Genomic DNA, 72089 nt, shown 5'->3' with positions numbered 1-72089 from the left:
ATTGATTTATTAGCCCGTCTCTCTCGCATTTCTGGTCAACGTTTGTGGTCGCTTGACCCTCAGTTTGCCTGGGCTTGAGGATTTCCACTGAAGATTAGGGCATGCCGAGAGTGTCAAGGGTGTCTATTAAAGCGGGTAAGCTGAAACTGTAGATTCATTGCATACCATACGAAGCGAATTACAATAAATTATCCTTCAAGATTTCCCAATTTAATAACTTTGTCAACAAAACCTGATTTTCATGCGACATGCGCTTTGGACTTTGGATGGGCATATGGATTATTTTGCAACTGCATAACAATATTTTCTTTTTTTTATTTATCACCTTTTTATGCGATTCTCATGCATTTTAATTACATAAGTTCAAGAAGTAAGAGAAGAGGTATAAGAATATCAGAAAGCATAGACACCAGAAAATTTGGTTTCAGAGCATTTGGACTTGGGCTTAAATTAAATTGCATATGCGTAACAAGGTTTTTTTTTGTTGCTTATCGCCTTTCTATGTGATTCTCATGTATTTTAGTTACAGACATTACTTAAGTTCGATTAGTAAGAGAAGAGGTCGAAGAATATAGGATATCTAGGAAGTTTGTGCTTTCGAGCATTCATTTCATATTTTATTTATTTATCTGTCCAAATGCTAGTTCACTTTTACTAGGGAATTCTTATATCAAAGTGCAACCTCAACTAGTTCTGAATGAAAGTTTGCAATTGAAACCAAACAAAAATTGTAAACAAACCACAATAAAGATGTCCTGCTGGCAACTAACTTAAATAAACACAATAAATAAGTTGGAATTCAAATTAAAGATGTCGCTTTCGGGGGCGGGAGGCTGGACGACTAAAGCAGCTATACGACCAGATGCCGTGCAAAAACGCTCGGTATTTTGGGCAAATTGCAAAAGTTGCAACAGCCGTTCACAGATGGCGCTGAGAGTATGAGAAACAGACGCCAGCGCAGTTAAAAGCAACAATAAAAACCGTTTGCAATGTTTGAGATAAAAATTAAAAGACGACGTCATTTAGCAACCGAAATGCCACACCCCCACTGCCCATCCAAGCTCCCAGTGGATTCGGAGCTAGTCGCGTGTGTGTCGTCTGTAAATAGCGCACAAAATAGACATTAAAACCTGCATACCCTCTGTGCTGGGCCACGATGATGTTGTCCAGCAGCAGCAGCAGAAGCCAGAACACGTTGACGTTAAAGTTGAGGTGTATGTGCGTGTGTGTGTGGGTGGTTGTGTGTGTGCTGCTCCAGCTCAAACTTCCAACTAACCAACTGATTTCGTTTAATTTTATTTGCACGGCTTGCTGGCAAATGTAGCTTTTATTGTTTTCGGTTTTGGACTTTGGTTTTATTTGGCTTTTGTCGGTTAAGTTCATTGCGCAAAATGCCTTCGAGGGCTTTCTCTGGGTTGTCCCAGACGTCTGCCCGGTGTCATAAATTCGATTTGTGTAGCATAATTTAAGGCGTTCGGCGTTGATGTTGCGCTGATTAGATTTGAGCACGGCAACGAGCCGGCTTAGCTGCCGGGGCGTCCGTTTTAATTGTTGCCTCAACATCAGCGTCACCTCATCAGCGGCATTTACACGTAATGGCCAACGTTAAAGTGACTTTTGGGCAAATGGAATGAAATGAATCCTCCACTGGACGCCATTAACTTGCGTTTAATTGTGCGCACTTTTATGACGAGTGCCTGCCAGACTTGCCGCAGCTCTAATCCGCCGGTCATGTGGCAATAGCAGCGCCTTATCTTATAGCTTTTAGTTGGGACCTTTATGTGCCACAACTGAAGCTGTAAAATGGGTACGTTACAGAACACCTCAAATGAAACGCTTGACGATGCTGATTGAGATAAGCGAAGAGCAGCGTTCAAGAGCTTAAGAGTTGAGAAATCTGTGTGAGTAAGGGACTAGTATTGAGTTGAGGTAAAGCAGTAAATATTTGATCGCTGAAGAGCTTCAAACGAGCAATTGCAGCAAACTTCAATCTATCTGCTAAATAGGTGTTTCAAGTTCTTTAAAGCTTTTAGTTTCCCTAAGTCTTATAATATCAAAATATAGATAGATTAATGAACCTGTTTGTGAGGAGGTGTCGATAAGTAATTGTTGAGTAAAGCAATATATATTATACATATAATCCCAAGTCTAATTTATATAAATTGCGGCTGCAAAGTGAAAATTATATATCGGCAAATCGCTCGTGATTTCGGAGCTAGCACCTCAGATGAGTATTGATTTTTTGCTAGGTTCTCCCTTATACTAATGTAAAGAGAATTAATGTACACCTAACTTACCTCAACGTGGAATGAAATGGCACACAAATAAAAGGGGCTATAAGTTAATAAATGTATTTCATAAATGCGCATATTCTTAATATATATAATAAAACACAGCTTACATATTATATTTGACACATCTCGTAAAGCATAGTTTACATATAATATTTCAAATCTAGTTGAGCCTGCGGCAATAACTTGATAAAACTGCAGTTAAATCATAAGCCCGTTCGGCCCAACCCAACGCGATTTGATGCCAGAAACCTGAGCCAATGCCAGACTGGCCTCAAAGTACAACGTGACCAGCAAAGCAATGCACAGATTTTGTATTTCCATGCCGGGTAACAAAAGGAGCCGCGCACTTTTATGACGGCGACATGCAACAAAATTGAATTTTATGAGTGCCCCTCTCTACCTCTCTCTCTCTCTCTTTGGGTATTTATGAATTGTATTCCTCGTAAGTTATAACAGCAAAAAAGCTCTTGGGGTGCCCAAACAACAGACAAGTAAAATTCTACTGAATGAAATTGAACATGACAACTGTAATGAAACTTGTTTCGAAAGCTGTGGGAAATCAGGCAAGGCACCGTGGTACTAAGAGCAGAAAAATAGGCAATTGAATATGTAATAGAAAAAAAAACGATTGATTATTAAATCAGTTAGCAATGGGATATTAAAATAATAAATAAATAAAATCGATGGATTATGGATAAGTGGGCAATTGAATTCCAAAAAAAATAAAATAAAAAAAGTCGGACAACTTATTCTAGTAAGCAATGAGATATTTAGTTAAAACAAAGAAAAACAACTAATTATTTAATCAGCGAGCAATGTGATATTAAATTTAAAAACAAAATGTTGATTAATAAATTATGTTTGAATGGAAAACCTGCCAACTTCAATTCATGAACGATTCGATATCTAGTTAAAAAAATTATAAGAAATAATTGATTATTGAATTAGTGTGTTGAGATATTAAATTAAAATAAAACACAGTTAATTCTTAAATTATGCTCAGATGCTACATCATGAGCAATGGGATTGTGGCGATCTGGCATCAAAGAAATTTGACAAATTTGGTTGCACCTATTTTGAAATTCAGAACATCACGAACAGTTTGTGAAAAAATATTCTAGCTCGGACTCTCTATATATTTTTTTTATTTAATAAAGCAACGATTGTTGTACTTGTGTTTATGAATGTGAAATAATAACCTATACCTTCCCACCTTTGAACCAAAGGATGCTAAGTTTAAAAAAATAATTGATTATTTAATTAGTGAGCAATGTTATATTAAATTGAAAAACAAAAACGTTCACACAGTTAATTATTAATTTATGTTTAGCTGTAAAATCTGTATACTTCAAAAAATTATTATATTTATATATAATTTTTCTTAATATTTCGCTCCACTGTGCGGAGTTCTTTCAAAGGCATTGCTGGCTATTAAAAACGCCAAACGCGATGACATCTTTTCATTTCATTTGAAAAGCTTCGCTTCCAGCTTATCGCCCCGCTGCCCGCCAGCCTTCAGTAATTTCGGGCATTTAACTGCAAAGCAAACAATCGTAAGAAATGCTTTTATATATCCAATGCATAGAATATAATCCATATAAAAAATTTTTAAGACCTTTTTCGCCTAACGCTCGAAATTAATTTCGCTAACAATCGACTGAGCTCGTTTGGGTGTAAGCATTAAAATTAAAACGGCGGGGCGAAAAAAGCCGTCCCCAGGCGGGCCGCACACGCACCGCATCGCACTCCAAGGCTCAATGAAGCGCTTAACCATTAAAATCAATCAAAGCAAATTTATTAGGCAACATTGTAGATGGCCACGACCAATTTTTATTTGAGTAGAATCGAGTAGAGAAGTGGCTATAAAAACAAGAAGGAGAATTGAATGCAAAAAGGCAATGAAAAATCAAATCAGCCAAAAACGATCCAAAAAATTATGACCGACTGTCAAAAGATAAACCCCTTGAAACTGTAGACGCAGACAATCGTCGCTGTTATGAATAATACTGCCCGGCCCGCACCGCCCCGCCTCGCCCCTCGCTCCACCCACTAACCTCCTGAAAAGCCATTCAGATTCGGCGGTCATCTCGTGTCGCTGCGTTTTTATGAAGTTTGTTTCAATTGTTCGGTTTACGGATTGGGCATCAGATTTTTCGCTTTTTTAGTGCTGGTAATTAAAATGCATTTGTCATACTTTGTAGACTCGCCAGACAATGGTCGCCTTTTGTTGCGCTGCTTAAAATCAATTTAGCATAAATTTTGTCAACATTTTTTCTGTTTTATGATCAACGGGAACATTGTTGCCACGAAGTTCTCGGAGTATAAACATAAATGTTTGAAGATAGTTTAGAATATCAATTGAGCAAATGAAGCGTTCAGTTGCACCACCCGACCTGATGCCCTGTTCAACTAGACGAGCGGCTGTCAATGTGCGGAAATGATTTTGCATATCCTTGCCGCCGACGAGTTGATAAATTTCACAGGACACGCCCTATTTTTTATATGACCTTTTTGGCAATGTCACAACCCCCTCGTAGCAAGCATGATTTTAATAATTTTAATGGTTTTGGCAATTTACAATTTTTGATAAATTCGTTTTTTTTTTTTCGTTTGGAAATGGCAACAGCTTAAGCGTCCAAAGAGTTAATTTGATTGCAAAATGTTTGCATTTTCGCATGGCAACGGTGAGGTGCGTAGCGGCTGCTGGGGGGTGGGGAATGGGAGGTAGGACCAGAGAGACCGTTGACGGCTGCGTGTAATCAATCATTTTATCAATGCGCTTGCAAAAATGGCAACAATTCCTCCACTTCCTATGCCAGCAGCCTTGTCGCTGTCGTCGTCCGTTCCGTAATCAGCAAATTGTCTGCCCAGATCGTGACTTTGCCAAAACAAATTTGCATATTTTTCTGATTTTTCTTTCAGTTGTGCGCAGTTGGCGCTAATGAATAGGAACACGGGTACAAAATATTACAGTTTATTGTTGTAGTTGACAAAAAATATAAAAAGTATTAGATGCATATTTATAGCGTGATGTGTTCTTGGAATTTTGGCAACATTTGGCAGCCAAGCTCAAAGTTAATATGTCGAAAATTCAATTGTTAACTTTTCTGCAACTATAATTTTTACATATGAACAAGTTTATTTATTTTTTTGAGAGAGGCACTTCTTCAGGACATGTATAGCATATTAAAAGCGGCAGCCTGAATCTCGTTTATCAGAGATCAGCCCATTTTATTTGTTCCGTTTAAATTATTTATTTGTCTATCGGTTGATTTGTCTGTCGACCTCAAGCGATTTTTTCATTTTTTCAAAAAATTTTAATAGCCAAGGCTGCTATGCATGCTTCCACCATTCTAGTTTGAACCCTGATTTTTTATTTTTAATTCATCACGAACCTTTAGCCCGTTTACCCAAACCTAAACCTTTACCGGACCATATATTAAAGAACACTTTTATAGCCTTAACCAAAGACAATTTAAACATTTATATTGTCGTTGCCTGAACCCAATGAAAATGCCTATAATTGGTATATTGGTTTAGTGCAGCGCGTCGATCTGAGAACCTATAAGAGCTAGAGACTTGAATTGATTTTGAAGCTACAGTCATATTAGATACCTCACATTTTATAGATAGAACAAGTTGTTAAGCTAAGAAAAAAAGGGGCATAGCGCGAGCTGAATTGGGGGTTGGAAGAAGAAAGTTCAGGGTATCCCCTAGTCAAGCACTCCCGATTAGAGGTCTATTATTAAGTTGGTTGGCTTGAAAATATTATTGTAAAATTATTTAGTATTGACAGTATAACAAATAACTAATTATGATAAACAAATATATTTTAATTATCACAAATTATTCTATTGAATATTATCAAAAATGGTCTAACGAAGTTTCAAATTGAAACCTAAGTTTATCAAATAATTTAAACAGGCTCACTAGCGCAACTTAAAGCCAGGCATTACCCTAAGCCAGGTACCAAAAACCCAAATATTTTTTCAACCTTGATAATAACAATGTTTTAAGTCCTAAGTTGAGGACATCTTCCAGTCGAACCCACTCCATCTGAGCCTGCCCATTTACTTGATTGCAGTTCTTCTATTAGCTTGTAATTACTGGCCACCATTTGCCACTTAGCTGTCTGCCTATTATCCATTGCTAGTTTTATTCACCTTTTGTTTGTTGGCCCAACTACTACATGCAAGAAGGACAAGAACTGCCTGGCATATACCATGGCGGAGTCAAAGTTGAAGCTCAGACGTGCTGGCCAAAACGCAATGATTAATGAGTGAATTATGCGCGAATAAACAGCCAAACAAGTTCAAAAAGGCAACTGCCGCATACCCCATCCCCACAATGCCCGCACCTCCACACCCTCCCACACGCTAGTCTAGCTATTCAAAGTTCTCTTTGTCTGGGCGACTCGTTGTGTGTATTTTGGTTGGCTGGTAACATGCCGGCAGCGTATTACCCGGCAACAGACGGCGGCCGCGTACGTAGTTCAAATGATTATGCACAGAAATGTGTACAATTTTTTATGCACTCTTTTGTATTTGAGCTATGGCAAAAAAAAAAGTGAAAGAAACGTAGGGAAATGGGAAGGAATTTTGCTATAACTACGATAGCAACGACTGTGGGTATACCTTTTGACGTGCAACACGCGGCGTATGCGCAACGTTCGCCATAAATCTTGAATTCGAATGGTCTGCGATGGGCGGTGGTGGAGGGGAGGGGGGGGGGGGAGGGTGAACAATCGGCAAACAGCTGCTGTCATACGCTAAAGGCAAAGTTCTCATCTTTTATTTATTTTAGATTTTTAATAATCATTTCCTTTAGCTTTTGTATATATATATATATTTTTTGCTGTTTTGCATTTTGTTTCATGTTTCAGCTGTCTGCTTGTATTAACAATATTCACTTCTGTTTTTTTTAGCAACATTTTGGTGCGCATTTTAATGAATTTGTTGCTAATATGTGTGTGATATATTTGCCGGCTCCACTGGCCACATGGCGCGTCGTCTTTTCGCCGTTTCTCCACGCTCAACCATGTGGCACGCGCGCGCGACTCTTTTGTTGCTGACATTTGGCGCTGCTTTTTACGAAATTTGCGCTTCGCTGCTAATTAAAAATTGTGTCTATTTGCATATTTGTAGCACGAACCGTACCCGACTCGCAACACACAGCGCCCATGCTCCAGTGCTCGGCGTGGGCCAGTCGAACGCCTGCATTTGAGTTCGGACACCGCCCGTTTGTTTGTTGTCTGTTGCAAGATCCTTAAAAATGTTGCCCCACATCCCGGACGCAACGCTTCAAATTTGCTGCGCTTGTCCTTTGCCTTTTCTACTTAAGGGTGTACCGCGTAGTGCGGGTAACTGTTGTAACTGTTTTTCAATGTTGCGAGCGCAACATTTGATTGTTGGCCTACCCCTGCCACATGCGGCCCAAAATTTAATTAGCTTTAACTTTAATGAGTGCATTGAAAAAGGCAACTCGTATAGTAACTAACAAGTCGAAAGCCAAGCACCCTGACCCTTGAACTGAACCCTGAAACTCACTCACTTCTAATGACCTCTTTGATTAGACCCGGGCTCTGGCTGGCAGCAGGTCCTGGGAGACACTTGTAACATGATGTCAACGCCTCGCTTAATAGTCCCGTTAGTTGCGCCTGTCAATAATAATAATGAAAACAGCTGCCATGTCTGGCCCACCTGGGCAACTGCCCACCGGCAGACACCTGTGCGGGGCGCAAACTTTTGGTCCCGGCAACTGTCAGTTTGACAATTTACGTTTAATTTACAGCTGCGGTCAGTTTGCGTCAGTTGCGTTTGCTTTGCTTTGCCAAAGTCAAGTGGCTGGGGTCAGTTTTAGATTAGTTTTTCATATGAGCGAGGCAGGAAGCGAAAGAGAAAAGTGTCGCCAACTATGCGCTCTGTATGTGTGTGAGTGTGTGTGTGTGTAATTAGCGTGTTTTATGACTGCGTTTGGTTTTCAACTCCTTAGGGTGCAATTAGCTGACAGTTGAAAAGTTCTTTGTTTCAATTGGTCTCAGGACGTTTGATCATGTGCGGGTCACACATTTCTAAAAGCAGTTTAAAGAGTTTCAAAATTATTAGTTTTTCCACTCATATATCGCCATTCAGGGTGAATTATTAGATTTCACTCCCATATTTCGCCATTCGAAGTGGATTTAGCAGTGAAACACTTTTGTATTCATTTTAATACGCAGCTTTAGCATGAAATATTTAAAACAACCGAATAGAAAACAGGATTTTAACCTGCTTCGCAGAGGTCAAGAGATCTTTAAATAAAAATGATCAGTTTTCCCACCCATATTTCGACATTCGGCGTGAATTCGTTATTAAGGCATTTTTGTATTCATATTTATATGCAGCTTTAACATTAAATTTCAGATCAAACAAAAATATTTAAAATGTTCATCTATTTTCCGTCAATTTACGTTTTATAAGCTAAACTAGCTTTGACATGTTGGACTCTGCGTGGAGCAGGAATCAGTCAGCCAGTCAGTCAACTTGTCAATCGGATCAAACAAATACACATATCTGGCTAGCACTAAAAGCCCATTTAAAGATCACGGAAGTCGGCCGCTGAAAGTATGGTGAGTCCTGCATTATGGTAGCAAAAGGCGGAGCCTGATAATCATTTTATTAACATGTGCAGCTGAGCGGCTTAAAAATGAGTCAGTACCAAAAAAAGTGATATATATTCAAAATATAAACTGGCAGCGCAACAGACATGGGTATATATATGTAGATATATATATATAGGAGCAATGACGTAGCAATGTTTAAACTCAAACATATTCAAATCCGAGCTTATGGGCAACGCAAATAAACCAAAATGAAACAGGGCAAGAGAGAGAGAGAGAGAGGGGTGGATAGAGGGGGGTTTGGGGGGGTGCACAGAGTCAAGTGGAGTCAGTGCAGGACTATTGAGGACACCCGTCGCCCTGGGACTCATAATAATAATTAAGCCGATAACACTCGCAGATTTTGCACTTGCCAACTGGCGTGTGGTCGGGCGGCTTGTTGGCTTGTTGGGTGGCGATGCGGTGCGGTGCGGTGGTGTTAATGATAGTGCGGGGTGGCATATAAAAAATGTCTGCAGCGGCAAATGTTTAATTGTTACACATATGCAAACAATAAGCCGAAGGGGCCAACAACCCTCAGACAGCCCTAAAATAAAGATGAAAACAAAAAAAAAGAAAACAAAAACCTAATGCGCTTATTGCGGGCATGCAAAAATTGCACGTGCAGGACACCCGAAAAACCTTCTGACTTGGCATTTTTAGTTAATTTTATCAAAATAGTCGACAACTGTAGTCGAGTGTGTGCGGGGGGTAGTTTCAGTATTTAAAGGCCCGACCAACGTTTTTGGTTACTATCAACGCGTCTACACGAAAATTTCGTCACTTTGGGTGGGTTTCCTTTTTTTTATGGCTTGTCTGGCGCCGCGGTGTTTTTAAGGCCAAGGTATAGTTAAATGTAACAGATGTTAACATGAGGGATGCTAATCATCAAGGGCTGCGCTTTGTGCGTGCGAGTTCAAGTACAAAATAATGTTGTATCATGGCAATAAATAGTGTGATTATGTTTTTTTCGAAAGAGATCAGCGAGAGGCAGCGGGCTACAAAGAGAGTTTATTCTGTTCAAAGGTCATTAATAATAATATTAATAATAATAATAGTAGGTATAAGCGCATTAATGTTTGTAAATAAAGTATAAAGCATATATTGAGTAAAGTTTAGGTGGTTTTTAGAGGGAATTACTTTTTGCTAGTTAAATAATCAAACTAAATAATTTGCTAATAAATAATATAATATAATATTAATAATATTAAAGATTCAATTTCTTTAATTATGCGCTGAAATCGATCAGTAGCTTTTGTTCTCTACCAAGCGAAAGACAATAAAATAAGGTATAGTCACAATGTTTTGTATGGTTTGTGGTAAATACCACACATTGTAGGGTCTTTGCAGTGGTAGGGTATTTACAATGAAGGGCATTGAGGACATGGTCTTATACTGTAGGGTGTTCAGATGTTTCGCCTCGTAGGTGGGTCGCAGGGGTTTAACCTTTGGAGGTGCCTCTCTGCGATAAGGTCAGCCAGGACCCTGGCGACCGCGTTCAGATGCCGCAGCAGCTTATCGGCGCAGTGGCTAATGAAGATGTTGATCTGATCTCCGACTTCTGTTAGGAGATCGCGTTCGATGACATCAGCCTTGCGTGCTGCCTTGGCTTGGACTCCTCTTATTTGATGGAGCTGATGTGTTGACGCCGTGCCCCAGACTTTGACTGTGTAGGTCCAGTTGGGCGTTAGCATCGTTTTTATGATTCGCAGCTTGTTTTGCAATTAATATAGCCAGTCGATGTAGAGTTTTATTTAAACAGTAGTCGACTGTGTTCAGGGAATACCAAGTCCAAAGTTTGATAAAATGAAACAATTCTAAGTACAGCGTGAAAAGTATTTTTCAAATAAAATTGAAATAGTTAAATAATTAATAATTATTCGGCAACATCTATTAAAATGTTTTACAGTACAGCGATGTAGCAATGTCCCTCAGAAAACTATTTAAATATTTTCTTAACAAAAGAATAAGAAAATGTAACCTCTCGTCAATATAACTACAGGTTAAACATAATATATCGTTAGACTAAAATACAAACTACCTAAAAAAATGCCAGAGAATCTTTTGAGTATTAGGCTTGAGTCTAGAATAAAAATTTTTAATAAATATTTCATTAAATTGAACTATAAACTTAAATATTTACTAGGTTTTATAGTCTAGAATAAAATGATAAATAAGTTTTAAATAAAACAATTCTAAAACAAGAAATTTAAATATTTACTAAAGTAACAGCCGCAGGAAATCTTGAATCTAGAAAGCCACACTCGCAGGTGTTCATTAACAATTGCTGTCTGGCTAAAGCTGTTCCATTGTCTTATCAGTTGGCAAGCGATCAAAACTAGGCGCCATTAGCACATACTTTTACCCATGCCCAGGACAGCCAAAGCTGGAGCTAACAATAGGCGCTAATGTTGGTCAATTAATAAGCGAGCATATATAGAAAGGAACTGCCTGCACTTTGCGCTAATATTTCCTGCCTTTATGTCGATAAGGATCAGCTAAAAAGCAAGGATTGCTCAGGCACACATAGCACAAGGGGCAGCGGAAGCACACATTAGTTGGGCTTGCACAAATACATCATTGTGTCAGAAATGAATCCTTTTTTGTCTAAACGAGTGCCCATACATGGCCGCATACACTAATATTTCACTGTGAACATTTACGCGTCGCTGCACCTGTCTGCCGGGCACACCAGTTTTTGTGGTCGACGCCCACGCCAATTTGGAAGGGTGTTAGCCGGCACTGGGCTAGTATCTTGTTGTTGTTACAATTCAGCTAAAAGTCGGCCCAAACAAACGCTGACATGACATTCCATTAGCACACTATTTATCAAAGAAAGCAGCGGCGGTCAGCCGCAGCGTAGGGGCGCTTCCTCAAGCCGCACTTGTTACCTTCAGCCAGGTGATCTTATCGATGCGAGGCGCTTCCTTTAGGGAAATGACCCTCGCCTGAACTCGCCTTGCATAATGCAGGCAATTAGTCAAACTCTGCTGACATTAATGTGCGCACTTTTGTGCATTTTGTAGCAGCCAAAAAAAAAACAAAATAAAATTTGGTCTCACGTCACGTCAACCATTTTGCAGCTCAACGCCTTCGGTTATAAAAATGCTACTTTTAAATTTATGCAACCGATCGCCGCAGGTTGATAATTTATAATTTGCTTCGCACCCTCCTTGCTGCCCAGTTAGTATGCTAATTTCAACGCCTCGGCTTTCTTTTTATGGTCAGCCATGTGTCGAGCTGCGTTTCGGCCGTAATTAAGTGTTTAGGCTGCATCATTGCCGGAACTAGAAGTTGGGCGCCTAAATAGGCGTAAAGTTCCGGGCGGTAACAGCTCAATTTGCATTTTCTGTTTTTTATACGTTTCAATTTTGGGTTCGAAAAAGTGTACGACAGTTCAGTCAGTTGTAAAAATGTTTACGTTTACGATTTTTTAATAGTTGGCTCCTTGGAGCGAATTTTACGAGATGTCGAATGAAGTAAAAATAAGAAAATATATAGAAATATATACAGGTGCACCATGCCAGAGGATTACGACAGACTTTCGTTGATTTAATTAGTCGATTTATATGCTACCGGTATGAGAGGTTTATAGTGACTTATAGGTGTTTTAATTTACGACAAAATTTATATAATTACTGTCAAATTGATAGTAAAATACTTTTACGAGCGGAAGCAATATGTGAACTGTTGCAGTTTTATAAGTCGAAAACGAAAACCTTTCTTTTAGTCAAATCAACTTCAAGTTTGTGTAATAAAATTCCTTAAGTCTTAAATATTTTTATGCTCTTTCAGTGGGTATTTTTTAATAGCCAGTTCCAGTTAATGAAATTTGGCATTAATATATTTTCATTTGATACAGGCAGAACATGCATATGTTTGTGGGAGCACGCGATGGGCGGGGGCCTCATTTTTGAGCTACAAACAGGAAACATTATACACTCGAAAACAGGAAAAAGAAACAAGGAAGAGTGATCTAGTCTTTCTTCTACAAACACCGAATACAGATCGTGCTAGGCGATGGCAGAAAGAATGAAAGAAACTTAATCTGTATATACTATTCTAATTTAGTTACTATTATATCAAATTTGGTGACTCTAGCTCTTCCAACCTAAGAGATTTGCTCAAAAAAAAAAGATTTCGATATCGATTTTATCGTTTGCTTGGAAACGGGCCAAGTTAGCGATTATCGGAAACAAACTCGTACTGCACGAAAAGGACCTACATATATTCAAAATTCCTATATCTCTTATAGGTCAACGCGCTCATACATACGGACAGATGGATGGACAGACAGATGGACATAGCTAGATCGACTCGGCTATTGATGCTGATCAAGAATATATACAAATTATGTGGTCAAAGAAATCTCAAAATATGCGTTACACATGTCATGACAAGGTTAGAATGCTCTCTAAAAGGGTATACAAATATTCGAAAAAAATATAAAAACAATAATAAAAGTGGTCGCTAATGAAATAAGCCTTAATCCCAGTTTTGACAATACATTAACCTGATGAACATAGTATATATGGGAAGTAATACTAACAATAGAGAATGCTTGTAAACACATATTAATTTCTAAGTGCAACTGTGTCCAACTCGCGCCCAGACAATTGCTGTTGCACACCTCTTGTGAGTCTGTGAGTCCTCACGGTTGCAGGACTCAACAATAGATCAGCAAATCTGCGCCTTGACAATGACGACTACAAATCGGAAAACACGCCGCCAAGCGCGTGGACACGTGACCGGGCAACAACAACTCGAGAGAAATGAGAAAGAGAAATGTCACTTCCGGCGGCTTAACACATTTAACATGGCCACTGTGGACCAGTTTGGATGAGTGTCACCCTCTCTGGTTTGGAGACGGGCTACTTTCTAATTTATGTGCTGTCAATTCTTTTGTCATTTTGTAAGCATGGACGTTGGGCGGAGTCTGGTGGCAGGGGGCGTGGTATTCTCGTCAAGAACGACGCCTGCTAGTCGGCCGCACTTAATGAGTCTTGAGAAAAATTATTCGCAATTAATAATTATGTTCATATTGTTTTCAGCCTATCGGCCAAACCAACTGTACCCACAGTCAATTAGGGGAGAGAGGCAGGAGATTGCGATTTGGGGGCTGATGCCGGGCAACTTGTTATTGCAGTTTATTTGATGTTTGTCATTTAATCATTTTGAAGTAGACTTATTTGTTGTCATTTTGAGAAGTGCCAAGAATGGGCACTTGATTGATTCAGAGAGGGAGAGAAAGATTTAATGAGAGGTTAAGGAAACGTGGTCAAGACGATTTCCTGCAGGCATTCGCAAGCAGCTTCTATGCATTTGTGCCCTGTCAAGTTTTAAGTAGCCGATTTCAAATTCTAATAACAGTTACGCGTGTTCTAGTAAAGATAAACAAGTGCATTATAATGGCAAAGGGATTTTGGGTATGCACTTTGAGACTGCAGCTCAGTCAGCGTTAGCTGTCCATAGCAGGCGGCAACAATGTAAACTGTAGGGCACTTGGTGGGCCTCTCCAGCTCCAGCTCCAGCCTCTTGATAATGTTAAATCAACATTATTTGGTCAGCCATGCATGCGTAATGCGTCTCGAAATTGTTGCCTCGGTGCGAGGGTTAGGCGTGTGGGCGGCAAAGACAATATGCGCCTCAGTTCCAAAGTTTGCATTTAAATTAAACGATGCCGTGCTGTTCATGGAGGGTAACACATAGAGATGGGCGCAAGTCGGGTTTTTACGGCACGGCTCAACACGAACACGGGACAAACTTCTTGTAACACGAACGAAAAAGTACCTAACAGGGTTGAGAACAGAGAAGTTTTAAATTATTCGCTTCTTTCTACAATTTGGGAATATAAATATCGGGATATCCTTTTACGCGTGATACTTCTCATCGTTATAAATTTAAACACATAACTTCAACTCTTTACATTTTATTCGAATAGTCTCTAACTTCAGGTGTTTTTCGGAAATCTCAGAAAAGTCGTACTTAAGATTTTTAAAAGCCGAACGCATTTGTGTTGAAAGCTTTACCTAACAACATTGCTCTTTCTGTAAACTTACTTTAGACATCTTGTTCCTCGTGTCAGTGAGGCTTGCACGAGACACGCACGAGCCTGTTGCGTCACGTAACACGACGCATCTCTAGTAATAACCCAAACTCCTGGCACTGGCGTGATAAAAGTTTAGCACTAGCAACTACGCACCGTAAGCCGGTGCTTAATTCAAGCCATGGCCCAAACAACATTGTCTCGTTTTATGCATTTTCCATAAGGATACGGCCTGGCCAGCTATATAGTATGTATGACAACAATGCCCTGGCACTTGACTTGGGCTGTCATTCAAAGTGACAGGCAACCCCCACCTCACCCCTTGACCCAACCATGCCGTGCCAGCACACATGGGCCACAAAATGTGCAACGCCGAGGTCCTGAGTTCAATCGACACTCGAAAGTCTATTTTCACAATTTCCATGTTTATTCAGCCACGCACGTAGCCCCTGCACAGAATGTGTATATGTATATGTGTAGCTGCATGTATGTACATACATAATTGTATATTGTATCTTGTAGTTTGCTTAGCGTCAAGTGCAAGGTAAATACGAGATATTTTACGCAAATTTACCAAGTGTTTACCCAAGGGGTGTGAGCCAAGGGTGTGGCTCAGCTCGACTGAGCACGGCTCAGTGCAATGGCATTTATTGTAATTTGCATTTTAACGCTCAAATGCGTTTTTTGCACAATTCACCTGAATTAATCATGGATTTGGCATGTACAGTGTGACCAGAGGCTGCAAGAAGGTGAGTCATTATAATTTTTTTGGCATAAATAGAAATTAAAAAAAAACTTATTATATTACTTTCATAGGAATGATCGGTCTCAAAGTAGGTTCTTGTATGAAGAACTTTTTCTCTTATCAATATATCTTGACCAAACTCGGCATTTGTAAGTTATAATATGCTCCTTACATATAAGCAATATCTTATCAACATCGGACTACTATATCATATAGCTACCATTGGAAAAATCTGTCTAAAATTAAGTGCTTGTCTGAAAAACTTTTTTGTTTATCATGATATCTTGACCAGCCCCAGCATTTACTATTTAAACTATGTTGCTTATATATGTGCCAAGTGTTACCAAGATCGCACTACTATATTATGTACCTCTATAGGAAGAATCGGTCGAAAAATTAGATATTACTTATTCATACATGTCAAAATAGTATGTTTTTACGAGCTTCACTATTCTCACATATCTGCAAAGGGGAGATGTCTACAAGGGTATAAAATGGTCGGCGTAAAATGAAGTAACTGTTGTTCTAGAAATTTGAGTCTACTTCACATATATAGATTATTTTTAGACGTCAGCAGAACTCTAATACTAAAAAATAAAAAATGTATTTTATTTTATTAAAAACAGCTCAGCTGGGTTTCTTTTTGCGAACATTTGGTCACACGTGGAATACATTGAATATTGTTTGAATAATTGTGAATGCACGTTGCAACGAATTTATTTGATTTGTTAGTTTGGTTTGCTTAAGTGTTTTGTCATTACACGTGCAACGTGTGAGGAATGCAATTTATTGTTTATATTGCAAAAGAAAACCCCATTTCTGGAGCACTTAAGGGTTGGCACCGCATACAAAGTAAAACTTAAAGCTGAGTGTTGTGTGTTTGGAGGCTGAAGGCTGTTAATTAAATTCACTCTGGGGGAGGGGAAGGTTGGCTGTGGGCTGGCTTTGTCTCAATTTGCACGCAAATTGACCAAAGCATTTTTAAAATAAATTAATATATCAATATACAAAGTGTATTGAGTGCATTTTCAATCAAATTGAACAGAGATCTCCCGCTGTGCCCTGCCAGACACAACAAGCAGCTACAAATTGACATGTTTCGAGGCGCCATATCGTATGTACGAGCGAGATCCTATATATGTATATAATATCGAATGTAAAAAGAAAATTCTCAAACGAAAATCAGTTAAAACGTGTACCGCATAATGGTCGAGGGGCGGACAGGAGCAGGAGGAGGAGGAGGAGGAGCGGCTGCCAGCCTTTTCAATGAACTCACGGCGCGTCGAGTTGTTGTTGTTGTTGTCGTTGTCGCATGCAACAAATTGTTTCAATTAACTAAATTAAATTTACACTCCTGCAGCTTCACGCACAACAACAAAAACAACAACAACAACAACAACAACAACAACAATACATTGGACATATTGAATGCATTTTGCTGAACGTGACATGACACTGACAGATAGAAAAAGAAGAGCTGAAGCGGAGCTGTGCAAATGTCCCACACCGAAAATGAAATCCGAGATACTCTGGAGGCAAATGAAAATGGCAAACATGTTGTTGCATTCGCAAAATGCCACGAAGCATATACGGAAAATACATCCATGACATGGAAATTTATAAAAATTAACTGCCAAGTATATATATATATGTGTGTGGAACACAATTTGGGATGGAGAAAACGAGGATGTGCACTGAGAGAAATAAAAGCAAGCGGAAGGTATAAATGAAATGCGCATAAAAATATATGATAATTATTTATGGGAAATAAACAGCTGAAAATGATGAAAGATATGAATTATAAGTATATAATTGAAATTCGAGGAATATTAAAAAAATTATTTGTTGCAGGCATATTAAATTCTTGCCATAAAAATAAATTAAATATTGCATAACAAAATTAGTACTGCAATATTTCTTAAATGAAAATGAAAAAATGTTAAATTAAATAATATTTACTCAGTAAAAAAAAACAAAAAAAATATGTGTACTAAAATGGTTATAAAGTGAAAATAACAAAAACACAAATAACATAAATGGAATAAAGAGTACAAATATCTTTAATTATTAAAATATATATATGTATACGCTCGAGCTATTTCCCGGCCCTGGCCGTGGCAAGCTCTGTGCTTAAAATGTGATCCCAAACTGTCTAAGTAAACACACTTCTATAACCACATTTGTCTTACATTTAAGTATTTATATTTATTGTCCAAATATGGTCTTACATTTCTCTCAGTGCACGCGCTACAATGTATCGACACGGCAACATTGTTCGTCAATATCAATTATGCGTTCAAATGAATATTGAAGTGTAGCCGCATGCCAGCCCATTTCAATGTGCGCCCCCACCACAGCAACAACAACAGGCTTTCAGCCGAAAACAACACCACAAAGCCACCGCGTTGCCATCAGCCAAGCAACCACCCACACAGTCGGGCAGGCACTCGAATGGTTGGCCTGGGCAGTGGCAACAGGACAGCTCATCAGATGCAGCAGCGGGCAGCAGCAGCAGCAGAGCTGGCGAAAAATTGGCAATTGTACAAAAGTGTTAACACGGCGCCGCATCCTGCAGACTGACCACAGAACAGGCTGGCCGAGCCGCCAGCCCGGCAGCCGCCTTGGACACATCCATCAATGCCAACAGATTTAATCGCCATTTAAATTGTACGAGTTCGAGTTTTCGGAGTTGGGCGTGTGTGTGTGTGTGTGTGTGTGTGTGTGTGTTCTGTGTGCTGCATTTACTTAAGCGTGTTATCAGCGTAAAATAAATCTCTATAGAATGGTCAGACAGCTGTCGGAGCGACCAGACCGACCGACCGCCCGACCGCCCGCCCGTTCGACTAGCCTATCTGTTTAGTGTTTTCCAATCAGAGCCCCGGGGCCGGCAGATTGGTCACGTGTCGCCTGGTGGCCAGTGGCTAGTGGTCAGCGGCGAGTGTGACGTGCGTCACATAATTGCAATAAATTAGAAATTGTCACAGGCCGGCAACAATGTTGCCCCCCGTGCATGCCATTCATTCCCTTGCCCCAGCTCAGTTAAATCTGTGCCGGCAAACCGAATATCGTTTGTTTTTGGCTCGCGCTCTACATAAATTTACATTTGCGCATGGCTAAATTTTGGTTAAGTTTACCTGGCGAACATGGCTCAAATTAATAATTGATCTTGGAGCGGCAGAAATTAATGTAGCATGGTCCAGGAAGCGCACACAATTAAGACGCAGCGCTGTGTGGAGCTGGGGAGAGGGGGCTACCGAGAGAGATAAATTAATTCGAAATGCAAGCAGGACTCTGAAGGAAGTTATAAAAATCAAATTTTACGATTTTCCTGGAAATGCACGCGGCTGGAAATTATTTGAATAGACAAGACAATGCGCATAACTTTCGGCTTAACTGATTTTCAGTTGTATGTTGTGTGCCACGCCTCTACGCCCACAATGAAACAGGATGCGCATACAATTGAGGCGCGGCCATAACAGTAAAAACCAATTGCCCATCATTAGTTTTTATAACACAAGACATTTTTCGTTGACTTTCGATTCCTGCGCCTTGTATATTTTCCTTTTTCTTTTTTTTTTTTTGCGTATCGCAGCCTGCCTGGCATGGCTTTCCTCCCAGTGGAAATTCATTTTCACTTGTCCCAGGACGACATAAAAGCGAGCCCAAGTCAATCACAGCTCTGAAATTTGGTCAAAACGGAAATGTGTCGCAGTCGCAACGTAATTGTGGGTGGACACGGCACAAAATTGGATGTCGAAAAGTTATGTTGCCCTAGGAGTTGCCTCTGTCCGTGAGGGTGCTCCATATATCCAGTAACTGCGTCATTTATTTACAGGTCTTGCACATGGCTTCAAATCCAACAAATGTTTTCGATTATTCGGTTAACGATTCGACCCAATGCCTCACTTTTAGGTAGTAGTTTTTCACATCTGTAAATCCAGTTTTCGGAAAACTGAATATATTGCGGTACATAAGACTCATATTCATTTTTCTTGACAGATTCTTCCTATAGAACTACATAATTTAGTCGTGCAATCTTGATAGGACTTGCACATATGGTATATGCAGCATAGTTTTAATATTAAATGCTACGTTTGATCAAGGTATCTTGATAAACCAGAAAGTTGTTCATACAAGAACCAAATTATAAGCGGATCGGTCTATGTAGCTATATAGCTATAGCTATATATACTGGTCCGATATTGATAAGACGTTTCATATATTTAGGGAGCATAGTGAAACCTATAAATACCAAGTTTGCTCAAGATATCTTCATAAACAAAAAAATTGATCATACAAGAACCTACTTTCCGACCGATCCTTCATATGGCAGCTATATAATATAATGGTCCCATCTGGCTTGTTCCAGAAAATGTACTGCCTGCAACTGAAAGACTGTTCTAAGTAATGTTTCAAGAAGATAGCCTTAAAACTAAGAGACTACTTCGTATAAAAAAGATCAAATGGCTATATCAACTTGTCTGTTGATGCTGATCTAGAATATATTTACTTTATGGGGTTGGAGATGTCTCCTTCTATGCGTTACACATTTCATAACAAAATTATCCTACGCAAGAGTATAATCAGTTTGGGATCAACAGTTCTTTGCGCAACTGATCCAGTTTAAGTTTTGATTAACGGTTTATAATAAAAAGCTGAAGTTCTGGGTTCGGTTCAAGCCCGGGTTGCAGCGTTGATTTGCATAATGGCCTGCTTTATATGTGAATTAAAATTAGCTAAACTCATCCTTAGTAAATCTCTTGTGATTTACTAGCTCTGATCTAGCAAACTGATCTGTAATTTCCAGTTAGTGTTAAAATTCAGTGCCTTACATTTTATTAAAATTATTAATTTGTAAGATATTAAATTAAATTTTATTACAAAATTGTAAATACACACTATTTAAATTTGAAAATAATTTGAACAAGAAATTCAAATTTTAACTGTTATCAAAGTTTAAAGGCCAGCTTTCCTTATTGCGATGCTACTCACACGCGATAGTATCGATAAGTATCGAAACTTCGTATTGTACGTTCCAATTTGGAACTTCTTGCTGCCTTCCACACGTGAGCTGATCCGTAAGCTCGATCAGAATGTAATTTTCATATAAACAAGACAATATCAATAAAAAGTTGTGTGAAAATGGAAATTTGCCGTGCTTGCATGAGCGACTCCGTGACCCTGGTGGATATATTTTGCGATCGGCCATTACCTGATTATGAATATAGCCTGGCGGAGATGCTAAACGAGCTCGTGGACTTTAAGGTGAAGCGCGATGATAAGCTGCCGCAGAAGATATGCGTATCTTGCGGCTTAAATGCCCAAATCGCGTTTAGATTCCGGCGCAGATTCGAGCAAAGCCATCGACTGCTCTGCATGAAGGCTATGGAAGACGAGAACGTTTTCGTCCATGTGCTGGAAGCAGATCCGAACGCAGGCCAGTTGAAGCAGAAGCTGCAGCCCTCAATGCCAGCGATCAACGAGAAATCCAACTCTAAGCTGGGGAGTGCTCGTAAATTACGCAAGGGAAGACTTCAGAGCACCGAGGAGCTCATCACCAGCATCAGCAGCAGAAGCGTATCGCGTGAAAAAGACGGCAATGTTATAGTAGTTATCCCGGACATAGACTCTTTCAACGGAATGGATCAGGCGGATCGATCATGCACTATAGTGGACAATGCTGACGCTTGTAAACCTCATCGCTATCCCCTACGCCATAGAATCTGCAGCCAGAACGCGCCCAAATCGGTTGAGATTCCTCTTCTGCCCCGTCCCATGCGCAGCAGGATGCGCCAGTTCAAGTGTGATTCGTGCCATCTATCGTTTGCCTCAATAGAAAATCTAAGTAAACACAAGCTGCAGCATGAAGGCAAACGTAACTTTAAGTGTCTAAATTGCATGAAGGCCTATCGCAAGAAATCAAAACTTCTGAGACATATACAGACGCATATTAAAGAGCATCCGAACATGTGTCCACAGTGCTCGAGGACCTTCGGATGCAGATCGAAGCTTCGGAGACATCTCTACTCCCACAGTGAGGAGCGTCCGTTCATCTGTCCCCATTGCCAATCGGCGTTCAAGAATCCATGGAATCTTAGAAGACACGTACTCAATCATTCTAAAAAGAAAACGTACAAGTGCTCCGCTTGTAAAAAAAGTTTTGCCAACAAATGGAATTTGAAATTACATTCTTGTTTGCCCCAAAGTTGCTTGCGCAAATGAAAATCACAATACAAATTGATTTATGCAGACGAATGAGGACTCTCCTTTTAACCAATTTTTACAAATTATCAACTTCTCAAAATAAGTTATTTAGTTTTAGGTATTTTGATTCTATTAAGATTTTACAATTGAATTTTGTATTATTTATTCGTTATGAAATTTATACTTAACTATTGTTCATTATTATGAATTTTTACTATAATAGTTAAAATGTTAATTAAATACTAGAATTTATATATTGTATATAACGTAAATGTAAGGTAGGCTGCAAACCGGTTTTGCACCGAACCGGTTCGAGCCCGAAATTCCATTTTATTTTTTGATATTTACCAAACTGAAGTAAACCAAAATAAAATTCAAAAAATTTGAGCAAGACTCAGCCCCAAATTAGAAATAATTTGGGTTTATTTTCAGCAGTTTTGTTAGTTGCTTATCTTATAAATATAAGACTTTATTTCAGTAAAACAATATTTCTAAAAGAACGGGCTATGATAAATTGATAACTTAACTGTTTTATGAACATTTTGGAAATATATGACAGAACAAGATTTAAGATTTGAACCGTAAAAAGAACAACATAATATTATATTTGGGGTTGCCAGCAAATGTTAAGGTTAGACTAAATATCGGAATACGTATAAACTATATTATATACCGATTTTCTAAGATAAAAGCAAAACCAAACCATCATTCCGATCAAATTCCCCGAATTTGAAAGACAAAGATATTCTTACTCAAATTATATACTAGCAAAACTAAAGATTTAAAAGTGTGTAAAATATTCATTAGCTTTCAGAAAACGTAAAGCTTTTCGAAATTGGCAAAGAGGTTCTCGAGCAATGAGTTTTTTCGCTAAATTGGGCCCATATTAATCAGAAAAAGTAGTGTAATTAGTTGTGATATATACATATATATTTTAAGGGAACGGAATCGAATGTAACAACTAAGTATGAACACTTTAGTTGGACAAAACATTAAAATATCCTAACAGTTATCAAAATATATAAATGACTATCAATCAAAATCGAGGCATAGACAAAATGAGATTTGCGGAACCAAGGTCTGATATTATACATTTCGTCATGCTAGGCTGGCGGCCTGCGAGCACCCTTTCGGCTAGCGTGAGCTGGTCTGGTGTCACATGTCAATTTGTGGAAAACCCAACGGATTGGGGTATGTGCTGGAAGACAGCTTTCTTGACAGGCAGCGCTCCTGGCAATGGAGTGCAACGCCCAATGTGTTAAACCTATCCATTAATATTAATAGTCGTTTGCCGCGGTTAGCGTGGTGCGTGTTGTACGTGACTTTTTCGTAACCCTTTCCCAATCGAAATATATCTTTGGCAAGCTTCTTAGCGGCTGGTAACCTTATCGTTTGATTTGTAGACATTTTATTGCTTTATTGATGCATTTTTATCAAAAGCGCAGCATATTGTTTGATGGATTGTTCGGCTCGTTGGGTCTGCCTTTGCCCCTGCCTCTGACCTACCTGAGGCTTACACCCGGGGGAAATCGTCAGCAATTTTATGCTGGTAGACCACCGCACAGCGCACGCAATTTGCCTTGGGAAAGTTTTCTTTTGTCAAAATTCTTATTTTGATTGGCACTTGGGAGAAAGGGTGAGAAAACAAAACGATACGTTGTTTATGGGAAAGTATAAACAGCAAAGGAGCGAAGTCTTAAAGACACGCAAAGATATTTTGAAAATTATAATAAGAACAAGTAGTAGATGCATATTGAACAATAATTTATTATATTGGGTAAATAAATTGACCTGGATATTGCTAAAAAAAATATATATATTTTGAACTGCACTTAAATTTTATGGTTTTTTTTTAAATATTCGAGACCATGTACAAATTATGCATAGTAAAATCCCCGAGTAAGCTCTGTGGCTCAAGCCACTAATAAATTACTAATGCTCACCTCCCAGCAAACTTTGCGCAAAATATTAAATTTTACGAGCTTAATTTGTGTGCGTGCTTAGCTTAAGGGTGAGCCTGATGCGTCCCCCAAATTGTTGTTGCCCTGGACAACAAGAAGAGAAGCAGCTCCGTAAACAATGTCAATTACAGCGATTGAAAAGTGGCCAGAAAACTTGCTGTACTTGTGCAGATCGCATAAACCAATTTTATTGAAGCACAACCAAAAAGCCGACGACGCCATCGAACTAATCTCCTTAACAAGGCGAGTATTAGAGCAACTGGCAGACGTGTAGGTCCTTGTCTATGTTGGGTCTATTCATATTTCAAAAGGCAACTTTGCGCGACTCGAAAATGGCATCATTAAAGTTTACGACGCTTGTGCGCCGTAAAGCATGCCAAGCTGTTTTGTAATAAAGGGTATTTCGCCGACATTTCGACATGAATTTTGAAATGCCCGCCACTTGGTGTTGTGGCCATTGTTTTTTGGGGCAACCCAAAGCCCAGGCCCAGACATGCACAAGTGCAGAATGCAAAAGCCCCAGTCCCCTACTAGCCTGGCCATAGATCTTATGTATGTGCCTGGTGTAAAATCAACAAAAGTCATCAAAAGATACGCGCCAGCTTTAGTCGCCGCATTCCTGGCTGAAAACTTTGCATATTAAATGTCATTTGGTAAAGTGGAATTAAGGAAGCGCCCGCTACAGGAAATGCTGTCATGGCTCGGGAGCTGTCACAGCAAATTATGCTGAAATGCGTCTGTCAAGGATGTGCGGATGTGGATGCGGATGCGTGCGGGTTGCACATTTGCACATTATGGTGGGGGCATGCATTGAGCCATAAATGAAAACTAAACAAGATTTTCGCAAAGAGCGCATTGCTTGCTGCAAATTTTATGAGCTAATTTTAATGAAGTTGCTGAAAGATGCCAAAAATTTGATGAATGTCGACACGAAACAGACAAGTTTATAAATTATGCCAAAGAAGTTAAGACTACGCCAACAAGGAGCACGAAATAAGAGATATATATGTATGTATATATTAGCATGCATGCCAGATAGACAGACAGTCAACAAGTTATATGATTACAAATTCTCTAATTATAACATTTGTACTACCACTGCAAATACTCTCACTATCTAAGAAAGTTAATACTATTCAGATACAAGAAGCTAGACAGAATATTTACAAATTATCTAATTACAATATGCATACTTTCATTATATATACCCTCTCCATCTATAATAGTCTGAAAGTTAATACTATTCGGATACAAGAAGCAGGATAGAAACATTTAGAAGTTCTCTAATTATACATATTACTAATTCTTTATATATACCTTCTCCATCTAAAATACTCCTTTCAGATACAAGGAACTAAATAGCAAAATTTACATATTCTTTCGCTATATATATCCTCTCCCTCGCTATAAATGAATCTGTGTAAATCATTCTGGATTTTGATACTTAAATATTCTCAACTCAAAGAATGGACCTTTGTCACGGTTGTTATTGACCACACACCTTATAAGAACTAATTAGAGTCATCATTAGCGGCTACTTTGCAGTGCTGTGAAATTGTTTAGAAAACGTTCCAGATTTCATGCTCCATTAAATGAATCATTCCAAGTACAATTTCAATAACTGCAATAGAAAAAAGATCAGTTGGAATCTAATTAAATTAAAATTCAAAAACTCCATTGTATATCTACCCAAGTAGCGAGATGAGCTGCCTACGCAGCAAACAGTACCAAATGATGGGGAGAGCTCCCTGCTCAGTGATTGCTAATAGATTGGGCTCAAAATTGGGAATCGGCATCGGTTGCTTAGAAGCGTGACGATTTCCATTTGATGTTGAGCCGTGTCTAGAGAGTGTCAAATCAACATCATTATTCATTATCAAATAAATTATTGGGTTTGTGGTAGACCGATGCCGAATCACAGTTGGAGGAACACCATCGTACCGCATTTGGGATATACGTATAATTGAACTTTTCATAAGTGGATGTTTCTATGTCTGCTCTGTGAAGGGGGTTAATATGTTTTAACAAAGCAATCAATATCGAAGGGATAATTAAATAAAACTAATGATGCCACTGACAGTGTGCACGGGGTTAATGACGTACATCAGCTTGTATTAGAACTAAGGTTATGCTTTCTTATCGCTAAAATGAATAAGTATATCTCACATGTTACCAAGCAAAAGTTATTTTTCTAGTTTACAGATATAAAGTGATGCTATGTGTGCTACTCCTTGAGTTCACTCACGCGCACTCATGCACTTTCCGCTTGTTTCAGACAGGTTTTTATGTAGCGTAACTAAATGTTAATTTATAGCCAAATGCTCAACTTTCTCCGTTGGCCTTAAGGCCTTTTGCGTGAGTCCGCCCAGTTCAGGAATTAAAAAGAAATTAACACGATTCCAAAAAATTTGGAGTGTCTTCGTGGGTGCGTCCGTCCCTCTGTTTGCCTGTGTGTGCGTGCGTGTGTGTGTGTAGCCAAGTGAATTTTACAGCGCCGTCAATGGCCAACTCGCAGTCTTTTATCTAATTGAGTTTATATTCTTTTGGCTTCGCATCGGCTGGTTTGTCTTAATGTTAATGCGCTCGTAAAACATGCGCAAAAATTGAAAGCAATAAAACGCCGGCGGGCAAACATTGAAAATTAAAATAAACACATTAAACGAGATGAGTTGCAGGCGATAACAAGTCTAGGCTGCCAAAATACACACATGCATTGCCCCAGCCACCAGCTGATCCGCGACACAATAAATCAAACGAAGCGTAAAGCTTGTTTTATACTTGAGCTTATAATTTACATCTTATATTACATATGCACAAGTCCTGTAATCAACAAATTTTAATGGCTTCGGCGTGAAAATTGTGTTTAAACTTTTTATGAGCTTAGTTTTAAATATTAATTAAAGCCGTTTATCGATATTACTTTGGGGCCGAAAGCGATACATGTTAATAACATTTATCTTACAGAAAGTATCGATTTACGCGATCGCTGCCAATAAGAATGTCGCCGTATACATACTAAATTTGGCAATCACAGCGAAACGTGGACAAGCTTGCGAAAATTTTATTTTCATAGTGAAGTGTTAAGTGCCGAGTTCCAATTGTGAAATATGCTACAAATAAGCATAAATGCGCGTAATAAAACATTTTATAATTTAAGCGATCATTTTCTGAGCTCACCAGACGCCAATAAGCCGTGTTCCATACCAGTGCACGTGAGTATATTATGCATTTTAACTTTGCCATTATACTGATTCGACAAAACTGCTCGAGCGTCAAGAAAAAATATGTTTGTACATAACTACGAGAATTATGTAATATCAAGAAACACTTAGCAGTAAATGAAAAATTATATGCTTGTTGACAACAGGACACGCAGACACACAGCCAGCACTTGGACTCGGGCGGCAAACTAAGACACATATGAGCAGGCCATAAATTAGCCCGCATGCAGGCATCAGGTGGGTACACAATGATTGCAGGACACCAAACAGACAGACAGATGGGCCTGGGGTTGGAGGATGTGTCCCCCCAGTCGAGTAGTTTTCGCTGGGTAGGTGGTAAAAAATGCGTACGCCCGCCACTCACAAACTAGCACGACAGTAGCGGGGGCGCCGGTAACGGCAGTTGCTGTCAAGTCATAAAACAAAGTGCTGTTGTGTCTACAAATGATTTGGCTTATTCGTGCAGAACAAATCGTACGTCATTTGTTGGGCCACTAAAAAGTTAAAACGCTTCCCAACTCTGCCTCCTCCTCCTCCTCCTCCTCCTCCTCCTCCTCCTCCTCCTCCTCCTCCTCCTCCTCCTCACAGCCTGCCTGCGCGCACATATCTATCTGTGAACAATTGCGCAATTAATGTTGCTGCACAGCGAGAATTATGTGCGTGACAGCCCACAGACAAGACGACGTCACTGATAGAGCCATAAAAGGTTGGCTTCAATATCCAATTCCCTGGCTTCCGTGCCATTTTACGGCTTTACACATGTGCCATATTGCTGCCCCTGCCCCCGCCCCCGTCCCCACTTTTGGCCATGTCTGTTTATGAGCCGCACAGACAGCGCCTAAGTCGCTGCTGTCGTCATATCTGCTCCCTCCCGTTCGGTCGCAGCAGTCGTCATCGCTTTGCCAAATGAAATCATAAATTTATAATTAATTTGCATATGCATTTCTTCGCTTTTCACGAATTTACCATGCCAAATTGGCATCATGGCTCAATTTTAATGGCCTTTTGCTGGCATATAGAAATTAAAATTAATTTACGAGCTCAAACTAATGAGCGCTTTTGTAGGCGTAATATGTGGTTCCTTGTTTGTCTCTAATATCATTAAAATTTTTGCATCAATTTACAGAATTTATGGGCATTTTATATTCATTTTAAGTGTGCTCCAAAATAGTTTTCATTAATATTTTAATGGGTGTGAGTATATCCCAATATAATATGTTGGTATGTATTGCATTTGTATACTCGGATGTTTTGCCACTGCAAACTGATATATTTCTCATCACAGGACTCGCAGATAGACAGACTCCTGTCATAAACAAATGACAGTCGTCGCTTGTTTCGCCAAAAATCAACAACAAAACACGTCAGCGGCGCAGCTCAAGCTGAAGCACTTTTATTGTTTTTATTAATTTTAATGTTTGCACAACCTGCGTGCAATTTTGGAGCTGAATTGAATTGAATTTCGAGTGGCTAACGCCGAGAGAAGGAGAGAGAGAGAGCGGCAGCTAAACAGCTACTAAAATGCTACGTCTGGGCCGCACGATAAAGCCAGAAGCCAATGAAGCTAAGTGCGGTTATGAACCCTTTTCGCATTTGACTGAAACAACAAAAGGGCCAACAATGGGTGGCAAATGGAATTGAAGTTGCACAAGGCGATGGAAATGGCGCTGAAGCTGGTTGGCATTTACCTAATGGAGGTGGCAAGCTTTAAGAATTTAAGCGGTAGTTCAATAAACCCGCAGGCCAAACAATGGCCATGGCCAGGACTATGCAATTGTCCAATTGATGCGCGACAAACATGCAAAGTGCTTAAACAACAAAGGAACTACAATGTGCGGCAATTAAAATGCATACAAAATTATTTTATTATTAGAAGTAATGCTAAATAACGACAATTGTCGCTACAAATGCAACTGCAACCCTCCAGCGATGCTGCCCGCATGTCGTGTCGGAAATGGGACATATTTCGATCCGGAATAGATGCGTATATCCCCGGTACAGTTGTGCCACCTGAACACAGGCCTCAACAGTGCACAGTCTCTTGTCAGCGAGTACCTGTATCAATGTCAGGCCCTGAAACGACGTCCTCGCAACCAATACCCAAAACCCAGCAGCCCAACATATGTGCCTGCTCTAGGAGGGGGCGGTTAACTAATGTGTGTCTGTCCGCCCGTCCGTCTGGCTGTCTGTCTGTCCTGCGCGCAGCCATGTAATTTGTTATCCAACAATTTATAATTGCATCAAAATATACACGCACCACATGCCAAGCTGAGGCTAAGCTGAGACGACTATTTCGAAAAATTATTATGAAAGCAAACATGCTTCTATTTTCTGGGACGACTCTCGACTTGTGCCCGCAATGGACAGCCCTCGCGGCCCCCCCTTCTTGCAACTGTCCAATACAATTTTATGCTATGCTTAACATTTTGTACATTTTTCGGTTTGCCCATGTTGTGGTTGGCCTTGTTGTTGGTCTTGTTATTTCTGCTGGTTCTAATTTAATTTTGGACTGACTTGTTGGTGTTGGTTTTCACTTTTAGTTGATTTATGAATTTTTAAATCAATTTGACAACTAGCTCGAAAGTCAAAGTGCACATTAGAAATAAAAGTTGTTGGGGGCGGACTGGACATAAACTTTTTCGATTTTAAGAGTTATCAAGCTAAAGCCAATTTTTGATATTATTTTGTACATTCGAACATTTCTGAGGTTAAATGTATCCCATGGTCAGCTCGTCGAAAAATTGGCAAAAATTGTGCTGCAACTGTTTCTGTTTGTTATGCTTTTTGACGTTTACACGTTTTGACAGGCATTAAGAATCTATTTAAAATGCACCCCTAGCTTTTTTATAGTTTTTTTTTAATTTTTGCTCAATGACGAATTCCCAAATAAGAAACACAAAACAATTCACTTAACTCCGGAACTTAGGCGCTACTTAAAAATTTGAAATCAAATTGAAAAGCGAGCATCAAATAATTTCAAGGCGTGACGAAACATGTTGAAATGTACAACTTGGTACCCGCCGCCTCTGATCGACAGCAACTTGTGCGGAAACCCGCGGCCGGGACGCGTGTGTCTCTCTGGCTGGTGTACACGTTTTTCTACTCGCTGCGCTGGCGGCTGTCGTTTTTTTCTTTCTTTTTTGTTTGACGTATTACTCAATGGACGTTGAATGGGGAGTGGGTGTGGGAGCGACATGCCTTTGGCTATGCCTGCCACAACTAGCCCACCCCCCGGCTCAGACGGCGACGTCATCAATCTAAAAAATGTTGAAAAATCTCAGTGGCTGTTGCAGTGGCATGAGACACGGGATGAACAAGCGACGGCGGCGGCTCGACAGGCTGCATAGTTGGTAGTTGGTATTTTAAAATGCATGTTAAATGTCCATGCCTTTCGCTTTTCAACTGGATTTTGATAGAGTGGCGGCGCTTCGAAGCATTTCATGGGAAAGTGTTATAATTCAAATGATTCGGGCAGACATTGTAATTGATTTTTATACGTTGGGCGTAGGGTATGCAGCTCAAAATTATTTTTCTTTGTCGATAAATCCCAAAGTTAATAAACTAATATACGAGATTTGATGCGGCTGAGATTGACGGAACGTGCGGAAGGCGACTTTTTAAACGGTCTCAGCTAGGATATGCATAAAGCTAAGGTAAGCAGTAAGTAAATTAATAATTTTAATTATTCTATTTAATTAAATCTACTTTATTTTAGATTATCAATGGAAATAAAGTCAACAATAGAAATATAACCTTAACTCTTCCAGTCGTTGGCTCCGTTTACTTCGCCCAGCAAAACTAATTACAAAACAGAACCACAAAGCAAGGATTCCGTTTCACCAAAATGATTTTGCTGGAACCAAAAACTGAATCCAGCAGTCAACAGCCAGGAGTAAACGCTGCTTTTGTCAATGCAGATACAACAACAACGACAACCGGGAAAAGGCAAAGGCAACTGCCAAACCAACAAAACCACTCGACATGTCAACTGAAATAGAAATGGAGACGCAAATTTACGGAGTCAGAGACTGAGTCCAACTTTTTGGCATTGCTCCTGGAGTGACATGAAAAGGACATGTCACACCGTATGCGCACATTAAGTGTAGCCACAATTTATCAAGCCGCATAAATCTAAATAGAGTCTGGGAGAGTTGGCAGTCGCCTGAATTTGACTTTGGCATGGGCGCATCAAAAAGTCAAAAAGCTAATTTGCATTTAAAAGGACAGCAAAGGCAACGGAACGGACCAACAATGATGCTGACGTAGCCGCCATCGCAACCAACCATCGCCTGGCCATGCATGCAAAATATTTTAAGCAATATTTTCAATTTAATAAGCCAAGATAAATGAAGGGCAACAGCAGAGAAGTGGACCACAGGCGGGAAAAGAGCAAAAATATATAAATTTTGCAATGTAGATTTAAGCACACTCTGACTTGGCATATGTGTCCCGTGCTCATGTGCTTATTTGCATAGTTTGGTAAGCTTTTTGTCAATATGCCATGCACTTCATCAAACGAGACTCTGTGCTCTGTGCTCGGTCGATAAGACGCCTTTTGTGCTGTTGTTCTGCCAACTCTTTGGTGGCTTATTCCAAAAATGAGATAAGTTAAATTACTTTGCATATTTAGACACACTTTATACGATAAACTTCAAATTGAATTTGCTCAGTTAAAAAAAAAAGCCGCCCGGGAATTCATAATATTATCCAACAAAATTAAGGCACTCGTTTTTTGATTTGATTTAAAAGATTGAGATTCAGTGTACTTGACTTGTCAGCTAAATACAGTTGTTACGTTTATTCATGTATTCCTGCCACTCAAATCACAGCTGAATGAGTGTGCATAGCCTGGACAGTGAAATTAGCCCATAATCAAATAAGTTAACGAGCAGTAACCAACTGACAATTGATGCATATAATTGCACTTGCCAGCAAATTCAACAATTGGCAAAATTTTCAAACCTAATTACGTTACAAGACATGCGACGAGTTTATTTGTTTGCTGGCGTTGTCAAATTACAATCTCAGTATTGCAGGAGTAGTCAGGAGTTGGAATGAGTTTGGGCCTCAAGTCCTATCCAAGCCTTGCGGTCGCAACTGAAATGCAATGGTGCGTGCCACAAATGGCAGCCAATAGAGCAGAAAGCACAACTCAAGTGGCCACAGGACACAGTCCATAAGAAAATCGCTGAGGCGTAAAGTAATTTTGTAGGCGTCGCCCAAGACAGACACTCAGCCGGGCAGGCAGGACTCTTACAGCGTCACAGGGAGCAGGCAATTTGATTTTTCAATCGCTGCTAATTAGCATTGAGGCCAAAACCATTGACAATTTGTCAACCATGGCCAGCAATTCCGTCCGTTTGCAGTTGCATAATAACTGTGATAATCACACCGATGACAACGATAATTTGCACACTCTGTGTTACTGCGATTTGGTTAGTAAATTATTCATGATTGGTGCCAGCTATCTCTTCTATTTAAACACGTTCCCAATATTGCTTTAAGGTTTAAAACCAACATTTTAGGGTTAAACTCTGCCAGCCAAGTTGGCAGACTGAAAGCCTATTAACATTAACGAGTTACTCGGCTTTTTGCCACTGCACCTTCTCCTGTCAACTTTTGATACCTTTGTAGAGGGTTTTTTCATTTTGTCTTGAAGTGTTTAACGTATAATGGAAGACATCTCCGATCCCAATAATTATATATATTCTTGTATTAACAGACGAGTTTATATGAGCATGTCCGTGTGTCCGTTTCTTTGAAAACTAGTTCAGTCTTAAAAACTTTCTTATGCAAGATATCATTGCCAAATGACATTTAATCTTTAGTTTATTAATTCTATATCATATAGCTATAGGTATAGGAGCGAACGGTCAAAAATTAAGTTTTTCCATGAAAAACATTTCAGTTTCTTAATATAACGACCAAACTCGGTATTTTCAGTTTAACTTTGTTCAATTCATATATGCAAAATGTTATCTATCGGATACTATCTCACATCTGCCATTGGAAAAATCAGTTGTAAATTAAATGCTTGTTTGAAACCCCTTTTCACTTATCAAGATTTCTATCAATCTCAGCATTTACTAGTTGTATTACGTTACGTACTTTCACGTTGAGCAAAGTCTTATATTCATCGGACTAATATGTCATATATTTTAACAGGAAGAATCCTTTGCCAATTTTTTTTTTGTTTGGAAAATTGTTTTGTTTTTCAATATGTCGATCAAATTCGGCAAATACGAACTTTACACAATTATCCTGAAATATCTGCAAATCCAATAGCAATGTGTTTACAGTGTATTTCAGCTTCGGCGTGACGAAGATATCCGTTTTTTATTTGCTTTCTCTGCACTTCTTTTTGCGCAGTGCTTTGCTTTAGCTTCTTCCTGCTTTTCGCCTGTTGCCAGCAACGATGCAAATGACAGCTGTCAGTGGCATTTCACAATCAGCTGCCAGGAGTCCCTCCTGTCAAACTGACAGCCTGTTGCTTAACTTTGCTTTAGCCTGCGGCAACGGAGAATCGATTTTGCAATCTTTCGGCACTATAACTATGCTGGCATCTTGTTCGAATCAGGTGGAAGGGTATATGAATATTTTTCACACTTACCCATACATAAATGCCTACACTCGTCGTTTATGCAGCGCGTTGAATTGTGGAGTCTTTTTTTCTTCTTTTATTGGCACAATGCAATGCTGTTGCAGCTCTAATTTCTGCTCCCACTTTTATGTGGGGTCGGTCCCCCATGAAACACAATGCCAAGTGCGAATGCAACAAATGTCATTAAAAACGTGACATAAAAAAATATTTTATACTTGCATCTATTGCAGAACTTAGTTCTCTTCATGTGCATGCATTTATTATACCCTGTTACCATAAAGTAGGTCAAGAGGGGTGTTTTGGTTTTGGGTTAATGTGGGTAACATACAGAAATTAAGTTATTTTTATGTAGGTACAAATTCTTGACCATATCGAGATCAATGAAAAAGTGTTAGTTTGGAAATGAACTATCTCTTTATAGGATATATCCTAGGCGAGCACTTATTATTTAAAGCATTTTTGTGTAATGTATTTGGTTTCCTTCTGCACATTTTATGCAGCAGCTTCGCGAATATAAAATAAAAGCGCAAATGGTATTTCGCATGCGTTTTGAGGTTGAGGTTTCGAGCTGAGGTTGAATGACCTAGGACAATAGATTTATGCTTGGGGTAGTTACAGCTGCCCGCTGTGCTGATTAAGGGCGTTTGCTTCTTAAAGAAGGGTTATTACGACACAGCCCTTTTGTTCGGTCTGTGGCCCATTTCGATTGCCTTTCATAAGTATTGTGCTTCATTAAAGACGACTTTGCTCCTGAGCTTAACTGTACACCCAAATGCAATGCAATGCCAATTTCCGAGCAATTTTCAAGCAATTTGACGTGCCAAACTGGTCGCCCTAATGAGACCAGGTATTACTCGCAACTCGTATCATAACAAATTTCCCACGTAACAATGCCCCAAAGTGAAATACCGAACGCACGGTGCCTGGCACAAGCTCAAGACGACGCCTGCTCATTGCCAGACGCCATCAGCAGCCAGAGTCGACATCGTCTTCATCGTCTTTGGGTATTCCCGCAAGCAACAGCAGCACATTAAGTCGACGGCAATTTGACTTGGGTTCTACTTGCATTTCAGTTGGCTTTTCTGGCTGCATATTAAATATAACACAAAATGCATATTAAATGGCATAAGCCACGTGAACTGCTAATGCCAAGACCCAAACCCGAACACAAACTCAAACCCAATTCCAGTCTCCAGTTTAAGTTTCGGTTTTAGTCAGGTGCTGCAGGGCAAACAAGCAGATATAGCTTCATATACTCTACGAATGCCAATTTCCAGCAGCTTAGCTGTAAAACCTTTAAGACTTGACGGAAACGCTGTGTGCTGTAAAATTTTATAAGTTTACCATTTTGGGTTGCTTTTATTTTGTGGCAGGCTAAAGAGCTTTTTTGCCTGCGCTGCTTCACTTGGCAATGGCAAGGTTTTGGCTTTAAATGAAGCACGTTTGAAAATTTCGCAATACCTGACATACCCACAACATTAGTTTTAATCTAAGTTCATATATATGTATATTCGAATCCAATATACATTATTTTCAACTAGAAACCACTCTAATCGACTAGATCTTAGCCCTTACTTCAGTGGATCAACTTCTTGTTAATCCTCCTGCTTGAAGCTTAACAAATTTACCTTTCAGCTTCCCGATTAAACATAAACAACTTTTCTTCCCCCCATTCGTAGCTTCTCGGGCTGTGTCTTTTATTCGCTGGCTCAACTCCTTTGAAATAAAATCCACACCGTCTAATTAAACAAACTCCAAAAGTCGACGTGTAACCACCATAAATGAACATTAACTTGAAAATCATAAAAAGGAGTAAATGAAAAACTCTTGCGCCTCGACTCCTTCGCATCGTCATCGTCGTCTTTATACATAAACAAAACTCAGACTCAAATTTCATAGCATAATAAATGGCGCGCACTACCGATGCAAAAGTTGCCCCCGCTCCTCAGCCCTCCTTCTGCTCATGCTCTCGTCCTGAAGTGATGAAGTAATGAAAGTGTGCGCGTTGGCGAAAGAAAAATTACAATTCACGAGCGCAGCGCAGTTATGAACTTTTTGACGTGCTAAATAATGCACAGGAAAGTGCCTGCTGGCTGCTACTGGCCAGGGGCCAGGGGCCATGGGGTTCAGGATTCGGGTGCAGGAGCGTGTGGCACTTCTTCATTAACTCTGGCGGACGCCTGATGATGATGAATTTTATATAAAATGCTTAAATACCTGCAATTTAACTTTTGTCCGTGCCCCTGTTCCCCGGTCCCGACAAAAAACATTTCAATATGCAACAGCGCGTGTTTCTTTTAATTTAAATTGACTCCACTTGGACTCCCAGCGGACTTTAAGCGACAGAAACTAATCAAAAAGCTATAAAAAAGTTTTTTCCCAGAGTATTTTGGTTTTAGTGACTGGAATAGAACAGAACTCTTAGGGGATATGCTTTGGTTATATTCGAAAATGATAGTCTGTTATTATTTTTTATTTAATTATGTTCCATCACTCTTTGTGAGCCTTTGTGAGAAAACTACTGAATAAGTGCGGATATAAGATTTCTGCAAACGTATTATTTAGAGGGAAGATTCGGATTTGATTTGTGATATAGTTTTGTATTACGCTTAATCTAAACTCTTAATCTTTATCTAATTTTAGATTTACGGTGGAATATTTGAAATAAGATGCTTGTTGAAAACATAGTCTAAGAAAGGCGAATAAGGGAGAGATAGAAAAATCATAAAGGTAAATGGATATATCGTAAAAGGATATTGAACAATTTTCTACTTAAAATCCATAAAGTCTTTGGAGACCGGCTGATCTCTAAAGGACAAGGCGACACACCGGTTATATGGTAAAAAGATACTGTTTAATTTTTTATATTTTTCATCTTAAAATTAATAAACTTCTTAAACGCAGATCGGATGAGAAAGTGATTGGAGACCACAAAATTTATAAAGACCCAAGCGATTTGTATAATCAACCTTTTGTTATATGCATATGTACACATACTCCAAGAGAATGTCCATGTAAGTTGCCATCCTGTCTCAATCTCATGCGCATGCTATCATATTGCCCTTTGTTAATTACTCTGGATGCATTCCAAATGGACGTCAAATAAGTATCTATATGTTTAAGCCAGCAACAGTGGTTGGCCCTCAGTGCACTTAGCCAGACTGTCATTCCGACTGCATACACATAATTAATTAACGGCTGACAGCGCTACCAACCAGATCCCATATCCGTATACCCCCCTCTTTCGCTTGCCTTACGCCCTTTAACTAACAGAAATGTCAAAAATGCAAGTGACAAGTGTGAAAAAAGGACGAGCACAAGAAGAAAAACGACACACGGCCAGGCGAAAGAAAAACAAAAGCCAAGCCAGGAGACAAGCACACACACACACACACACACATGAGACAGCTGGCCTTGGGTTTGGGTTTATTTGGGTTGCTGGGTTGGTTGAGAGAGATTGTGGGTGTGTTGTCTGCTTGAAGACGTCGCGCATTCGTGCGCTGCAAAATAAATTGAAATTTTAAAATGTATGAAATTAATTTTTGGCGCACGCTGCGAGTCGCTTCAACGCTTCCAGCGCCATCGCCTCGTCATGCTGATGATATCACATGATTATTTATCTTTTACGCACACTTAGACAGCAGTCGACACATATGCAAAACGGCAGCAAGGATGTGCGTGCCTTGGCCTGGTCGTCGTCCTGGGCCTGACACTTGCCAACACTTTGTCAACTTTTTAGTATGTTGTCAGCTTTTTTTGTCTTAGTCCAAACGCGTTTTGTCTTTTAAAGCCATTTGTCAAACACTTTACATGACGTCATCTGCAAACGATGGCTGCGACTGTTACTAAGTATATCCTTAATAAGGAGGGTATCTAAGGATATGTCGAGTACGTGTACATTTAAGCTTTGAGTATTGGTCAGCAGATATCCGAGCTTTGAGGCTCAGCTGAAAAACACAATTATAATACCCTGCTTGTTGTAGTATTTTGCCATCTACATATTATCGTGATACAGGGTATAAATGATTCGATGTGTTGACAGGCTATCGAACTCTTGTTAGCTTACGCTTGTTATCTGGCCCCAAAGTATCTTGTCTGTTGTGCAAAATTTACATATAGATTAGCAAAAGGATTGCAAGTCCGTGTGCCAGCAGCAGGCCGCAATATGGTAGAATGAGTGACACTTGATGGGCCTCTGGATGCACTTTGGAAAATGGCTAACCATCATCGAATATGAGTTTCTCTATGTGCAAGGGCATGGGCATTGGCATGGGCATGGTCGTCGTGGTCATGATGTCTGCAATGCATAAGTGGAAATCATTAAGTGCCGAGCGCATCTTGTAAACTGATGCGTAATCCTCTCGGCCCAACCCTCGGTCAATTGTTTTCTGTTCGGACAGGCTGGTGCGCATTGTTGCCATTTCCGTTGGTTCTCCGGGCCAGGTCCTGCTACTCGTCCTGTTGCTGGCCTCTTCATTGTAAACGCGTAAATCCCCTGACAACACTTTGCCTTCCACGTTATACAAAGAAAATTTTTGCAAAAAGCAGTCGAACAATCCTTGAACAATGCATGAAATAATTGCACAGCACAGTGAAAGTGTGTGTTTGTATATGTGTATCTGTAAGCGTGTGTTGTTGGTTTTGATGTTGTTGTTGGAAAGTTGTGGTCCTTATAGAGCTGGGCACACAATGAACTTGTTGTTACTGACTGTGAGCTGAACTGGCATTGGCTGATGGGCATTAAAACGCGGATGATGAGGCTTAAGTAGTTACACACAGCGGCACAATTGGGACTCTTTAGGTCTCGAGCCGAGGGGCTCAAGTGCTGCGTAGCATATGTGGAGTAAGGGATATTACATGCACAGTGCTTGGCTATGGGGTAAAGTTGCAAGTAAAGGAAATTTCTTGATATTTCAAATTATAAACCATGCTTCATGGTGTCCGTCAATAAACGCAATGTTCATTGTGGCAACAGCAAATTGAAAGCTGATGAATACGCATATACACATCTGTCTCAAATTCAATTCACTAGGCAACCAGAAATATAATAATGTAAAGCTTTAATTTCATGAAATATGTATAGCACACATAACATGTGGTTTTTCTATAGCTGAGTTATTTAAACAGTAGAAAAACTTTTAAGTCGATTATAAATCAAATTGATGAAGAAAAATTTGCAGCTATTTATTGTTGGGAACTATGAACTATGAAAAAACTTAGCTAACTCAGTTAAAATATGTTATATCAAAAGCTGACTATAACTATTTCTTGTATATATATCTTAAAGGCATTTTTTGTATTACCCCAATTTTAGTTACTCAATATAATCCGTGAAGCACATCTCGTTTAAGATCTGGAATCGTTAACAGATTTCTGTCCTTGCTTGAATCGACTAAGACTTTCATTAAACCTCTTCAAATTTCGAAATTCCAATGAATATTCAATGCGAAGTTTCCACTTCTCACCTTATCACAACAAACCTCTGACTCCACCCACTGGGCAAAGCACATTAAGAGCAACAAATGCAATATGAAACAGACAGAGCAATAACAAAAGCAACATAACCAACCAACAGAAGACAGGATCATTAACATAAAATTTTATGTTTATGGCAATGATGAAAAGTCTATACAAATGCGGCAACGGCTGTCCAAAATAAATAATTACCATAAACAGCAGCCGGGCGGTGGGAGTGGGGCCAGAAGGATCCCTAGCACGCCGAGTCGGGAGTAGAGAAGTTCATGTCAGCAGCCGCAACATTTTGTGTGACAATCAGGCTCGAACCACGCCTCCGTGCCAGCACAGGAGTCGGCCAAAGGATTGAGTATTCAACTGTGGACCTCTGAGGGTAGTCAATGCCATTGGCATTTATCAATTGCCTGAGCAACGCCCGACCACCGGTTCGTCGGTAGGCTCGCGGGTAGTGTGGGTGGCGCGTGTTGTTTTAACATTGGCATTCTTGTAATTACGTTTATACTCTTCATTCCGCTGTTAATTCAAATTTACGTTAATGGAAAATCATTACGCACAAATGTGTAAAGTGCACTTTTGGATTTCATTGCCGTCGTGTGTGGCAGCTTTTCATATGCCGAGCGCACTTTTATTGCATTTTCCCTGGCGCTACGCAAATAACTGCCAACTTGGCTGCTGCAAATTTTTAATGAGCTTCAAGTGCAGTTAACAGCTGCGGCAGCTGCTTATTGCTGATAAGCAGCGTTGCAAGTTGCAAGCGGCAGGCAGCTAGTTTGGGCGCAGTTGCCGTTCAGATTAAACTCTTCACTTAATGTGGAGTTGCAGCAGGTGGGATATATTGATATGGCAAATTGTGCAGAAGAAATTATAGCTGACGAATAAATAATGAATGCGTCTTTAAAGCCAAAAGCTGACTTTAAGACATTCTACCGTTTGCAAACATAACCTTTTTGACTTTGTACACACAACTCTCTGCACATTTAATCAATACCCAACGACCTTGACAGCTTTATAATACCCAACATAAAGAGCACGTGCTATCAACTGTGTCAAAATCAAATGCTTAGAGCCGCCCACGCAGCAAACCAGTAGGGAGCGCGCCCTAAACGATTTTCACTGTCAAGGCCACACGCACAAAAAGGAAAATTGAAGGGACGCTCGTTGCCGGCCGGCGTGTCCTTGAAACAAATTCAGCAAAGCTTTGGAGGAGGCAAATTTGCTATGTGCCATTTACCACACAAATGGCAGCCACTTGGCCTTGGCACTGACATTGAAACGTGGAGCGCCCCTAGCAACAAGCAACAAGCGGCAAAAAGCTCGTTTGGCATTTTTATATATACCGTTTTTTGTGCCGAGGGTATTCTAAATTTGTCGTGCAGTTTGCAAGGCAGTTGCAATAAGGTCTATATATATAAATATATATCCTTCTGTTCATAACGAAAAGATAAGTGGATAAGCAAACATTGTATCAAATAAATTAAAATTCTTACATTGTTGGTCGGTTCCAAATTAAATTATTTAAAGGACTTCTATTGGTTAATAAAATTCGAAATTAAGTTTGAATATGTGAGTTCTCAGCTAATGGACAAGACTTGCAACAATATATTTGCTGTTAGAAGTGTTTTACATATACCTTATTTTCTAATATACCTAAACAAGTGTATTAAATCTTTGGCATTCCGCTGACAATATTTCTTTCCTCTTTTAAATTGTAACAACTCGAAATGCCATTTGTTTTAGTGTGTGGACTGCAAACTAGCAGGAAGTGGTTTATCATAATGGATGAGCCAACTCTGTGTAACATGGGGGACATCAAGGCCAGTGGCAAATGTTTGCTGGAGCCGGAACAGTTTGTTTCAAGGCTAAACTCGGATTCCCGTTGTTTTGAGTGGGTGTGTTAAGCGGGCCAAGTTGAAGGTTTGGGAGCTCCAAGCTTAAATGCCAAGCGTAACGAGTTGAAAAAACGTTGCGATGGGTGTCAAGTTAAAGGAGGTTGAATGGTTTCTCCCCAAAATTTCATATTGAGCATTGTAAAAGGCGAGTTGAGGGACGTCTTAGCTTAATATAAAGTTTAATATAATCAATAGGAGGAAAAATGGTATTTATAAGAAGTAAAATGCTTGAAAGCCATTATTTTTTTTTAATATTATCTTTTAAATATAACTTATATTGTCTTTATGCACCATAAAGAGTGATTTTTCCATATTCCTAAGCCAAAGGGGAGATTGCAAGCAACTAACAATTGTTGATTCCCAAGCATAGAAATTACTCACAAGCATTCGAAATCAATTCGAACTTCGAATATATTCCCCTCATTTGAGTACTTGGCCTGACAAACCCATACAGCACCATATGAAAGACGCCCCTTATTCGAAAATCGCGTTAACCACCCTCCCTTTGGCATTACTTTACGTCAAACGTAAGCGAACGTAACGTAACACGTTCTGTCGCTCGCTAGCTGCTTTCTGTTTGCTCGCTCTCTCGCGTTCTCTCTGGCTTATTCTCTCGCGAAAGGTAAGAAAGCCAAAGCCCAGCCGTGACTGTGACTTTTTTGGGGTGGCAAGCGAACTGCGCCCGTCACCATCACAGTTTGTGGTGTGAGTGGCTGTGGTTGGTGGTTCAATTGGTTGGTTGTTGGCATAAACAAAGCACACACACTCCATCCACACACCGCTGCCTGTGTGTGTCTGTGTGCACGGGGGGGTGACATTTGCCCGAGCGAGCGCCGTGTTGCTTCCTAGGAAGCACGAGAGCCGCTGTCGTCGTTGCTGCTGCCCGGCGCAGCTATTTTATAAAAGTGACTGCGGCAAGGATATTTACAGTCAGTCCACTCAGAACCTTGGAAAAGGCAGCAACAGACGCAAGAGCAGCTCGTATACGGCATATTGTTTTAATGTACTTTCCATATACGTAAAAACCGAAAGCCAAAATCGCAAAGTTTCCGTTTTGGCGCCAAATCAGAAAAGTTTTGGTGAAAACTCACAGAAGTGCAAATTTTCTGAAGACTTAAATAAAAGTGCTTTGCAAATAGACAACAAGTGCAATAAGTGAAATTTTTCAGTTTTTTGATAAATCAAAAAAAAAAAAAAAAAAAAATACACAAGACAATGGCAATTGCTTACTTTATACCCGATCAGGCGCAACTGTTGGCCAGAAGCAGGCAACAAAGTGCGCAACAAGCAGCAGGCAGCGTCGGCTCCAGTCCAGCGAATCCCAGACAGCACGAGTCCCGACAACAGCAGCAGCAGCGGCAACAACAACAACAACGTCAACAACGCGCCGGCAATACACAATTTCGCGCCAACATATCGGTGCCGCTGGGACGCGAACAGGGTGCCATGTCCATGTCGGAGTTTGGCTGCTGGGAGCTGTTGGCCCAAATCTTTTGCTACGCCTTGCGCCTCTACAGCTACAATCCCGCACAGCGCAGGCCGACGGTCATTCAAATCTCGTTCGAGATCAGCAGCGGCACAAGCGATGCAGATGCAAACATAGAAGATGCAGATGGAGTTGAAGATGTGACTGATGCGACTGCGAAGCGACGGGAGTAGATATTTGATTAGGAGACGCTAAGACTACACACAACTGACTATTGTACAGTTATTTTGGTGGCAGCTCAATCAAAGCGCATTGTGATTTTTTGGGATTATGGAGTTTGAAGTTGGTTGAGAGGAGTTTGTAAAGTTGAAAGTGCTAACGAAATGTATTTTATATTTGAGTATTTAAACGATTTTTAAGAAAATTCAAAATTTGTCATCGATTTGCTGAAAGTGATATAATATTTTATTGGTACTTTTTGGTGTCAAATTTTTGTAGTAATCTTTGCCAAAAGGCAAGAACGAGAGAGATTGAGAGAGGGGAAGAGCTGAGCAGTGAGCATTTTGTAAGTTTAAGTTTCAGATGTAAAAGGTTTCGGGTTGTAAAAGTTGGTTCAAATAGGCGTAGCTGCAGGACTCGTTCATTTACAAATTTTGATTTAAAACAAAAACCTAAAATATAGCCATTTAACTAATTAGAATCTGTGTCTACAACTAAACAGTCAAAACAACACTAAACACTATCATATATACTACATTAAAGTACATATGCCACACATATTACTAAGTATATGCAACTATATGTCAAATTTTAGCATTTCTACTAGCGTAAAATATAAATGTACCCCACACAAAAAACAAATACTAAATTATGATATTCTTACTGAACCAACAAAATGTAACAAATGAAATACAACAAAGACAACAACTACATTGTACAAAATAGATTCTAAGCAGACAATTTTTATATATACAAAGAATAACAAAAAAAATAATAAACAAAAAATGGGTGTCAATAAACTACAACAAATTATGAAAAAGCAAAATCCGCCGAACCGCAAACAACTCAACAGTAAAACAAAGTAAAAAACTCACGAAAGCAGAAAAATAAAATACAAATTTCATATTTTAAGCAATTTTGATACAATTACAAGAAAACAAATCTTAAGCATATTTTACGATTATTATTGACTTTAGCAAAATTACAAACGATATTATTTGTTTTATTTGGGCATTTTGTGTACGCAGCAAAAAAAAAAATTAATCAAATGTAAAAAGCTTGCAACAAATTTGTAAGCAAATTACCCAAGTTTTTTATAAGACATTCAAAAATAAATACAATTTTATACAAAAACCAATATAACCGAAACAAAATTTGTCTTCAATTTTTGGGTATTGTTAAAGTTATAAAAAACATCAAATGTGTTTTTCTCTAGCTTTTCGGGATCGAATTCTTTACTGGATTTGAGTTTTTTGAGATGGTATCAGAATTGTCTCAAAAAATAATAAAATGTCTTGCATTTTATTAAGAGGTATTGATTTTTTCGGCCAAGTGTTCCCTTTATTTAATTCAACATTTAAATTGATATAATATAAAAACAGTTTGTTTAATTTTTCCGATAATTGTTGAATTTATTCTGTCTTTCTTACATGTTCGTATATATGTCTTTACTATAAGCTATTAATTTCCATCGCTTACAAACAGCTACTGATTTAACAATTAACACTTGTGTATCTGCTGGACCTAGTTTGTTTGGCACATTAGGTAGGGCAGCCCGTGCAGAGCGTGCATAGCGTTTCCGTTTCCTAAACCGTAAAACTCGCTCTGCTGGGTGCCACACATATCGGGAAATAACCCGCCGACATCATAATTGTCGCCTAGCGATGGCGATTCTGCACTATAGAAAGGACATGATTTATGCATGGCTCCAGGCATATGTAGGTCCATGAGAGTTCCATTCGGGAAATGATTAAAATTATTGCCCCTTCCACCTGAACATGAAAATTCAGCGCTGTAAACATCCATGTTGTGGAAGGGACAAGCATTTAACTGATCTGGATTCGTCATTCCATGATAAGACATCAATGAAGGGTCTGAATAAAATGGCTGTGCATTTTGATTCGTATTGTGTAGTCCATCATATTCATGACCGTCCAAAGATGGAGTTATATTAGGGGCTGGGTCAAAGCCAACCATTCCAGCAGTATTACGATCTATATTTAAGTTATTTGTCATATTGCCTAGATTGGAATATTGAAACTCTGACTGGCTTGGGTTACAGCAGCAAGAGTCGACTGCATAATTTTGACTAGCTGCCTTTTTGCTAGTAGTTGGACAGTCGAAGAAATCAGTTTGGCAATTTCCAGTAAAAGCTTGGGATGGAGCATAGTTACAGTAGCCGAAGGCCCCTTCGTTGCTTCTGTCAAAATGATTCTGCTCATAGCTGGCGTTTTGGCTTCGGTCTGTGCGAATAAATTGACCAATTGTTAAATATGATCATATGAATCAATACAAAGCTACTTACATTCATTAGCACTGAAATTGGAACGTTTGCACCTTAAGTAGTGTAAATTAAACACATTAATTAAGAAATATCTTTTTGTAATATATCCACTTACTCCAACACATTCACATCTGTGTATACCCCAGATGTTGGGAGTGCGGTATAGACGGTTCCATTAGCATTTTCTTCCATTTCACCTTGCATATTGGACAACTTTTGAAGGTTCACATCCTCAGTTCTCTCCCTAGCATCCATCCCTTCGCTCTCTAGATCATTCTAGGAATTACGATATAGTTATAAAAAGCCTACTTTAAAATTCAACTATTTATCAATGTTTGCTTTGATTTTTGCAAACCAAACCTTAGCTTAATATAGACATGGTTGTAAAAGGATAAAGGTTGTCTTAAAACGTTAAAAGCCTTATTAAAGGGAATGTTTAATCACAACTCACGAGCCCCGTTAACTTTGTCCTAGATATATATATTTAAAGATTTTATTTTAGAATTTCTTAAAAGAGATCTAAAGAGGTCAAAATCCTTTAGTGGAAAAACTTATGGGACCTCTATATATTTACACATTTGTATCAAAGATTTCGTTTTTCTTACGTAAAACAAATCTCACCTTTGTTTGACATCTGAAAATGTCTGTCCGTGTGGTGCATGAACCCTTTGCCAGCCGGGTCAACCCTATCGCCCACATGCCATAAGGACAACCATTTACCGATGCTTATCGTCAAAACCAATATGTCACCTTGAAGGGAAAACAATTTTTTGGCACAACATATTTCTGTGGTGTCATGCCACAAGTTGCGGCAAGGGTTAAATTAAAAGGTTACGCTGCTTAAAAGCAACCGCAGTTCACAAAAAAAAAGAGCGAGAGAAAAGAAAAACAAAGTTAACTGGGAAATGCTCGAGTCATCAGGGTCGCGCACCCCCTAGAGCTGAGTTGTACCCCAAATGTAACATCTGTGACAAATGATCGACGCTCACTGATAACTCGGACAGTCAAAATTGTTGTACAATAATTATGCAAACATTTCGGGTCGCTAATTTGCCGCATTATCTTAATTTAAATCGCGCAAAAGCGCACTGAACATATTTAATTGTCGTGACATGACAACAAGCGATCTGGAAATTAGGGTCCTTCGGCTGACCCGCGGCCCATTTGCTTTTGCCGGTTAGGGTTAAATGCTCAGTTTTTTTTCTGTTAAGTAACCTTTTGGTTTTTCGCGTGTGGCTTGATTTTTGGCAACGATAAGCGACTCGGAAATTGTAGGGTATGCAAATGTTGCCACTTTTTGTCGCGTGTTATGCTCGTGTATGGGATTGAATTTTCAGCGCCGGCAATTATGCTGGGAATGTGTGAGGCAATTAATGATAAAATATTTGTAGTTAATTGCGAAACACATGTTTGAGGCCAACTTCAAATGAACACAACAAGTAATGTGGGGTTATGCTCAGAACTTTTAGATTTCATTATTTAATGAACTCAAAAATAATTTATTTTTAATAAAGTAGTTGTTAGTTATTCACATAGTCGAAGACGCGATTTCACGTACAAAGGCTACTTGTTGGGAAAATATTTTCTTCTCAGAGATAGCATTGGAATAAAATCCTTCTCAGAAGAGTGGACAAATTATTTAAGGCTGTAGGATGAGCATCAGTCGGAGAAGACGAGAATAAATCTAAGATCACAATATAGTACAGAAGTTTCCTGGCTTATTTATAAAAAGACTATAGGATGAGTGTGTTATTAAGGGGAAAAATAAAAATTTCAATAGTTTAAGTAGATTCAATTCAATGTCCTGTTGCGAGTGTGCATGCTAATAAACCAAAACAATGGATTGTAATAATGGGTTTATTGTCCGTGGAAATGAGTCACAGCCAGCTACAACTAAGCCGAAGCGGAACTTCGCATGCACTTTAAGTCAAAAGCTAATTACAAGCGGGTCTATTGATTTTTTTTTTTTTTGTGTGTGTGGAAAGTACACTAACCCAGGCACCAGGCACATGTACGCCCCCGAGTCACAGCAGTGACCCAGTTTCTTGACTTAAGCAAACAACGCCCCCAACGCAAATTGACGCAAAAACTGAAAGTGGAGCAAAAGTGAAACGCAATATGACCACAAACGAAGTTCTACTTGATGCTGATACTTGCAGTTAGACACATAAGTAAGTCGGAAAAGGCAAATCAAATATCAAAGGCGGAAAAACTCAACTGGCAATGAAGCTCAATGGCTTTTTGTTGGCCTATCTGTCGAGTTGGACTTGGGTAGATTGGGTTGTCGGTAGGTGGGGCCGAGTTAATTGTTTGTAGTGCTTTGAAACGGAGGCTTCTTCAGATTGCTAGATTGACATTTAGTGCTCAAACCTTATCGTTTCATTAATCTTGTGATTCATTGCCCAGGCTCAGACTATTTCCCTGCGTTTAAACGTGTGTCAACACCCACAAAACCGCAGGCGGTCCCAGAATGAGAAAAAAAAAACCAACTTATATATGCGTTTTCTACAAAATGCATTTGTAAAAAGTCTCCAAGTGTTTGGCCAAACAAAATTAATGATTTATTTACGTCTTGCACTGGAGGCAACACCTTAAATTAGCTGAAAATAACCCAGGGTAGTATATCGTCAATGCTTTATGAGTGCCCATAAAAAAAGTCGATTGGTAGACGGCAACTGGTGCCACGAATATGATTAATTACGGCCCCCTCCCCCCCAAACAGAGGAACGCTTGTTGCAGTTGCACTTTGTATGTTGCTCCCAAAAATTTGTTGCCACGTTCAACAATTGCGCTTCATTATCGGCGTTTGGCCAGTGACCAGCAGGCAACACAGCCAGCGACCATCAACTGCAACTGCAACGGCAAAGGCAACGGCAGTCAATTACTGACCAGTTGCCATAGACTGTGTTTCTGTCCGTCTGTCTGTTTTCCCCATTTTCTCAATTTTCATCGTTCGGCTCTCGTTTCTCGGGTGTTGTTGTCAATGTCCTGCTGCGCTATTATTTGTCTTGTGTCAGTGAGCTGGGCTCAGCTCTTGGGCACGTAGCCCTCCTGACCGTGTATAAATTGCTTTACGGCACTTTTGGGTCATTAACGAAATTGAAAATGCTTGACAAAGAGTTGAGTTGAGTTCAGTTGAAACTGAGTTTGAGTGTGAGTTAAGCTAAGTTCAGCTGAGCTCAGTTCATTGCGGCTGTTAGCTGGTGGCCCTGCCATTATATCAATGCCACCTATTTTGGTAGTTGGCTAATCATTAGACACCAACAGTGCTGGCACAGTGTGGTATTTGGAAGCTGAAAATACTAATAATAATGATCATTATTATAATTATAAAATGTTTTCCAGTTTAAGCGCTGGACTAACAAGCCGCAGATCGCGGGTGGAAATCCAGCAACATATATTTTAATATTTCCTTTTTGTTGGCAGACTGAGCACGAAGTTTAGGGATCTAAGATTTGTTAAGGCACAATATATTTTTTCAATTCATAGGCGCATAGTGGAAATTTTAGCTTTGTATGTCCTCAAAGCCGTTTTTATCCATGCGATGTCGGTTATTATCTGCTAGCTATGAATTTAAGTACCAGTTCCATACTGTTGACTTTAGTAAGGCCTTGGCCTTGGCCTCTGGCTAAGACAATGCTAAATTTATACATTAGCCTGGGACTCGAGCCAGCAACTACTAAAACTCGGTTCTATTGTATCAACCATCAAGTTTTCATGCAACACAAAGCAATGATTTATTTGCAGCTTATAATGATTACATTCTCGACAAGTCCTCGCCTTTTTTTTATTGAATATGTTAAATCAGCTGCTTAGTTATTCAGTTCTGCCGCCCTGTGCATGAACTCCTCCTCAGTCCCTTTATGACAGCCATGGAGAATGGCATTTAGTGAGTTCTTCCCAGGCTGCTCGCTGCTGACATTGATTAAGTAGCACTCATTGACCTATGTCCAAGCACATTTATTGACAAGCTGACTTTTATTTGCATAACCGGCAGCCCGCCCCACCATTCCGCCGGTCATCTCTTTGATCTGCGCGAGACGAGCGACGCGTGTCAGTAGCATGCAAATTGGCCACACCCTTCACATGTCAATAAGGCGTTCCAATGCCAATGCCAATGCATATTAATAGATATATTGATAACAGCAAATCGATTTGCACGGCCCAGGCACAAGAAATTAATAAATTTGCCCAATGTGACATAATTAAGTAGCCCAGCGGAGCGCATGGACAAACGGCTGACCGGCTGACCAGTTGACCATTGTCCTCCATCAACATCATCATGCACATAATAATGAAGTGTAAATACTCGTACATATAATCGGCTTTCAATACTCGAACGGGCAAACAAAGGTTCCTTCGGTGCCGACTGTTTCGCATTGGAAAAAAGTCACGTGCCTGCTAATCCGTGCAGTGAAAGTTGTCTGCCCCTCTGCCGCTGCCACTGTTATCCCTGCTCGTCGAGAGTGCCCGCAATTTGTTACGCTTTGATTTCAGTTGCCTCGAGTGAAAGGCGAACGCGTAAATCTCACACATGAGCTCATGACTGCCTGCAGCCTGCTGCCTGCCCGTCGTCATCCTCATCCTCATCCTCACTCTCATTCTGATTCCCATTCTCATGTTTTGCTCCCTTTCTTATTGTCGTATTATTGTGGACAGCATTACCTACTTGAAGTAGCGCTGATTAAATTATCTCTAGGGTTAAAAGTGAGCCACGCTCGTGACGTAATTGTTAATAATGTCAGTATGTGTGTGTGTGTCTTACTTACTTGGGTGGCTTACTGGGCGTGTGTGTGACTCGATTAAGTTATTAAATGTTTGGGCACGATCGGCAAAGGGTTATGCAATTCACTTTGGAGTGTAAAGGGTAATTGAGAGAGACAAAAAAAAATAGTTCAAAACAATGTCTGTTCTTGCTTTGAAAATCATTGACCGCTTTAAAGGTCATATCTGAGCTAGTGTGGCAGTGCGTTGAGTCTAAGTAACTATCCAGGTCTATGTATGCCTGTAAATAAGATCAACGACCGGGAAGAAAGCGGATCATCTTTCCGTTCTAGAAACCCAAATCTTTCATAAAGAAACGCAACGAGCATGCGAGAAAAACTACCAAAATACTCCTCGTTGGCTCTGATAAAAACCAACTAAGGATTACCTTAACACAAGCTACAACTTACTTCGGGTTACCCCAGGCTTCCAAATAGGACATTCTACACTACACAAGTATCTTAACGAGCTCATAATTGTAGAGGATACACGCAGATTCTGCTTTGAGATCAAAGAAATTCCAGAGCACATTCTAGAGTATTGTCCTGCTTTAAGCAGCCTGAGACTTTCCTAGCTTGGCAGTCATACCTTTCCAGTATGAGAGATGAAAGCTTTGAAGCCAGGGAAAATAAATGCAAAACAGTGTATTTTCTAATGAGAGGCACAGAGGACCCAAATGTCCGCTGTCTATTTAGTTGAATTGTTAAACACAATCTTTATTCTTAACTTCTTCGCTTTGTAAAATGAACTAAGCAACGTCCGTTTGCCATTTTTGAAGCAATAAAGTTTGCAACAATAGATTGTAAGATTATCATCCTAGTTAATTCTCAACATCAGCTTTCTCACGCTACTCAACTTGCAATCCTTTTAACACACTTCCACTACATAAATTCCACAGTAGCTCTTGTTAGTTTATGGCCTCAAGTATAGACCCTTTTTTTTTAAAGTGGCAACAACTGTGTTGGGCGTTGCAAATAACGTCAAATTACACACACCAACTGTTTGTAGGGTTAGGCAGCAGCATCGTATTTACAGAAATTTGCAAACAATATTGATTTCAAAACGATCAAAATAAAAATTAATCAATGCACTTAAAAATGCTCGAGACATAAGTGCCAATTGTTACGCACAATGCGAGGGGCAACAATTTAAAAAAATATATATGCATATAAAAAAAAGGTTACCCAAGGAATTCAATGACGTGGAAATGTCATTGGTTGCCGGCAAAGGAAAAGAGAGAGGGTTTTCCTTAAATCCATGCCCAACCCCTTTGCGACTTTAAAGCACTTGAAAAGTCGACTAATTTATAACTTATGACCGAGTTGGTGCGGCGCGCATAAAAAACAATTTTCCATGCCACTACAAAGCGGAGCAAAAGCCAAAATTTGACATGAGTAGCGGCCGTTTAGCCGTCACCCTCTAAGCCCGTAACCCGTAACCCTTTCCCGCACCATACACGCAAATCCGTATCGTACACACATGTGACTGTGTGTGCCAGTGTGTGTGTGTGTGTGTGTGCGCACTCTCCACATGTCAGCAAGCGAATTAATCGAAGAGAAATGATTTATTTAGCGCTTGGACGCAACGCTTCAGTGGCCAGTCGCGGTTCGCTTGGAAGGGTTGCCCAACCCTTCCCAAAAGAAACTGTGCACCCAAATCAAATTTAAACTGTTTTCAAAACTGCATTCAAAGAAGGATCGACGCTGCTCATTGATGGGCATTTATTGGCTCTACCCACTTTACCCGACTCAAACAAAACGACCGAAACAACCCCCTCCCCCTCCCCAAGCAACAGAAGCAAAAACTTATATCAATTGCATTTTGGGTTGTTTTCATCATATTTTTTTACTGTGTGAAATTCGCACTGCATTTCGACTCGTTTCAGCTTTTTATTTTCTTTTTTTTTCTATAAATTTCACACTGCATTTTTATGGTTTCGCTTCTTTCAAAATATTTATGACGGCGCGTTTTTAATATGTTTTCTTATGGATTTTTTTGCCCGTTTATTTTATTGTTTTGATATATATTTTGGGACTTGGTTTTGACACATGCATTTTGATGGATTTCAAAAGGGGCCGCGTGTTAAATTTGCAGTAAATTTGCAGCAATTAATAAAACACAAAACCATAAAAAATACAAAATATTGCGGAAATTGTGAGAATATTTTGCACAACAGCTGCGAGAGAAAAACGAGAGAGGCGACGGTTTACTTTAGGGAATACCTATGGGTACGAGTTCTGTGAAAATAGTTTGGGTCTTTAAGATGATACTAAGAAACCTTTGCTGTTGACGATTCCAATTGGGGTTGTGTTGTCTACTGCAGGCAGCAAAGGGCGCAGGTTTTAGTGGGCGGGGTAAAAAATAAGTTTTAAGTTTCAGTTTTAACAACATTTTTCGAAGATTGAGATTAAATTATTCATGAGAGAGTCGAATAATTTAGCAATATATTGCATTGTTTCTACAGATATCCAAACTGAATTTTTCTCACTTTTGAGGTTTAGATAAATTCAATTATTTATGAAAAATTTTATAAACATTTTTTTTTTAATATTATGCCCGACTATTCAACAAGATTTTGCTTAACTTCATAATTACTAAAATGCCACATTAAACAATTAATACTTCTATAAATTTATTAAATTTTCAACTGTGCAATGGTTTTTAAAAAACTGTAACTCTTTCGGTGATGTGTCAACCCTTATTGGCGTGTTGCATGCAACTTAATTTGTGGCAATATTGTTAGGTAGGTTCGCTACTGTGGAATTCGGTTTTTTGAAGCGTAACCGATGGAAGCTACTACGTGCCGCAACAAGAGCCCAAAAATGGCATTTTAAAGAATCAATTGAGCGACACTAATTGAAAGCGAGTCGGGATCGGATTTTATCGGCTGCGTCGGTGGCTGAAAAATTGATTTTGACATTTATTTAGGCGCTTGCAGTGCATTGTGACAAAATCTGACCCCTGGCAAAGGCGCAACGAATTGCAATTGGATTGTCAGTCTGGCTGATAAATTGGGTCCAGGACTGGCCAGAGGACGCGAGGAGAGGGCATGGATTGTGTTTACGATTTCCGCTGCTGTATACTTTGTATAATTTGCCTTGCGGCCAAAACTACTTTAAATAGGCCTAATGACATCCGTTCTAGTTGGCGCAATGGCTCAGAGTGTCGCCTTTCAAATGTGGGTAGCCTTTTATTGTTTTCCACTTCCTAATCAGAGATAGTCCATTGTCTGTGAAGCAAACAGGATGTGTGTGTGTGTGTTTTTGTGCGGTTAAGGGTTGTCCGATACCACCGGGAACTGACCGAGGGGCTCCCCACATGTTGTTTGATGTCCATGGCGCTGTTGTTATCAGTTTTTATAGCGGCAGCGATCAAAATTTACGATAAATGCTTTAAATTTTATACACCTAAGCACAAAAAGTTGGCCTTTGTTTTGTTAAGTGAGCATGTCCAACTTGATTTGTTAGAGATCATAAATTTACGGCCTGAAAATAGAGTAGATGACATCTCATGTGTGTCATATGTGAAGGAGTTGTTGTTGTGGGGGTTGCTTTTCCCTTGCTCTAAGGGAAAATCTGCACCTGCGTTCCGACAGGGTTTCCCTTCCATTCATATAAACATATAAGTTAATGAGCAAAAGCTTTTTGATTTCCCATGCCCAAACCCAATCTATTTGTTAGCAATTATATGCGAGTAGAGTGCCCAAAAAGAACTTCAATGCGATTTTCGAAAGACCGAGCCAATTCAAAAACAATCATCAATCTCTGTCTACAACTGTTAAAAGCGCATGCATTTAAATTAGACATTTAAGCCACTGACTGAAGCGCAAAAGGGAAATTGCCCCCAAACCAAAGCCAAGTGTCAAAAGCATGTGGGTAGCTTACGCTCTTCCCTTCTACCATCTTTTCCGTCTCCCTTTCTCCATAACGCTCCTGGTGTGATTTTTATGCCAACAAGCTTCACAAAAAAAAAAACTGTCGATACCTTCAGCAACAGACGCGGAACTCGCCCAGGAAACGCTTAATAGGATTTTCTACAATTTTTACTATTTTGCTGCGGCAGCTACTGGTTACTGGTTGCCACACACCGTCAAACTGTTTTTTTGCATTTTTTTCCATTCGGCTTTTCTTTCTACTATTCTTTTTTTTTTAATTTTCCAAATATTTTGCTTTTTACAAGGGTTAGAAAAATGCCAGCGCACCCTTTTTTGGCTGTCGCATTGAAAATTCTTGTGCACTTTTTGCTATTCGCTTTGTTTTGTGTGAATATTCAGGATATGGTTATTCGTTTTTCGGTTGTTTTGTTATTCCTGTTTGGTTTCATGCACCGCATAACATTAAAATTCAGATTTTGATTGATCATCCAGAGTGAAACGGGGCAAACCTCATGCGACGATGATGAGAATGTTGCCAAGTTGTTGCTTGTTTTCACTTTAATGCTTGTTCGACAACACACTGCCAAAAATGTACACTCCAAATCTTGATAGATACGGATTAGCCAATAAATAACGAATGAAATTAGATTCTTTAAGATTATGCTAATACTATGCTAGCGCATAGTTTACTGCCAGCTGCTCGTCACGCTAGCTAAACTTTCCCAGGCAAATCTTTAAGGCCCTGTCAAATCAAAGGCATTTTCGATAACACATTCTACTCCTTTCTGCTGTAACCAAAAAAATTGCTATGCCCCACGGTGGCCATTTAAATATTCATGAGTTTTCGCGCCGGTTAAAGCGCAATCCATGAAGATGATTCGAAATTCGATTAACGACAATGCATATTGATGGAATAATTGAGCAATTCTAATGAGCCACAATAGCAGCAACAAATTGCAGTTGCCTTCCCACCCCAGGACAAGGAAAAACAAAAAATATTGTGCATTGCCAAACCGAACCACAATATTTGCATTTGATTGACAACAAAGTTAATTGAGTGTGGAGCTGGGAGAAAACCGACAATTTGCATATAGCCGAAAAAAAAGTGAAAACAAACATTTATTATATTTAACTATGATGGGTTGTTGTTTGGTTTTTATTTTTCTACCACGACCCTAAGCAGTGTGAAGCTTGTGACTGATGGAGTTGAGTTTCTTCGGGCCTAAATGTCATTTCAATGAATTTATAATTGGAAATGATGTGATTTTTCAAAACAGCTTTACTTGAAAAAATTGAATTTGCATATTATATTGTACCTGCGATCCTATGGCTGCGCTTAATTAATGATTTTATGCAAAGTTTTTTCATATTCTATGCATATATGCGAAGGCTGCTTTTTTAACTGTTTTCTGGTTGGAATACATCATTAATCAGGACTTTAAGTAGCCGCCTTGTTGTCGTTGTTGCTGCTGAACTCATTAACCCTTTTGTTCGCAGCTGACATTTCAAGAAAAAATAGCAACAAAAGTAACTTATATAAATATTTGCATTGCTACCGTTTTGACTTTTGTCTCATTGCACACACACACACACACACACACACACAGAGAAACGTATATCCACTCGGAAAACGTGAGAATTTTAGAAAACGACGCAAAAGGCTTGTCGCGAAATCCTTATTAATGATCTTGTTGGTGTCACGAAACCTTTGAGACTTTTAATTAGTTGGCATTTGACTTTTGTCGCACAGCTGCCTTGCCCGGGGTTCATCTGTTCTGGGCCAACCCGCTGTGCACTTTCACTGAAATCTGTTGCAAGGATCTCAGCTTTTCTAGCTGTACATACATATATCAACTGAATTCGAATTGCTATCGCTATCTCGATGCACATTAAGTCAATAAGTGGGCAATAATACAAGCTACACGTTGTAGTTGTAAAAATCATGCCCCGCCGGGCATGTCTTCGCCAGAATTATGCCATATTTTGTAAATTGCTAAAAAGTTGCCAAAGTGCTGAGCATAAGAAGCATAAGAACGTAGAAAAATTGCAACGATAAACAACAATGTGAGGTACATTATGTCAGGCATAAGAATTATGGCCGATTGGCCGCGATAAGCCTTGAATTATGGGAGCAAAATCAGCGGGCTGCAAACAAAAAACACAAAAAGCGAGGGGCTTGCGTTTCAGTAAGTCCAGAAACACATTTCGTTTAATATTGTAATGTCGAAGATATGATGAAGTAGCCATATATCATCGAAAATATATCAAGGAAGAAAATATAATATCTCTATATATATACTGTTTGTCCTGACTGACTGTCTGACTGACAGACTGATTGGTGATCAACGCACAGCCCAAACCGTAAGAGCTAGGAAGCTGAAATTTGCACTGTAGTTACCTTATGTGATAAAGGTGCACGTTAAGGCGGGGTTTCTGGAAATTCTACCAGCATGTATGGAAATATCGCGAAAAACTTATGTATGAAACTCATTTTCAAAGATCTTTGTTCAAATTTATTTGAGGGTTAATTCACACTTTTCGAAAATCCTCCTTGGTAGAAATGGGGGTGAAAGATTTGATGAGTGACGTTTCGTGTTAAAATTTATTTCCAAAGATCTTTAAGAAAAATCATTTGAGACGTGTTTCACACTTTTCGCAGAATCCAAGCTTCATCGGTGGAAAATGCGATTCAAAAATTTTTTGGGCTAACTTTTAATAAACGAAAGTTTATTCTTAGCTTCAAGATTCTCACCGCTGGAATAACATGGGCGGAAAGCGTTGATTCCAAAACTTGGTTCTTTATTCTATGCACTGCAAACATAGTTTTAAATAGAAGTCGATATCAATACGGGAAGATTTCTATTTTCCACGGGGGTGTACTTAGTGGAAAGGTAGTATCTAACTAGTATCAGAACTATCAGGAATTAACGCTCTTTATTTAAGTTGATTCCCGTTTTGTCGAATTAAATTGTATTGTATAATTGTATAATTCTACACAAGATATTGAAACAGAATATATTTCTAAAGATATTAATATTTTTTTAGTTAAATTAAATAGCTCAGTGTGATCATTTATATTGGATTAGCAAGATTCTTATTTTCGTAAGATCTTAATTAGTTTCAATTTCAATATACCAGCAAATATTTTAATAAGATGAAAACAGACAACTCGTCTTGTTGGCTAATAACTTTTAATTACTAAGTAAAAATGAAAATGTTACATTTAAAAAATATAAACAAGTCTCATGATGCGGGCACAATACAACACTTTTATTTCGGGTTAAGCTTAACCCCATCTGGCCTCAACCCCAACCAAGAGCCAAGAGTCACGCAAAAGTCAAAGCCAATAAGAAAATCATAATTAATTGTTTCGTAATTCGGTTGTATGTCTAAACATCATTAATATCTATAAGATTTGACAATGTGCAAAGGCAGCTACCAGTGTCTAACCCACCACTGGACTCAGGACCCGCATAATACCTCGAGGCAACAAAGCCAATTTCAATTAAACGCGCGGATTAAAACACGGCCTAAGTTTCGCACTTCGTCTCACAGACAAATTGGTTTTGTTTATTCTTTTTTTGGGTCATTCTAATGTAAGAATTCTCGCTTTATGCATATGATATAGTAATGCGGCATCATTAATAAAAATCATAATAAAGGCGTGGCGAATGACGTCACGTTTTTGTGATTAGCAGAGACAGGATAGAAAGGATTGCCGCCAAGTCTGACAATTGGTGTGTATGTGTGTGGGCTGTCGAAAATTCTGTAATGAGTTTTTCCTCTTTTTGTCTAAGCCATCGCGATTGTCTAAAAGCGAGGCGTCTTATGCCTGAGTGAGCTTGGGAAGTGTGACAAATTTTATTAATTAAAGAGTTACCACACGAAAGTATCATTTGTCTTAAAAGAAATTTGTCATTCAAACATGGATTTTAATCGAAATTAATTAAAATATAATTTTTTATTTGATTATTTTCGATAGCAAAATCAAGTTTGAGTTAAGCCAGAAATGTTTTGTACATATTCTAAAATTCCATTGAAATTTCACAGATGTCTTTTTATGCCAAAAACTAACCACAATTTTTTGATTTTAAAGTACAGGCATATTTGCTTAATTTGCATAAATTAGAACGCCTGTGCATTTTCTGTGCGACATTTTTCCAACTCATTAAGTCGTATTCGAAAATACACTTGAGAGCTGCTTCAGTTTGAAAATGCAACTTAATTAAGTCAAAACTCTGGGAGCATGAAATTATATTTAATGAACCAAAAATAATACAAAAAAACCGCAAAATTTTCGTAGGTAATAAATTTTGAAGTAAGCGCTAAATGCTCAGGCGCAGGAAGACGCTTTAACCCTAGCCTGCCAGTCAAATTCAAATAAATCTTAAGCAACTGCAAAGTGGTCGCCCAGACAACGAAAAAAAAAAAGAAAGAGCTCGGCAACTCCGAGTGTACATTAAATTAAATTGCTCAACAGTTTGTAATGCGGCACATTAGTGTCAAGCACTGACGAGGACAAGGACGAGGACGAGCCGAGAGAATGCGGCCGCCGAAAGGGTTAGACCGGGACGACATTAACACGTTGTTAGGACAAGCCGCTGACAATGGGACTGGCTACTGGGAACGGGCATTGGCAGTGGTCGCGTTCGGGCTGCGGTGCTGCCGAAAATAATTTCAAATTTATAGACAGGACACACTGGTCCAGCCGCAGCAAAATGGCACCCCTCTACGGGACAGTGCTGCTGCCGGTCCAGGCTCTACGAATTCGGAGATTTATGTCAACACTTCTGAATGAGCATAATTAGTGGCGAGTTTTGTCCGGGTACAAACAAAAAAAAAAAAAAACAATTTACATGCAATTTGTTGCGTTTAAATGCTTTTTATATGCAAATCGTGGTCAGCCTAGGCCAGGAAGTGGCAACAGGACGCGGCCCAGATGTATGCATGTTCCGGCAAGAAGTAACCAAATTCCTATTTATGATTTTTAATGAGCTTGTTTTTTATGATTGATGCAGCGCCCTTTGGATGCTGCGCCACAGTAAGACTGTGAAATTTGAATATTTATGACCAACGGTCATATATGGTGCGGAAATTTTTATGAACCCGATGCATAAAATTATATATACTTTGTATAAATACGCTTTTCTCAGCTGGCGTTAAACTTGTTTCTTAAGGCGGAAAATGCGTTGAATTATGTGCACTTTTTAGAGACATAATGTATAAGAATTTTTTTTAATTGAGCTGTTATGCAAATTTGCCTGGGAAAAACTGAATCCATCGGACATTAGATATGATTCATATACTCGAAAAGAAAATGATTGCAGTTTTCTGTAAGCTGTCTTATTTTCCGTATTAAAACCAAGTTTAATTTTCCAATACGCTTCTATAGCATTAGACAATGAACGATTAAAAGAGACAATATCCGTCAATATAAGATTTTCTATTATATCAAAGCCAAGAAAGCAGCAACTTATATGTTTTTCATGCATGATTCTAGAGTATTCTAGATTGAGGTATCGAGTTTCGTGCCTGGAGAGAGTTCAATAGACCTGTCGCCTAATCGTTATCCATTGCTAGTTCCCTTTGGCTTCTCGCTGCTGTCAATCAACTTTATGAGTTCTAATGACAATTCACATTTTTGGTTTTTATCGCACGTCTGTCATCAATAAATTAACTCGATACAATGGCCCTGGCAAAGAAACACGCGATTGAGCAGCTACCGACACAAATCAGAAAATGCTCAAACGAGCTGCGATTTTTTATAGCCATGCGCTGAACTGCCAATTGGCGTCATCGTCGCCAACGCCAGCGCTAACGCCATCGCCTTCGTCATCGTCATCGTCATTTCACCTTTGTGTGTTTGGCCCCAGCTTGTGAATGGGACTGAAATCGAATGGCAATGCACAAAGCGCAGAAATGCAGACAGACAAATGTCGCCGCACACGAAAAGTCAAAGTTAATTTCATTTTATTTATTTATTTAGCCATTCACTGTCAAAGCGATTCCCCAAGCGGTTCAATGCTTCGCATTTAACAACATTATTTAATATTGGCTGATCGCCTGGCCATAACCAAGTAGCCACCGAACAGCCAAAACTATCCAACTGCATCCGCAGTGTCAGTTTCTGTTGCTCTGTCTCCGTGACTTTTATGCGCAATTGCCAGCTAATGGCCCCAGCAAACGTCAACGTCGCTGCCTTCGTTAAACGTAACGTCATTCACATCATCATCATCATCTCGCCATCGCCAACGCCATCTCCATCGTCATCGTCATCGTCATGTCAATGGGCTGCCGGCGGGCGAGTTGCATTTTTCACTTGACTGTCAACGGCAGCGCATAAAAGGAACTGCAAGCCAAAACCAAGCGAGGGTCACTTAATAAGATTAAGGCGAAGGCTTCTGATATAATAAGTAAGATCAGCTTGCTTGGTCTCTTGAAATACAATTGAAATCGATAAATGTCAATCGAGTGTAATTGCATTTCGATAAATTCATTCATTTACATCAAACTCGGCTAATCGATTTAACCAAAAACCGACAGACTCTAGCCTTTGAGTATCCAGTTTAGCAGTGTTCGAATAAACGATTCACAAACCCGAAGACATTCATACAAACGAAGTTCGATCTGCTTAAGTCAGCGGCATGTTTAAGCCGAGGTGCCACGGCTTGTTCTGGGGCATAAAAAACACGATTAGTTAGCTCGATTAGTTCAAACCTTTTTCCGATTGAACCAAATGATCGGGATGACCGACTCAATTTTTTGTATGACATTCGAACAGCTTGAGCTAAATCAATTTAAGTCTTAAGTCGCTCGACTGAAGCATTGCTTAAGTATCTGAACTGTTGACTTGGTTGACTCGATGCAGGAATCTAATATACATTATTTGTGATGCTATTCTAAGCACAATATATATTAATATATATATATTTTAATAAACAATTCTTATAATATCCAGATCTAATAGAAACATGTGGAGTACAATGTCTTAAGTCCAGAATTTATTTAAAAAAGTTTTTTAAAGTCATTTCTGAATCGTGTTTGTATCGAAACAGAAATAAAAAATTGCTAAGAATAAGCTTTCGATGTGAGGTTAAAAAGCTAATAACTTTAATTGTTACTTCCCATAAACAGGTACCTTAACGTATTTATTAAATTAATTACTAACTAGGAACTGGCACTCCTCACCTCGCAGTAGCCAATGTCTGTGGCAATGAATGCTTTTGGCCAAGATCCAAGCGACGTCGTCATTCATCACTGAGTGGGCGGATGGGGGCTGTGTACGAATGGCCTTTCGATTACCTGTGTGCTGATTAAATGGCATTAGGGGGCGTGGCAATGATTCTTGCGGTAGCTTAATACATACATATAAATACATATATCAATATGTACAGTGGTTTGATAATCCAGCTGCTAATCTAATTTACTGCTCATATATATGTATAACTTCTTGCTGTCAGAGAGCCCAACTGCATTTTAGTTTTACGAGCAGCCCAAGCAAAGTCATAAAATCTTAATATATGAAATTAAGCTGTCATAAATTTGCTTTAATGCGCTTTAATTTAATTGTCAGTGAGAAAATGCAATGAAAATAAAACTGCTTTAAGTAGTCAAGGATTGAAGTCGGGGTAGAAAAGTGCAGCAGCAGGTGTTGCCACAAAAAGTGTCGCAAGAAAAGCAATAAAAGAGCGTGTGACGGAGGCAAGTTGAATAGTTGGGTAGATTCGAGTGCATTATCCTGGCGTCGTGGGGTACGAGTAGATTATTAAAATATATAACGAGTGCCACAGCCACAGCACGTGCAACTTTTAGGATTGCAGCAACTTCTAATTTTGTCGCATGAAAAATTGAATTTAGAATGTCAGACAGACCAGTGTAATTCTAATTAGAGCTGCACTCGAAACTTCATTAATAACCGAGTGCAAGTGGCATTAAATCAATTAATTTGAATAGTTGTGTCAACATTTCGAGCAATTTTTCAGTGACATGGCGCGTTTTGGGGAACCCTTGACTTTCTAGTCCCGAGGCGCTGTCTCTACTGGGGCGCAAGATTTATGGGTCTCTGTGTTGGTGTCTACCACGGGGGCAGGGAGTGAGGGCTGGCACGCTTCACCGCTTGCAGCCTATAATTAAGTGTCAGCTATGGTTTTTGACTTTACAAATTCCAATCAGACGATGCCTAACATTCCACTTGGAAATCCATGTCAGACATTGTACGTTTACCAATCGCATGATTTATGATGACGAGCCACAAACCGAGTGGGCGGATTAACAAAGGTCCGTATTAATAGAATAAAGAGGGATATGTTAAGAAGCCACATTGTCGCTTCTCTAAGAATCGTATCCTGTAAACTAAACTGTATGCTTAATGCCTGACCAAGATCAGCTTTGCATCTGTTTTACGCATCGTTTTAATCATTTTCTCACGTTACGATCCTCAGCTCTTGCTCTCTTGCTCCCTGGCAACGCAATGAATAATATGTTAATTAATCATAAAATAAACTTGACTTTGACTACAAACTTGACCGCTTCGTCGGGCTGGTTGGGCAGCTTTTGTTGATTTTCTTTAAATTTTCTTGAAATTTTTACAACGCATTCGCTGCGCTTTTTTCTACAACTACAACACATGCTTGTCAGTACGAAGCGGAGAAAAACTAAATAGAATTCGGCAAGATTAATGAACTTTTATAAATCAACAAACAGCAACAAAAGCCAAGCCAGCACCGACATCAAAAGTCCAGCACATCAGTCAGTCAGGCAGTACGTCAGTTCGTCAAGAACAGCATCCTCCTTACTGGAACTTTACCTGGTCATCTTTCACTCCGTGCAACAACAATGGACAATGGGTGGCTGCAACAACTGCGGCTGCAGCTGCTGTGGCAGCGTGGCGTTAATAATTCATGTTTCAATTAATTGCCATTTTGTTGTCATCATGGTGTGTACCCCCTTTTGAGCAGAAGGTGCTCAGTCAACACCTTGACCAGAGGCCAGACAAGATTTTCGTGCAGCAGACGACGCCGCTTTGTCTGGCTGCCCCTTGGCTCGGCACGGGAGGATCGCCTGGACCGGCGTTGTTTCTAACAAACTATTTTTGGCTTTGAAGTGCCAAGACGAATTTCAAGTTTTTTTAGGTGTATGCTTATGCATACACGCATTAGATGATTAATCCTCCTCGGTAGCTGTCAGAACTTTTTGACTGGTCCAGAATTTCGGTGGCTTTTTCTGCGCAATTTGCTGTGATTAATTTTTGTGTGATTTTTATTATAATGTCTTCTCATTGTGCAGCTATTCATGAGCTGCACAAATGGTTGGACTTTTATAAAAGAAGATTGTTTTTTCTTGCAGGGGTATAGATGGTGTTAAGCCAAGGGTTCGTCAGGCAATGTCATGGTTAGATTTTTCTTTCAAGCGTATACTCAATCTCCTACACTTGATATAACAACAATCAGAAGCTGATCGTAGCTTTAACTGGATTGTATGTTATATATCATGAGATTTGTAAGAACTGTACAGATAAGGAAGAGAATGCAACTGGGAGAGGGTAAACTTTATTTGTTCTCCCAAAGATTGGAAAAACTAATTGATCTAAATATATTTGGCTTTTATAAAGTGATGTCAATTTTACAAAATTATAGTGAATGCTGTCATCGCATCTGTTTGCTATCAGTTTTGACATTGACATTCCTTTAGACCTAAATTGTCCACTGTTCCCATTATTTTCAAGTATAATTAGCCGTTTGCACAATCAAATTCATAAATTTTTGAAGTACATAAAAAGGCTTAAAGTGCTACATGGCGACACGACACTCTGATTTCATAAAGACATTCGACAAAGCCAATCAACAACAGTTGCGACGCACTTGAACTTGAGCTTCCAGCGACGAGACACATGGTCATGTCAGAGCACAGATTCTTTGGCAAATCGTGCGTGGCTGGGTTTTAACTGCGTCAGCGCAGAGACAATCTGCATATTGACAGGCGGCTGTCAAAGCTTATTGTGCGCAATTTTTTAAACGGCAACAGTCGAGAAAGGGGGAAGGGAATCTCTTTTGCTTTGTCAAAAGCAGCCACAGGAATGCTTTGACGAAATGCAATTTACATTCGGAGATCTATGGCGAGATGCTCAGCTGCTCTCCGATTGCATCTGTCAATTGTCAGGGCTAGCATATTTCCTATGTCGAACGCTGCGTAAGGTAATACCCCCCTGTCGACATGGTTGTCGCCTGTCGGCACCTGATTGTGTGGCATTTCTCAGAGGCAAATGTAATTTCTAGTCTGTGGCCCACACTACACCAAACAACATGCCAAATACTCAGACAAATGCAGTTTAACACTTGCCGCCACCCCCGGCCACAGCGCCAGTCCCCAGCCCCAGCTTCAGGCACAGCGACAACCCTCGCCCCAATCCGCTGCTGCATCCAATGTGGCGTGTAACTGAAACATGTAATCCAACGCAACGGAACGCAGCATAACCCGACAATCGACTGACTCGCGACTTATACTACACACACACACACACACACACACACACACAAGCACACAACCGGAGCACACATCAAAGTAAAAACTTTTTCTATATAAAAACACGCCAGGGGGTCTCGATTATTCCTATGCTAGCTAACATGGTTTTACTCTTCTATGCGGTACACTTTGGATCTAATCCAATTCGTATCGGGTTTGTGCTGTTTAGCCAATTATATCTATATAAACTAGATAAAAGATAATAAGTTCAGGTTGGCAATTGCTCCTATGGTTATTTTTTAGATGCAGTGAAAATTCTCCTAAGTGACAGACCTCTGGGGCAGACCTTTTCTCACCCACCATTATGAATCAGGCCCTACTCATTTGCCCTCTATTAGGTCGACGATCGCTGTTCGCCCAAGAGAATTTTTACTGTGCATTGAGAGTTAAATCTGTTCTAATTTTTATATAGTTTGTAAAATAATTATTATGAATTAATTTATTCAGAAATAGTTCTACTATATACAAACTACATGTGTGTAAAATAATTATATTGAAATAATTTATTCAGAAATACTGGAATATTTAAATATAAAAATATAAAGTTATCTTTTATGGATGTTATTCTTATAATTAACGGCCTTTATGTACGTCCTATGTAAGTTTATTTGGAACCGTAATACCAAATAGTTAGACTAATGGGTTATATTCGAATGGACTATTATGAGAGTTAGGAAATTTAAAATTAAAAAAAAAAGTATTATAGTTCATAGTTCAACTTATTTAATTATATATTTATTTACTTAAACAATTCACTTAAAGATTTAAATGATGATTGTTTTGGCCTTATTGGATTAAATGCATACAAAATTTGGTAGTTCAAAGTGTATTCAATAGTCGTTGAACACCAAATATTTGTACTTAAGTACTTGTTGTTGCCCTTTCCTGTTTGCTACTCATGTCAATTCGTGTGTCGCTTTCTTTCAATTGAATTTGCTTTTCTGGGACCCCGCTATAAAGTGTTGGGCTCTCTGCTCTGCTGTGTATTTTCTAGTGTTAGTTTCTTGGATGCCTCTGCTCCTATTTTGGGCCCGCTTCAAACGCTCGCCGCCGTCTGCCTGCTGCCTGCTGCCTGCTGCTCTGCCGCCTTTAATTAGCAGCGCGATTTATTTATTTATTTGTTTGTGGGTTATCTTTTTATGTGGACCCGGCTGAAAAGTGACTAGCTCATTGGCTACCCCGAAATTCCCGCTGGTCGGTCGCTTTTGTATTGAATTACAAATCACTTTTGGTGGTATTCGTATTATGCGTTGCTTCCTTCGAATTGTTTGTTCAATAAACACATTTCTAAAAGCAATTCGATGTCAGCGTCTGAATTTCTTTCAATCATACTTCGGCTCGGCCCGAGATCGTTCCCATGTCCGTGCTACGTGCATTATTTGAAAACATAAATTAGTTTGAAAAGCAGGTCCTTAAACAAAAGGGGCAAGTTCCGGCACATAAAGCCTCCACCACACTCGGATCCGGCTTCCCCTCTGCTCGACAATGTGATTAAAATGTTGCTCGTTTTTGGGCAATAAATGTCCAATAAAAATATAATTATTACTCGCCTGGCTTACTACACACCTACGACCCACAGACGACCCGAGGAGTTGGCTGGGTTTTCGGACACTTTATCTTTTTTATGTGCATGTATCGGCGTGCCCTCGACTTATCTGTGGGTTCACGTGTGTGCGTGTATGTGTGTGTGTGTCCTGAGCCACTCCTGCACATAAATTTTATTAAGTGGATTTTTGGTGGCTCTCTTTTGCTCTTTATTGTTACTCCGCCTGGTACTACTTCCTGAGTTCTTAACCAAATTGTAATTTTATGTGAAAATTTGTTTATTAAGTAGCTTTGATAGTTTCGCTAGCTCGAATAGAGACAGAGATCCATTTAATTTATTGTTTTAAGTGCATTTCAAGTGTTGTTTGGGTAATTAAATGGGTGTGGTTTCTGGTTTGCCCATTAAATTACGTTACGGTACGGCTACACATTGTATATGGACATTACTCTTGATTTGTTTTCACTTGTAAATTTACTTATATTCCTCACAATTTATTTTACTTTTTTCTACAAAAAAAAAAAAAGAAAACATATTTCCGTATGCCCACAAAAGTGTCAACAGCTAAGCTCCCAAACGAAAATTATGTGTAAATTTGTGATCGTCATCAGCATAAAAACACCCTCAGGCAACACTTCCAAAAAAAAATGAAAATCTAATTAATTATAAACATATTTCATTGTTTTTAAGCGCACACAGAAAATCCAGATAAAAATCCTAATAAGTCATTCGAAGACAGCACAAAATGCGGGCGTTCTGTATGGCCGCGGGGACGACTAATGACAGGGCTACGCAGAGATATAGGGAACAGTCCTCAACAGGCAACTCAATTTATTTTAAATATGTAGGCAGTTTTTTTCTTCTTTTATTTGTCCGTAGTTCTCTTTTTCGTTTTTCACTGCTTATATTTGCCGCTAAAAATAACCAGAAAATGTAGCAATAAAAGGCGTCACCTTGGCAAATGCTTTTCTGGCTGTGGAAAGAAAAGGGGCAAAATTGAATGCTGGACGCTTTGCGTGTTTTATAAACGCGTCACTTATACACATTTGAGCATTGGGGTTGGGGCAACAGGAAAACATGCTAAGGCTGAGGTGTTTTTAAATTCGAATTCACGTTTTGTTTATATTCTACTTTAGGGGAGCCCGCAATTGCTCCCCAGCAGCGTTTTAATTAGCTGAGAAAGGGGCGGGCGGGCATGCGAGAAACTGCTTTACATTTTCTCAGCTAATGCTTATCAAAATGCTTCAATTTGTATTTACTTTCAACATAAATCAAACAAACCGAAGAGATATATGAAAATCCATTTATTAGCTGCAGAGAAAGGCACAGGCTACGCACTGAGGGTCAGAAAGGAGCCAACTAAACTCACAACCTGCCAAACCACTTGGCAAATGCGAAAAAGGCAAACCCTATCCTGATCTGACCAACCGAAAGGGTTACGCATGGTCCAAGCTCATCCTCAAGTGTCAGTTTGCGGTCGTATTTCATTTCTTTTGGCAACTCGTTTTGGTGTTGTTTTTTTGCTGGTTTTGTTTTTTGTGGTTCGGAGTGAAACTCGTCTTGAAGTGGCGTCCGATGCCATTTACATTTTTATTACAAACAAATTCGATGCGGTTACAAATGCGCCAATGCAAATATATTTTTAAAAACTCGAACCCCCCAAAGGACCCTGGCCCGACTGACCAGAGCTAAAAGAGCAGGGGTTAGATACCCGGCTGCCCAATCCCTTTCCCTCACCCCTAGCCCTAGCCCTTTACAGTCCTGCGACTGTCAGTGTGTATATTTACAAATTACTTACGGTTAATAAATCATGCCGCATGTCAAAATAAATGCATAAATTTTCCGACTGTTTATCGAAATGGCAGAACAGTTGCTTGTTGTCCAGATACTCAATTGAATTGGTAAGCAGGCCAGCAATTGGATTTGTTAAAGGCTTAAAAAGTTGGTCAATTCCAGCCGGTAGCAATGTGTTTAAGGGTATATTAGCTTGCTAACAAAGCCTGTACTCCACACTTTATACACTAACGCTGAAGAGTATTTGAGCTTCGGTGTGTCTCCGTTTCTATGTTCCTTTTGAGGGTGTCTTAGCTCATGTTGGTCAGTGCTAAGCGTTTATAATTTTTCGATTTATAGTCACATTTATTTGCCGATAACTAACCTACTGGACCAAACAGATTACAAAAGGCCGAGCAAAAGAAAATACATAAGTCAAGGGAATGATTGATGGCCAGGTTAAGAAGTGAAAGCATGTCACCCAAAGGAATAGCTCGACAGCAGCCCGCTCCTGGGAAGCTGTAAAAGGATACAACCGGCAGCAAATTTGTAACAATAAAGCGTTAAGTTAAGCGCCTTTGGGAAATTCGCAATGCCCAGCTGGAAAAAGGAAAGCCAGAAAACTAAGAGCTAAACGAGTTGACTTGGGCCTGAGAAGTCCGACGAAGGGTTAGCCGAGCCAATGATTGATACCGAATGCATTCAAAAATTACTCAATTAGTTGAGCATTAGCCAAGTCAAATCATTAAAGAGCCTATCGTTCTGCTCTTGGAGGCAATTTCTGGGCTGGCTACCTAAGCGTAGTACTGGAAGTTGTATCCGATTATACCCAGTCCTAATTGCCGTCTACAGCGTAGCGTAAATCCAGTGGCCGGTTGCAACAATTAAGTAAACTCAATTGAGCATAGACCGCAGAACCTCATTATAAACAATTTTCCTTATCACCAGCACACACAAAAGAAGTTGAAATGCATTAGGCCATGGTGTGGTCTAGCCCCCGACCACGGCCCCGGCATGGGTTTTGGCCCGGTCATAACATTAGAACCTCGCTAGACACTTTACGAAATTGCCGCAAATCACGAACAACTCATGGAAAAAGAAGAAAATCAACGTGAATTAGTCAAAAAGAAGAGAAGTTGAAGCCACAAATTGTAGAAAACTAAGTACCAGAAAAATGGAGAGCGGGTCTGCAGAGCGCGGGGCAAGCCAAGGCGAGTAAGTGCCATTAACATATGAGGACGCTGCACGAGCGACCGCAACGAGCAATGGGCACCATGGCACCAACTGATCCCAGATGTTTGGCAGAGTCTCGAAGATGAGTGACGCGACTTGCGCCAGAACGTCGGCCCGGCTGTACTCTAGGTCTTTGCCATGGCAATTAACTGGCGCTAGTTTATAGAGTGTGCGTGTGTTCGTTGAGAGCTGGGGTAGAGGGGAGCCTAATGAGATTTTTAGACGCTTCTTAAAATGTTTTGGATAAGCTACCAAAGAATGCTAAGTGGTAGTCAGGGTTTATTATATATCAAACACTATTTGCTTCTAAGAAAATCCATTTCCGTTAAAATCCCTTTGCGTTGCTTTTCAATGAATCCTTTCACACCTCTGTTTTGTCTTATTTTAACACATTTTGCACCCAATTATATTTAAATTCAGCAGCAATCAATGCCTCGTCGTTTACATCTCATTACAGCTGCCTTTCACCTACTGACCAAACCCAAAACCGTTGGCAATCAGCACGCAAAACCCCAAACGCAAATCCAAGCCCAAACCCAATTCCGGCCAACTGAATATCCACAAAAATTACCATTTTGACCGCAGACAAATTAGTGTTATTAACACTTTTTTTTTTTTGGTATTGTATTGTATTCTTCTCTGCTGTTGTACTTATTTATGGGATTTTGGCAATGTCTGGCTGCATTTTTCACGCTTCAGCCACGCGCAGTCCTCAGTCGTCATCGTTGTCGTCACCACCTGGTCCAGAGTCGCCTCCGAGTGCCTTTTTAATGGCTGCGTGTAAAAATCTGCAACTGCAACACGCCCTGACCGCAGGTTTTAATATACAAAATGTTGAGCTGTTCGTCGCCCGCCCGTTGTTTGTTTGCCTGGTGTCAGGCCATTCTGTGAAAACAAACAACAATAATACCGCATAATGCCACGAATACCCTCCCCCCCCAAACTGTTGCCCCACCAACTCTCCAACTCATCGAGAAAAAATCCATTAAAACTGCGTTGCGTTTCGCTTCCTTTTTTTAAGTGGTTGCTTTTGGCTTTTTGAATTGTGTTTAAGAGAGGGCATGTCAATTAGTTTATAGCTAAATTGACACTTTGTTTTATCTATAAAACATTTAAAAAATTTACATATTTTCAGAAGCTATAAAAGTTAATTTTGTTTTACCTGATTTCTGTATTTGCCTTGAAGTATTCGAATAATGAAGGCATTTGTGGTACAGAGCATTTGAGTGTTTGTGATTGTCTGTGGATAATCATTATTAAAACTTTGTAAATGGGCCAAAGTTCAAAGTTCAGGTCAATTCCATTGATTATCTATCTACCATTGATTATAATTAACATATCCAGATTATTTTTTGTGTCAAACTAAGTTTTTGATATATTTAATTGCAATTAAGACCTACTGTATATCTGCCTGGATTATTCCTTTCAAATCTTTCCCATGTTATTATGTTATCTTTCATATACTCTTGTGCCTGCCCTCGCTTTTAGCTCTTTGTGTCTTTTGCATAATGCGTTAATATTAACCGGTAGCCGCTGGAAATATATACATATTTTTTGCTGTTCGTTGCAATTTTCATAATAACGCCAGAGGATGTTGAGTAAGCTGATCAGAGTGCAGAACACGAACCCAAATCGCAGCTAATTAACTTAATTAGTTTATTTAAAAGCGCCAACCACACGTCCATATAAATCAGAAGCTCCTCAATTGACAGCCCTCGGCGCACCGATTTACCGACCTAGTTTGCTTTGCTTTGCCTGGCTCTTATCTGGAACGATATTCCTGCCCAATTTGGACGTATTTAATGTTTCCCCCTTAATGCCGCCCTCCGTTGTTTATGCTGCTAATTGCAACTTTTGTCTGCCAGTTTTGTAGTCTCAACTGTGTCTCAAGTGTTTTTCAGTGTCAGCGCCAAAGTTGTGCCTCTGATTTTGCATAACCAAAACGCAAATTGAACATTTTTGGGCTGTCATTGACAAGAAGTGCGACAGACGCGAGACCATTGCTAATTTGATGCCAAATTCAACTCAATCTGGGCGGCACTTGAGAGAGCCTTTTGCGTTTGACAACAACGCCAAATGATAACAAAGGTCGTGTGGCATTGACAGTGGCAACATTTCAAGTGGTTCTACTGTAGCTGTTGTTGTTTTTCTTCTTCTGCTTCATGTTGTTTTTTCACGCTAATTGCCTGTGGCGGCTCAGTAAATGTTTGTTTTTATTGAATTGTTTTCAGAAATACATGAATGGGAGTGAGTATTCTTTTTAATTGTTAACACACTCAAAGTGTTTGCTTAAATCGCGCAAATGACTCATATTATCAACTATTTCTATTTAACAATTATTTATATGCAGAATGAGTATTTTGTGCAGCTTTAAAATATGTATCTGGCTTTTCTAAGAAGTCATACCAAAATAAAATAATATAATATAATGCCCAAACAATACAATATTTCAATTAAATTTATTAGAAATTTATACTAGTCTGAGATAGTTTATATTTTGCAATCGCAGAATATTTATAAATCATTTGAAATATCAAATATTATTTCAATTTAATTTATTTTAAATTTCTACATGTCTTAAAATATAATGTTTTTATCTTTTCAAATATTTCTTGCCAAAAATAATATATTATATCTTTTTAATTTATGCATAAGTCTGAGATAGTTAATATTTTGCTTTTAGCAAATATTTATAAATCATGCAAAATACCAAACATATATGACATTCTTAGATAATTTAGCAAATAATATTCATTAATTTATTTCAAAAACTGTTTTATTCCTGTCTTATTTTATAGTGTGCACCATTTTCGCGGAATAGACAATTATTTTAAACAACGCATGCATACAAGGAAAAAAAACCCGTTAAAAGTAAAATATGCATGGGCACATTACGTTGCAATTCGTAGTAAAATAGCTGAGAATGTCAAGGATAATTGCGCAAAAGGGTGACTAAGCGCCAGGTGGAAGCCACCAAAGAGCTAACCCGCCCAACAGCCATTCAGCTAACCAACTAACCAGTAAGCCATCTACTAAACTATTTACCTTAATTTCCATTTCAAAGCGTGTTCATTAAGTCGAAAAGTAAGAAAATTCCATGCGGGTGCCGTTTTCGGTGCGGGCAATATCCGAACGGGTTACCCATTCGGGTAACATGAACTCTTGCCCAAGTTGAAAGGTTATTATCATAGTTTGCCACTCGAAGTTGCGCCAATTTATTTAATTGGTTTTCAAGTGACATTGGTAGCGTGTTAAATTGAGCATAAATTTTGCCACTCTTGTAAAACTATTAGGATAAATGGCCAAAAGGGGCCGCCAGCCCGTTACAGAGTGCATTTAATTGGTCCAGAGGTACACACACTCTGCTTTGAAAGTTATG

General features: G+C 39.4%; 3 protein-coding genes and 1 long non-coding RNA gene across 11 annotated transcripts; 2 read left to right on the top strand and 2 right to left on the bottom strand.

Moving 5' to 3' along the window:
• Positions 1-20864: 20864 nt before the first annotated feature.
• LOC135433328 (zinc finger protein pita-like) lies at positions 20865-21944 on the top strand. The gene has a single exon (XM_064689344.1). It carries the CDS (start codon positions 20865-20867, stop codon positions 21942-21944), a length of 1080 nt encoding a protein of 359 aa, XP_064545414.1.
• A 612-nt stretch (positions 21945-22556) lies between these two features.
• LOC135433296 (uncharacterized) lies at positions 22557-26799 on the bottom strand. 8 transcript variants are annotated; one of them, XR_010437073.1, is made up of 4 exons: positions 26683-26799; positions 25577-25729; positions 25389-25508; positions 22557-23549 (listed from the first exon to the last, which is right to left on the bottom strand). It is a non-coding gene; the product is annotated as an uncharacterized LOC135433296 (long non-coding RNA). The 8 variants fall into 8 exon arrangements; XR_010437068.1 differs by lacking the exons at positions 22557-23549; positions 26683-26799 and adding exons at positions 25845-25881; positions 26054-26068 and having other exon boundaries at positions 23740-25508; XR_010437070.1 differs by lacking the exon at positions 22557-23549 and having other exon boundaries at positions 23740-25508; positions 26596-26720.
• Positions 26800-42266: 15467 nt separating this feature from the next.
• grim lies at positions 42267-43429 on the top strand. Its single transcript, XM_064689280.1, has one exon. It carries the CDS (start codon positions 42289-42291, stop codon positions 42730-42732), a length of 444 nt encoding a protein of 147 aa, XP_064545350.1. The 5' UTR covers positions 42267-42288; the 3' UTR covers positions 42733-43429.
• Positions 43430-44100: 671 nt separating this feature from the next.
• LOC135433136 (uncharacterized) lies at positions 44101-45336 on the bottom strand. Its single transcript, XM_064689101.1, has 3 exons — positions 45118-45336; positions 45024-45055; positions 44101-44961 (listed from the first exon to the last, which is right to left on the bottom strand). Exons 1-3 carry the CDS (start codon positions 45255-45257, stop codon positions 44243-44245), a joined length of 891 nt encoding a protein of 296 aa, XP_064545171.1. The 5' UTR covers positions 45258-45336; the 3' UTR covers positions 44101-44242.
• Between the last annotated feature and the right edge of the window lie 26753 nt (positions 45337-72089).

This window comes from Drosophila montana, unplaced genomic scaffold, assembly GCF_035044405.1.
Source record: "Drosophila montana isolate Dmon_TW-CO22-7 unplaced genomic scaffold, ASM3504440v1 contig_3217_1, whole genome shotgun sequence".
NCBI classification, from domain to species: Eukaryota; Metazoa; Arthropoda; class Insecta; order Diptera; family Drosophilidae; genus Drosophila; species Drosophila montana.
Note: the sequence above shows the minus strand (reverse complement) of the source record. Positions and strands in the feature narration are given on the sequence as shown.

Coding starts and splice junctions, on each gene's coding strand:
- LOC135433136 (XM_064689101.1), bottom strand. CDS start 45,257: ATGGATGCTAGGGAGAGAACTGAGGATGTGAACCTTCAAAAGTTGTCC. Junction 45,056..45,117: donor ACAGATGTGAATGTGTTGGA/GTAAGTGGATAT, acceptor ACACTACTTAAG/GTGCAAACGTTCCAATTTCA. Junction 44,962..45,023: donor CAATTTCAGTGCTAATGAAT/GTAAGTAGCTTT, acceptor TTATTCGCACAG/ACCGAAGCCAAAACGCCAGC.
- LOC135433328 (XM_064689344.1), top strand. CDS start 20,865: ATGGAAATTTGCCGTGCTTGCATGAGCGACTCCGTGACCCTGGTGGAT.
- grim (XM_064689280.1), top strand. CDS start 42,289: ATGGCAATTGCTTACTTTATACCCGATCAGGCGCAACTGTTGGCCAGA.